This window comes from Nuphar pumila, chromosome 7 (genome assembly GCF_984573655.1).
Source record: "Nuphar pumila chromosome 7, dmNupPumi1.hap1.1, whole genome shotgun sequence".
NCBI classification, from domain to species: domain Eukaryota; kingdom Viridiplantae; phylum Streptophyta; class Magnoliopsida; order Nymphaeales; family Nymphaeaceae; genus Nuphar; species Nuphar pumila.
The window spans coordinates 97,652,261-97,724,349 of record NC_143255.1 but is presented as its reverse complement, the minus strand read 5'-3'; the positions used below and the strand labels follow the sequence as shown (position 1 = coordinate 97,724,349).

Sequence of the window (72,089 nt, the reverse complement as noted above, 5' to 3'; positions counted from 1 at the left end):
TTTCGATAAAAGCGTGGGTGGCACTTCATCAACAGTGAGTTTTTTTTTTGGATAAAAACATCAACGATGAAAAGATCAATGGCGCTTCATCGTTAGTGAGTTTTTCGATAAAAACATTGATGGTGAGATCTTACGGTATGAGTGAAATATAACCAAAACTCCATGAGTTATTCATGAGTGTTGCATTCTCATCATAGATAACATGAAGGATGATGATGCAGAAGGCATCCGTTCTAATAAACTGTGATAATTAAAAAGATGTGTTGGACGATGATGATGTAGAATAAACGTATCTCACAATCAACATTTGTTCGATCACATAAAAAAATAAGAAGAAGAACACAAAATATAGAATGAGCGATAGTATACTATGTTTTCACCCTATCAAGATGTGGTGCAATTTGACATTATTGAGGCCAAAGAGATGAATGTACCTTTGCACATACTTTATTTTCTTTCTATAAAAAAGACAGTGAGCAGCGTCATTCTTGTGAAAGAATAAAATGGATGCGCAACTTTATTTTATGAAAGAATGAAATGAATGCAATGTATGAATGAATTCATTTTGTAAAAAAATTAAATGAATGCAAATGTATGAGCGACTTCATTTTGTAAAAGAATGAAATGAATGAAATATACGAGAAACTTCATTTTGTGAAAGAATAGAATGAATACAATGTACGAATGACTTTATTTTATGAAAGAATAGATTGATTGCAAAATATATGAGTGACTTGATTTTGTGAAAAAATGAAATGCATGAGCAACTTTTTTTTTGTGAAAGAATGAAATGAATGCAAAGTATAAGTGATTTTATTTTGTAAAAAAATAAATTGAATGCATTGTATGAACAACTTCATTTTGTGAAAGAATGAAATAAATGAAATATATGAGCAACTTCATTTTGTGAAAGAATAGAACAAATGCAAAATGTATGAGGAACTTCATTTTGTGAAAGAATGTAATGAATGCAATGCATGATCGACTTCATTTTATGAAAGAATGAAATGAATACAATGTATGGGCAACTTCATTTTGTGAAAGAATGTGATGAATACAATGTATGTGCAACTTCATTTTACAAAAGAATAGGTCACACATGTACAAGTGAATTTTCTATGAAAATTTCATGTATATATGCAATTTTTTTAAAATATATGAATTTTTTAATTATGTGATATTTTTGCTTTAAATATCATTGTTACAAAACATATCCATCTGTTTAACAATTTAACAATACATACAAACAAAATTGAAATTTATAACTAAAATTCATCTACAAACATAAAAGGACAAGTATAAATTTTGTCAACCTTACATGCAAAATTACAATAAAAACTTTATATCAAAATAACATCCAAGTTTTTATTCATTCTATCAAAATTACATCCACATAGGTCATTCAAATGTAAATACGGATTTGAGAACTACAAGAACTCTAGGGTTTCAAAAATAAAGCATCTAGTGTACAAGGGGTTAAGAAACAAGGATTCATTTATATAAAATAGAATTTTGCAAGAATTTTTTTTTTTGCAATACCCATGCGATACTCATTTAGAATTTTGTAAGGTATGAACTTTCACAAGTTTTTCATAATTTTGTAATACCCCTATATATGATACTTGTTTGAAATTTTGCAAAGTATAAACTTTCGCAATACTTAAAGGGTTTTCACAACGTGCCTTGCAATACTCATCATGATTTTTGAAAGTGTTTAAAATTTTGCAATCTTTTTTTTATTATTGCATGTGATTTTATTGACGAGTTTCATAGGTCTATCTACTTTCATAGTAACTTACAAAAATAAAAAATTCACAGTTGTAAGGGGGTAAAAGTGTTAAAAAAATAAGAATTTGCATAATTGTCCATTCCATGGATTTGATAAATTGTGAAGCATTTTTAGAAACACGTTATTTTCTGATTTTCTTATATGGTTGCCTTTCTATTCGACTGAGTCTAATGGCTGCGTGGTCCATTGTACTCTCTCTCTCTCTCTCCGAGTAAAGGGTATGCCCAAGTGTACAAAGGCTTATCAAATGTTTAAGCACCAACCCTTGTATCAATCGTAACTTAGATTTTTATTTATGCATTTTCAAGTTTAAATTATTTATGATTGTCAATTTACAAAAGGTTTATATTAATGATGACATAATTGAAAATAGGTCATGATGTTCAGCTCTTTGGAGTGAAATGATTGTAATTGGATCGTTAGAGTTGCACCATCGTATCCTAAAGCGTCTCACCGGCATCAAGAGAAGGCAAAAATGTGCACATTTTTCATGTTGGTTTTGGAAAATGTTTTGAGCCACAAAACTTTTACACCAAAAAGAGGCCCAAAATTCATTGTATTGCCAGGATTATAGGCATCTCTACTTTTTAAAATGCTTCCTTTGTGTCCTCTTTTCCTTTTTAAATCCTTATCAATCATTTTTATCATGTTGGCAGCAGTGCACTTGGGTACTAAAGCCATTCTATCACAGCCCTTCATTTGTGACTAAAACAGAAGCGTCTATGAGGTTGATTGGGGTCACTTGAAGGAACGTACCCTCCGATCACATCTTACATTAAAATATTGTGCACCCCAAGATATCACGTATCTAGCAGCATCATGACTATTGCTTTGAGACAGATCTAGTCAGCCATAAAGAGGAAAGATGCCAATGAATGCATTGAGAGGAAATATTTGCCACCAAACAGCACGCACGACTCACGAGGAGTCATATAAGGACAAGCACACGGACGTAAACCACCACCAAACATGACCAACCAAATTTCTCTGTGATGGCAAACTTTGTCTTTGACTACCGACTCTAAACACAAACACACATAACAAATCTTCCGTTTGATTCTCAGAAGCGTCGGTTAGGAGACACAATGTTCAAATGATCCTCAAGTCTTCTTTCTCACAAGCGTCACCTAAAGGGGACACTGTTCCCACCAAGAAATTGGCACCAACTACGTCATTTTATTCATGGATCCCAAACATGAGTCTTGAATAAAAGTTTTGCCTTGTGTTTAAAAGTTACTTCGAAGAAACCTTCATATTACGTTCTATTTTTTCTTTTTTTGGGGAAATTTCTAAAATATGAAAATTAATGAGCAAGTGTTGATGCAAAAACTCGGGAACAATGCACGTTCGGTTGGTAAAAAATTAAAAAAATGCTGAAGATATTGCGTATCGAGATTTTAGTTGCAAATGATGCTTTGGTGTGCCTTAGAAACAGTTCTAGCAGAAAACCTGGTAATTTTTTTTTTTTAAAAGTCTCCATAACTAAACAAGTCATCTGGCCCCTGATCTGTCTTGTCCTCCCGTACAAGATTATGGGCTACTGCAACTGTAATTGGTGCAGTGCAGAGATAAACATCCAAAATGGCATTAATGACTTGGGCATATCAATGTTTTGCCTAAGACAAAGCACCGATTTTTTAGGTGTCTGTGATCTGCAAACAACTATATTTTAATCGTTGGTGCCTGTTGAACAGGGGGACATTCAAACCAGTCCAAAGTTAACTATAGCAGGAGATTCCAAAGGCCCAAAAGAGAAAGAAAATGTAAAATAAAGTATACATGGGTTGAAGATCAACATCTCACAAAGAATGCAGAAGTTTAAAGTTAAACTTAGGTCGAATTTTGGAGAATTTCTGCTACATTCTTTGTTTATTGGTTTATTAGTGAACTATAGATGCTAGCATATTGTTCTTGACAATCTATAACATTACACAAGGTCCAAATCATGGAAAGAGTGTTGGACATTTGAGTTTGGGTCCAACCCATAGTATGATCCAGTTTGACAATAATGAGTGGTTAGTGGGCGGTTATAGGGTTACAAGAACGTGAAGGGGTTCACATTCTATAACCACCCCCCTTATCCTCCACTATAAATATAGGGCTTGGCTACAAGATGAGGGTAACCTATAGTTGAAGCCTATTGCCCGTATCCTCATAATTCTTATTTGGGTTTAGGGTTCTACTCACCATGGACTTGAAGGCCTGTGCTCATCGTGGGTGTCGATAGGCTAAGGAGAATGCCGAGCACCCGCACTTCGCATTGTCTATAGCATCTATCAGTATGCATCAATTATTTCATTCCAGTTCTGTTTTAAAGATACACATTGGGTTATGGGCCACACATTCACGCATTTCGCTGCACGTGTGAGTGCATTGGGACAGGTGTGGGTGCATCGGGAGTGTTCTATCTACGCTTGCCGATGTTGGCATATTTTATTTATGCTACTGACACAAACTCGGGCCTGTTGACACGGACTCAGGCCTGTTGTCGCATTCTCGTGCCGACTGTTGTAGATAGGCAGCACGTCACCAATGCAGGTAATGGTGGGTAGCGAGAACCGAGCTAGCATGAAGAAAAACCCATCTGCTATCGGTGGCTGGCAGCCTTGCTGGACGCGGGATGCCGACGATTTTCGTGCCACTCCCTCCTGCTAAAGAGTTTGTTTTATGAATCGCAGGACAAAGGTCCGACCTCTCAGGTCCCCTTTGCAAAAATAGTTTTTGCCAGGAAGGGGGAGTCGGGAGACCAAAGCAGGTTATATGTCCCCCCCCCCCCCCCGAACATGGTCGATACTCCATCTCATGTTCGGGTGTTCCCAAAGAGCGCCACGTATAAGATGCAGACCGACATGTATCCCCATGTGTGTCCGCATCATATTGCATCGTAATTTGGTGCCGTCGCAAAGACTTAAGTACCCTTTACCGCCATTCTCTTTCTCTTCCTCGAACAGACATAAATGCCCTCCATCTAGAAAACTGAATCAGCGGTTGGTGAAAAGGACAAAACTGCCCTCCATCGTTATCGCGCCAAAATGTTCCGCAAAGTTTGAGTATGTAGCAAGCTGTATGTTGTAGGATTTAAATAGTTCAAAACAATCCATTCTCGCCCTAAGCAGAAAACTCTATCGGAGTATCCTTTCCTTTGTTCCAGAGCATCCGTTTTCGTCTTACGCTCGGTCGCAGCATCGTTGCCACCTTATGTTGCGTATTAGTTGTTACTGTTGCTTACTCTACAGTTGGAATATCTAAAATCCTATAGTTTCGGTGAGTTTTGTGTAAGGTTTTGTTATTCAATCTGAAGCTTGCTTCTTATACCACAATTTGTAAGTTTGATAAATCTTACAACGATGTGTACTTATGAACCCAAATATTGCGACGATTTGTAATCATGATGATCGTTTAATGTGTTGTGCAGGTTAGCAATGTCCGCGGCTCATCAGAGAAGAGATGCCCCGTCGTTCTATGGTTTGTGTATTAGAGAAGTGATCCGCCAGTCTCATCTATCTAAGTTTTTTGAGAGGTACCAAAATATACTTAAGATTGAGAACGATGAAGACAGGGCGAAAGCCTTGGAATTGTATTATGCAGAGGATTATCCCTCAGATTTCGAGGCTGCGGACCAAAGAAAGAATGCTGAAGATCTAAAGATGCAGAAGAAGGATGACCAAGAGAAGGCAAAGCAAAGAAATAAGGAGGATAATGAAAAGAAAAGGAAAAGGAAGAAGGCAGAGCAGAGGGAAAGGCAAAAAAAGAATGAGGAGGAGAGGGAAAGAAAATTTAACATTGTAGTGGAGGAGACTAAGGCGAAATTGGAGATGATGTACTTGGAGCATAAAGCAAGATGAAACAAGGCAAAGCTATTGAAGGAGGCGGAGGAGGAAGAGAAGAAACAGAATAAGCCTCAGGATGAGGAAGAAAAGGAAAGACGAAGGAGGGAGAAGGAGTTTGAGGAAGGTAAGGAAATGCAAAGGCAGGAGAAGGAGGATGAGGAAAAGAAGGAAATGTAACAGAAAGAGGAGGAGGAGGAATAAAAGGAAAGAGAAAGGAAGAAGCAGGAGAAAGAAGTGCAGGAAAGAAGGAAACATGACTTGGAAGAGAAAGAAAGACGGCTGAATGAGAATGAGGAAGAGGAAGAAAAGGAAAGAGAAAGGAAGAAGCCGGAGGATGAAGTGCAGGAAAGAAGGAAACAAGACTTGGAAGAGAAAGAAAGGCGGCGGAAGGAGAAGGAGGAGGAAGAAAAGGAAAGAGAAAGGAAAAAGCAAAAGGATGAAGTGCAGGAAAGAAGAAAACAATATTTGGAAGAAAAAAAAAGGTGGCGGAAGGAGGAGGACGAAAAAAAGGAGAGAGAAAGGAAGGAGAATGAGGAGGAGAAAAAAAAGGAGAGAGAAAAGAAGGAGAAGGAGGATGAGAAAAATGAGAGAGAAATGAAGGAGAAGGAGGAGGAGAAAAAGGAGAGAGAAAAGAAGGAGAAGGAGAAGGAGAAAAAGGAGAGAGAAATGAAGGAGGAGGACAAGAAAAAGAAGGAGAGAGAAAGGAAGGAGAAGGAGGATAAGAAAAAGAAGGAGAGAGAAAGGAATGAGAAGGAGGGCATGAAAAAGGAGAGAGAAAGAAAGGAGAGGTTGAAGCCGGAAGAGAAGGAAAGGGAAAGGCAGTGGACCAATCTGAAAGGCCTAGGTTGGAGGGAGAACAGGAGAAAAGCACGACCAAGGTAAATAAGTCCGTCCTGTCTGTGAAGATTTAATAATATGTTTAGCGATTTTGGTATAGCGATTACTGTGTTAGGTATTAATATGCATAGCGATTACTGTGATAGTTTGTGTGCAACCAATATTATTTATAGCGATTAGTAGAATATTATTTATAAATACAAATGGAACTAATTTATAATTGGTAGAAATAATATGCTATTTTGTGTTACAGGGAGGTCACAGGAGAAGTAGAGCACCAGGTGAAAAGCTCGGAGGTCGGTGTCAATGGCATGTAGTTCTGTCGTGGTATGGTCAGCTGAGTGCATATCAGAAGGACCGATTACGAAATATGCACTTCGGTGGCCTTTTGGACCAGCAATATTTTGAAACTTGCTGGAATACCATGACCCACCTGATAAATAAGTGAAATGATAAGACAAACACATTCCAGTTTGATTCTTTTGAGATCACCATGACTCTAGAAGATGTGGCGAGGATCACTGGCCTTAAGTGCGATGACAGTGCTGTCCTATTACGACATTCAAACTATAACACAAGGGAAAAATGCACGGCCCTTTTAGGAATGTCGATGGACGAATGAAGTCAATATATTTTTGGTGGAATCAAGTCTACATCAATGAAAGTCTCATTTTTTCGTAATAAATGGGAAGGCCGCTCCGCTACTTGTGCATCTGAAACAGCTGACTAAGAGTTGCGCGACTTCCTTCTTTATTTTTTTGGTCTTACATTATTTTTCGTTTGTTCTGGTTCGAGAATAAGTTCCATGTGGCTGCAGTACCTGACAGACTTAGACGAAGTCGACAACTATACCTGGGGTGCCGCTATGCTCGCACACTTGTACAATCAACTCTACCATGCGAGTAATGATACAAAAACAGTTGGGGGATTTTGGCCATTTATTTAGGTATTTGTTGATTACATACTTAGTAATTGTAGACTAATCTCATTGAAGGTTGTAGTGTTACTAATAATATTGTTTTTGTTAGGCTTGGGCGTGAGAACATATTATCCCATTGTGTCCACGTTGTGGCCCTGCGATTTGTGGTTTTCCAAAGATTGGTCGCTGGGCTAGAATAAACGTCACAGTTCATAATGCTAAGTCCATTTTAGATGGACTGCAACTAAATGAGGTAAATGTTCTAAAATTGTTTACAATCGTGTCAGCATTAATCAATGAGTATTATAAATCGTTGTAATGTTTATCATTCTTAAGTAATCATCGCTGCAGGATTGTCTTCCATAGTACATATCGTTGTCGCCATATCATGCTTAAGTAAATTGTAATATATTTGTCACTCGTTATTAAAAAGAATTACCAATGTACAGGTTTTGTGGAGACCTTATGGAGATGGGGTGGACGATGACCAAGACATGTTGTAGAGGCTGCTAGATTGTTTGACCGCGATTTGTGGTTGTTTTGCAATTATGAAGCTGAGTTGCAGCATGGTAGTCAAGTTCTCCTACAATCTCGCTTGGGGCAGTCTATCCCAAATAAGCATTTGGAAGTGAGAAGGGAGATGAATAGTGGTGGGGGCAGGAACGTGAATTGGCGCGATCGCTACATGGACGAATTATTAATTTGGAACTCAGGTGGTGTCTGTGCCGTATCGTATGATTATAAAGGAGGACAATTTGATCCCTTCTATTTCGAAAAGTATTGGGAACTAATGCGGCGAAATCTGAAGATTGAGAAAATTGTGAACCCATGCCTCCCAACTCCCTCCTCTCATGTTGCAACCCAACCTCTACAACCAAAACGTCGTCTCTCTGATTATAACAACTATTCCCTCAGTAACAAATTAAGCGCGATGAAGAGCAAACACTTGCTACAAAAGAGAACATTATTTTTTCCGCAAGGTTCGAACTTATGGAGAGGGAAAATAAGAAATTAAGGACAAAAATAAGCAATATGGGGATACAATTGAACTCAGTGGTAGAGATGATGACCGATTTTTTTAGTAAGATGGACGCAACCAAGAGGCCACCCAGGATAGACAGTTCACCAATAAAAAGAGAGAGACAAGTCTATGATATTTCATCTGATTCATCAAGTGCCACAGAATAAACCCTAGGTATTCTATTTTATCACGATAGGTATTTGTTGTAATTGTATAATTAATTGTTGTAACGTGACATTCTTTTATTATTTAATTCTTTATTATTATATCTAACAGACACGTTTCATCTGTAGATCTCGTAAATAAATAAACTTTAATTGAAAATAGATGTCTGTTGTTCAAAAATCGTGGCATTGCCTAACCTCCTTGATTGATTGAAAATCACAATATAAGTCGCAGTTTAACTCATCGTTTTTGAATAACAGTTGCAATAGATGTCTGATTGACACGAGTAATACTGTTCACAAATCACAATATAACTCGTCATTTTTTAATGAAAATCGCAGAAAACATGCAATTTATGCCATCAACATGGTCCCATAATCGACGTTAGGAAATGATTAAGGTCGCCATCGTTATGATAAAGCATTTCTGCTCAGCAATCGCTGTATTTGTCTCCGCCTCGATAGAAAATCATAATTAGAATTTGTGATGTATGACGTGAACAATAATTGAACGAGTTCTGACGTCGTAAATGATAACAGTCAATAGCGATAAGAAAAGTTTGATGCTCAGAAATCGCTACTGATGATCATCAGTAAATTGAAATCACGCAATAGGATGCCGACCAACCAACATCGGTATGATATGGTTCCCAGTCAGAAATCACTCATTTGCAAGGACACCTTCAATGCAAACCTCGAAATAGGATTGCAATTCATGAGGTCAACAATGCAAACGACAATGACTTGTAATAATCGGCCTTTGTAAATGGTGTAAGTCAACATCGATTTTTTGGTGTTAAATGATACTAGTATAAAGCGATAATAAACGCTTGTTGTTAAAAAACCGATAAGAAAAGTATGTGGCATGAATATATCGATGTATCCATATATGATAATCAATACAATAATCGTCAAAGACTATTCATACCTGGAAAACGGGTTTGTTCGGGTCGGGTCAATCTCCCACTCAACTATTGTTATAATATGAAGTCGAAAGGACAAATTTTTAATTAATTAAAACACAATCATTTAATTTGCGGGAGGTTTTCGAAAAAGGGCGGCATGTGAAACGACAGTTTTTTAATTATTTAAAACGCAATCATTTAATTTGCGGACGGTTATTGAAAAAGGCAGCATGTGAAAAGACATATTTTTATTTATTTAAAACACAATCATTTAATTTGTGGGCGGTTTTCGAAAAAGGGCGGCATGTTAAATGACATTTCCTTTATATTTGACTGACGACGTCGATTCTGTATCTGCGTTGCAAAGGTGGCATCGATATCTTCGTCCAGGCATGGCGCCGAAGAAGAGGACGATGAGAGCAATACGACCAGGCATGATGCCGAAGAAGAGGACGATGGGAGCAGTACGACCGGGCATGGTGCCAAAGGAGAGGACGATGAGAGCATTACGACCAGGCATGGCGCCAAAGGAGAGGACGATGGGAGCAATATGACCAGGCACGACACCGAAAAAGAAGACAACCACTTCCACAGTACCAACATTAGCGCTTAAGACATATATTTTTTGAACCTCCTGACCGGTTTAGTCAACATTTGCCTTTTCATGTCATATTTCAACTTGTGTTGTTTACTGTAGAAAAGAATTTCAATGTCGAATTCTGAATACTATGCTCATGGTGCACTCACTGCAACATCCACAAACAAGTGTGGGCGACAACGCCCTAACGAGTTCGTAGATGACATCGAGCAGATGCAAGATGAATTTACAGACAGAAACACTATCAGTAATTTTGTATGTATGTAACCACTATCATTTTCTAGGTCATCAGTTTGTATGTTTTGAAGTTCGTAAATTTTTGCAACCAGACAATATATGATTTTGTCAATTATATTCAAATCAATGCAACGAGCAATACAGTACGCATCATCACCCCTTATTTCATGGTATGTCTGGTCTGCCATTGTTTTATTTGCTTTTATGACTTACTCACTTTTCTTGGTGGTTAAACCTTACTATTTCGTACAACAGATGTACGTTCGACAAAAGCCATACACCAGTGGATTCCTAGATGCACTACCTTGTTGGAACAACGATGATGAGTGCGTAGACTTTTCAAATTTTGAAAAGGTAAGTGAACAAACCTCTTCTCCAAGGTTTAGTCGTTACATCCCCATCACGATATGTCTATAAAATTATAAATTATTGTATCGATTCACAGATTTTACTTCCTACACTTTAGCAAAATCCCAAACATTGGGTCTTATACGAGATGAATTTTCTGGAAAAACAACTATGGCGCTACAACTCATTGGACTTACACAGTGGTGTAGAACGTGACGCTATGCATTTGATAAACTTCTGCCCATAGGTGAATCGTAGCTATTTGAGGTGGACCAGACTGTACTATATTTTCTCTTTATCACAGGCGGGATTCCTAAACGACCTTGTGGGTGTTGACATTGTTGAGTAGATGTTGCTTTGTGCTGACGATGCTTCTTTACAAAGTAATGGGGTCGATTGCGGCATATTTGTAATGAAGCATATTGAAGCAATATACAAAGAAGAAGAACCTTTTTTCAATACTGTATGAGTTTTGTATCCGCTGTTATTGGGGATTCCTATTATATATTGGTTTCATATTACATATTTTGCTGCAGGAAGATATACCAGAATTACGCGAGGAAATATGTGAAAATTTGATTGAGTTTAAAAAGAACAACAGACAAAATATGTAATGTGAAACCTATCGATTGCTCTGTCTGTACAACCTAACGAGCTCCGCCATCACCGTTCTCGCCCTCCTCCTTGACACCAACTCCGGCGATGTAGTCGCAGCATGGTGAGGAGCGGTCGACGGAGGTGGAGTTGGCTGACGTGCAGCTGCCGGTGGTGCAGTCGCGGGCATTTAATTTGCGGTCGTCAGCGGTGGCGAGGGACACAGTTCGCGCGCTGAGGGTGGCCAGCAGGAGCTCCACCGCGTCCTCTTCCTCTCCCTCACGAGGAGGAGGTTTTAGAGGAGCGGTCGTTCCAGTGACGGGGGTTCATCTCGCCGGAATCTAAATCGTCTGGTTTCTGGTATCAACACAATCAGAGAGACATATACAGAGAGAGAGAGACAGACTGAAGATATATAGGCAAATTTTGTAAATCTGTCTTCGTTGAAATATAATTTGAACATTACAAAACACGCTTGTAAATCATTGTACTGCTTCATCTACGAAAACTAAATTGTATCGAGAAATAGTTTTGTATTGTATGCGCTTAACCAATGCTAGTAATGCTGCTCTTCAATAATTAAAAATACTGTCTAACGAAAGATATTTTGTTGCTGTTCTGAAATCGTTGTATAACTCGCATTACATTGTTCAATTTCATTAATGCGGAGTGTATTTTATTTGAGATTTGCTCTTTGTTGATTAAAATTGTCGTATTTATTTGAAAACTGACGTAGGGTGATAGGACGTTTCATTAATATTTGAATGACACATCACACAGATTAATGATGTGTTTCACTTTGCTTCGCGAGTAAAGAACCGACATTTCTGAAGCCACACGCTACATGCAATATCATAATTAAAGGAAACGTCGTTTAAAATTCAAAAAAAATTCAAATTCTTACACAAGATTTCATGGTAGTAACAATGAAGATGACGTTAGACCATCATTTCTGAACAACAAACCTGTCTTATCGCTGTGTACCATTTCTAATTACGAAAGCGACATTAATGGCTCTTGTTCACCGCATTCATCTCGAATCTCTTCTGTGATTTTCATTCTGTGCGTGTCAGCAATAAAGCGATGTTTAAACATCAAACATTTCATAACGATGTTGACTATTATCATTTCGAACATTAGAAGACTTTGTTCATTGCATACATCACAATCTAATTCTGCGACTGTCAATCATGTGGGTTGAGCGCACATCTTTTACCAATTACAAGCTTTCATTATTTGCGCATGCTTACCATATCAATCCTATGTTTCCTTGTGATTTGCATTAAATGACAACGAAGAATATTGCGATTTCAGAACAGCTACCGTTCCTTATCGTTGTTGAGTATTATTATTTTTTGGGCGAACATATATATTTTGCTGTAAGATATGTGCCCATGATAAAGGGCAATAGCAGTAAGATTTGTTTGCTGATCAAGAATCGCTCTTTTGCTGAGACACTTTAAATGCAAACCATGAAAAAAGATTGTGATTCATGCAGTCAACAACGACTTCTAATATTCGGTCGACATATTATAGATTACACACAAGTTGGTTGTACCATCTCTAAAATCTACTTGAAATAGACGAACATGAAATTACTCTTGTGTGGTGGACACCGTTGGTCATTGCCTTTTAGATCATCGTGGCGGCTCCATTAATTTCTCCTCCGCAATTAGAAAAGACGTCAATTTTTTATAGAGTTCTTCGCGGAATCCAGGTATATCAACCTGCAAAAACAAATTGTAATGCGAAACCAATAGACATGCATTTAATCCCCACCAACAGAGGCCAAGAAATGACATACATTGTCGAAACAGGGTTTTGCACCATTGTATATTGCTTTAATGTACTTCATTATAAATACGCCGTAATCAACGCCATTATTTTGTAAAGGGGCATGGTATACCGTGCGATAGATCCACTCGCTAACATCGACTCCCAAAATGGCTTTGACGAAACCGATCTGAGAATAATGTGGTCAAAAGTAAATTCATGCCCCAGTACACGACATGATACTCATATAGATGAAATCTTACGAGATGGGAAATGTCAAGCCGTAAACCACTGTCAACTTCCAACAAATTGTAACACCATAGTTGTTTTTTGTGTAAATCTATCACGTATAAGACCCAATGCTTTTCAGATTGCCAGAGTGTAGGAATCAATATCTGTAAATGGATCGTAAAAATGTTGTTAGCACTATTATGCTGTAACCTTGCACTTTAGGTTTGTTTACTTACTTTTTCACTTGACAAAAGGTCTCTGTAATGATTACCGTTAACCCAATAAGGTAGGCAGTCTTTAAATCCACTGGAGTATGGCAAACGACGTAAGATAGTCTGCAAACCGAAACATTGTTAACAACAATGTTAACTTACGAATCAACTGGACTAAATCAATAACCAAAAGTAACATAAAATACAACCGATATACCATGAAATACGGGCTGCCGATGCTTATAGTCTGGCTTGGTGCGTTGCTTTTAATATAACTGACGAAATCGGATATAGTCAGTTTACAACAAATATGGTGTTGTTAACGTACGTACACATGGCTTACGTATATAGACAACTCCTACTAGTTTCATACGAACAAAATTACTGATCATGTTGCATTGTGCGAATTCATTGTGCATTCGTTTGATGTCCTCCAGGAGTGATTGACTAAGTTTTCGCCCAACTTCGTCGGTGGATGTTCTACTGAAATGAATAAGGACATTGCAATGAACGATATTGAAATTACATTATAGAGTACACAACACAAATCACAAAAACAACATGAAAGAGACAGATTTTGATGAAAATGAAGACGATGTGTAGACAATATACGCATGATTCGCCATTGGCGGTCGTGTAGCTGTCTTCGTCTGCCTCACCGACGACAATTTTCTATGTAGCTGGTTACATGTTCGAGGGAGGAACTCCAGGTTTATAAAGGAACCATCGGTTTGACTGTTGCTGGTTCACGAAGTAGAAGATAATCACACCGTTCAGTACTTGTGCAACTATTTATGAGCCAAAAGATCTACTTCTCAACCACCGTGATGAATGAATAATGTAGGATAAATAAAAAATTTTCATGAATAATGTACTTGTGCAAGGGTGTATGATCCCATTCATGTCAAGATAAAGATTATCAAACTCAATCCCGTTGGGGTTTGGTCTGGCTGTGTCTATGAACTCAACTCCATTTTCATCCTTTGTTGTCCTCTCCTCTTTAGCAGCCACAACTATCTTTGGATACTTGTCAACAAGCCACCGGTAGAAGGATGGGACACCCATCGCTGGATAGTTTGTGCTGTGAGCCGGACAACGATTTGTGGCTTCTGCAGGAAGTCGATTCATGACATCACTGAATGACAATTTGTGGTTATCGTTGAATAGCGATTTGCGGCATCACAACATAGTGATTTGCAGGTATTGTTGAAATGTCAATCCAAGCGGGTTAAGAAGGGTTGTTCAAGTAGGCTTTATTGGGCTATTGATCAAGGTTGCGATTTATCTTATGATTTGAGTAAGCTTTCACCTGCGTTGTTCAGGTAGGTGGTTGCACAATGTTGGACTTGTGTAAAGATAATAAAAAGAAATCATTTTATGATCTGAGTTTTTTTGATTGATTTAAACAAGTTCTTTATTTATTGAATTGCGATTTACATCCAATAAATAGAATGTGTCCCAACATAGCTGCCAATCTACTTCCAAGATAGTGTCATGTTCAAAAGTTATGAGTGCCCTTCTTTATTTATCGTCATTTGCGCTTTAATCATTGTGTAAATCAGAATACTTGTAAAGCGCAAACCTCCTCCCAACATTGAAATAGAAAATATAAGACACTGCATTAAGTTTCACAAGAAATGCAAACCTCCTCCCAACATTTATTACATACCAAAACACTTGTAAAACGCAAATGACGATAAATAAAATAATAATCTATTTTACAATATGTTTATACTTTAAGGCGATTTATCATGTAGACCCAGCGATTTTCCTTGTCGATAAGGGCTTAAACGATTATTACTTACGAGGGGCGAATATGCACTATAAAAAAAATGTCAAGAAGAACAAGTACAAAGAAAAAGAACGGCACTCATAGCTTATGAACATGACAGTACCTTGGAAGTAGATTGGCAGCTATATTGGGACACATTCTATTTATTGGATGTAAATCGCAATTCAATAAATAAAGAAATTGTTTAAATCAACCAAAAAACTCAGATCATAAAATGCTTTCTTTTTATTATCATTACACAAGTCCAACATTGTGCAACCACCTACCTGAAAAACACAGGTGAAAACTTACTCAGATCATAAAATGAATCACAACCTTGATCAATGGCCCAAAAAAGCTTACTGGAACAACCCTTCTCACCCCGCTTGGATTGACATTCCAACAATACCCGCAAATCACTATGCTCCGATGCCACAAATCGCTATTCAATGATAACCACAAATCGCCATTCAGTGATGTCATGAATCGACTTCCTGCAGAAGCCAAAAATTGCTATCTATCGATTGCAGCAAATCCAACCACGGACCGCAAGTCGTCACTAACAAATTACTATAAACTCTTAACAAATCCGACAATGTGGAAATCAGGTCATGCAAAGAGGCATGACAACTAAATTAATAGCCCACACGAGATTCCTGTGTCTCATATCTATCTATCGAATGCATCAGAGCCTGTCATGAAATAGAAATTATAAGTCACTGCATTAAGTTTCACAATAAATGCAAACCTCCTCCCAACATTGATTACATACCAAAAGACTTGTAAAACTGAAGCTATCGTTGCTAGAAATCTGGTCGGGTGGAATGAAGGTTTTAACGTTTGGTGTTACTTCTATAGGGTATTGCTGCATGTTGGACATTACACGAGTTAGATATTGACAAGCTTCACGTAATGGGAAATAATATAATGTCTTACATACCTGTTTATTCGAAGGGATTTGTTGTTTTTTATTACAGGTTGGTTGTTTCTTAGTCCTTTTCTTGCCAACCAATTCTAGTGCACCCTTTGCCCTCCGACGACTGCGATCAGAGGCAAGTTTTCTTTTGATACCCTTCGCTTCATGAATATGTCCATCATAATCAACAATGTTCACTACTGACTTGTTGAAGATAATGTTTACGCTTCAGCACAACTTCTCAGGAGTGTCAAGCGAAACATGATTTTCACCTATGTTGTTCGATCCCATTATCTTCGACTGGTATTCATTCGCTGCAATGAACTTAAGGTGAATTAACTTCACATTTTCAAGTAACTCCATTGAAGCTTTTCTCACGCATACATAGCCTTCTTCACTTCTCGATGCCAAATCAGCAACATGCATAAATGACCTACACCAGATTTACTCACATTGTCCATAAGAAGCATTTAAATCTTTGCACGTCTCTTCCATCTTCACATTACGTAAGACTCAAGTATTTCTTGTATCTTCTCTTGATTGAGTGCCTTTAATGCATGATAACATAAAATACCTTTGAATTCATACATTTTGCACGAACATTCAACTCTTTCGTTGTCAACATTGTACGTGACATGTGCTTCTTGCCTTTCATGATGCTTTTCACCTTGCTATAAAATATGATATTTGTGCATATTCTCGGTTTGCACGAGTCCTTCTATTTTGTAATTCATGACATGTAACACCTCTTTCTTGATCCATTCAAATACAGTTAGTGTATACAGAGCTGCAGGTCGCATCAATATTTTTATACCAAAAGTTAGAGGTCGTGTATTGAAGCATTTCACGTCTTGTTCAAGCTCATTATGTCTTAGACCGTCTATAAATAATTCATATTGTTCCATGAAATGAAACATTGTTAAACATGAATACATGGTTTTCTTCAGCGTGGCATGCATAGATTTAGCTCTTTGTGTGCTTATCATACCTGCATAAAAGTATTGTCTTCCATATGCCAATGCCTACTTCTTTTTTTCTGCATATAAATTTTGTAACCAAAGACAGTCTTTAAGGTCGTATGTCTTAATCATTTCTTTTCAATCCGACATAAAGGTGACTTCGTCTATGTTATGAAGTACACACATTGTAAACTTTTTGTCAAACCCTGTCTTCTGATTAAATATGTATCCTATGTTCTTTGCTGCATTTTGAAAGATATGCCACAAACATAGTCAATGATGTGCATCTGGCCACACATGAAGCACTGCAACCGCAATTGCGTGATCACCATCTGTAAGTACAACTTCAGGTTGCTTTTCGTTCATTGCCTGTGTAAATACTCTGAACAACCACTCAAAGCTTTCCTTAGTCTGGTCATACAAAAATGCCCCACCTAATATACAACTCTGTGCGTGATGGTTCACTCTGACAAACTGTGCAAATGGCCACTATTCAGTATTAATCTTTACTGTGGTATCAAATACAAGCACATCATTGAAGCATTCATAATCTACTCTTGACTTTGAATCTGCCCGAAACATATTCACAACATATCAATCTTCATCTACTTGCATTGCACTAAAGAAACCATGTTCATTGCTTGATTTATTCTGTAAGTAATCAACCAAAGAACATATTTCTCCATTCTTCATGTTATCTGTCCTCTTCCTTCTCAAGTGGTTTCTTAGATCCAAAGGTGTGAATGACACATTATCGCGACCACCATCTATGTGGGTAAACAAATTGTATGTCTTCCTTGTTGCAATGTCAGCGCTATCAGCTATTTCAGCCATTGTAGCATGCAGTGCAGTTACTTTACGATATGACCTTAGCATAGGAGTCATAAATGATGCACATAAATCATGATTATGATCACTGATTAAAGTACGAACTACAAATTTCCCATTCGGATGTCTTCTCAAAACCATTCTCGCTTGACATTTACATCTTGATTCTGGCATGCTCCTTGTTGAATTTCCCATTGATTTCTTCCAACCTTGCTTGGAACAAACATATGTCTTTCTAACCAAGATACCCTGTGCATTTTTTGACCAAGAAAACCTTCTCACACTGAAGCCAACTTTTAAGGAATAATTATTATACAATTTATATGCAACTTCCTTATTATTAAACTGCATTCCTTCTACAGGAACAGAGTCAAGTGTAATTTCATGTACATTCCCAGTTCCTACACTTTTATTATGTGTACTGACATCAAAATCTACCTCATTATTGAATTGCATTTCTTCTACTAGAACATTCAAGTCAAGTGTACTTTCATGTACATTCCCGATGCTTACACTTTTATTATGTGTACTGTCATGGTAATCTACCTCATTATTGAATTGCATTTCTTCTACTAGAACATTCAAGTCAAGAGTGGGAATAATGCCTGCACCCTTCTTTTCATGTGCATCATTAGTGCAGATGTTCAATTCTTCAGTTGCGTCATTAGTATAAATGTTCAATTCTCCATATCTTTCAAGTGATTGAGCTACATCATCTTTATTACAACCTGATGATAAGCTCAACAATGTTTTAAGCAATATATCAATTTGTATTGGCAGCATAATAGCAAACAAAGTGATATTAACTAACAAAAATATATCTCACAAAAATGGGAGTATGTTACTAATACAACATTTTGAGATACAATGCATATAATGAGTGAATGTAGGATACCTGATGGGGTAGAGGCCCTTCATAGCATTTGTAAACAAGCATTCTTGTCAACAAGTCCCAGCGTCTTACAAATATCGATAAGTTTCCAACCATCATAAGAACAAGATCTACCTGCAATAACCAAACAATGCCTTAATGGCACACAAGACAACATGCCTTCTTCATCGATAGCATGATGAGATGGAAAGTTACTCACGTTGCCTTAATGATACTGGTTGGAATGTTTGTGCATCATTGCTTTCTTCCATAATGCCTAACAACAACGAAAAAGAAGAGAAGACAATGGAATGTTTTCTAAGCAATATATCAATTTGCGTTAGCAAACGCATACGTTTGTTTACTACGATTTAATCAGGATGCATATAACAACAGATACCGATAAGGTTAAGCAAGTCAAAGCAACGATTTAATGAATGACAATATCAAAGCAAGTGTGGTTTGATATTTGCTTATACTGAGCATCGAGTTGTCACTTACCATGCCAATAAAAGACACATGTCGTACATGTGTGTTGACGATAACACTCTCATTATATCCACGAGGCTGTAAAGCGAGTTCAATAGAAATAGCTGACAGAGCAGCGATATGAATGCAAAAATCGCCCTCGCATGCGTGTAACGATGTGTTTCTGCACACACACGTTTTCAAAGTCTGTGTACAAATATCTTAGAAATACATATTACAAAACATATAATATCTTACAAAGCGATATACATATCAAATAATATATTGAAAATCGATACGACAGTTCAACATAATAACTTACAACTCGACAATACAAAACCATAATATCTAAAAGGTCGATAAATATATCGCACAATAAATTATAAATCGATACGGAAGAAATTGAGCATAATAGCAAACAAATCGATATTAACTAACAAAAATATATCTCACAAAAACGGGAGTATGTTACTAATACAACGGTTTACGATACAATGCATAGAATAAGAGAATGTAGGATACCTGATGGGGTAGAGGCCCTTCCTAGCATTTGTAAACAAGCATTCTTGTCAACAGGTCCCAACGTCTTACAAATATCGATAACTTTCCAACCATCATAAGAACAAGATCTACCTGCAATAACCAAACAATGCCTTAATGGCACACAAGACGACATGCCTTCTTCATCGATAGCATGATGAGATAGAAAGCTACTCACGTCGCCTTAATGGCACTGGTTGGAATGTTTGTGCATCATTGCTTTCTTCCATAATGCCTAACAACAACAAAAATGAAGAGAAGACACAAAAATGTTTTGTAACACAAGGCAGGCATGAGAAGGCGACAATGTGTTGTAAAACAGGATAAAAAACAAGGCAGAAACCTCGACTGGAGACGAAGGCAAAGTTTGGGTTGATAATGGAACCTACTGTTACAGCAGATAGCGCAGGAGTTTAATGAATAGGGAACGTCTCCACTTTAAATAGTTAACATCAAACTTTCTGGATGGAGGACTTTTTTGTCCTTTTCTCGAACCGTAGTTTCCCAACTTTTGAATGGAGGATATTTTTGTCATTTCCTCGAACCGTCATTTCAGGGTAAGAATAGCAAGAAAGGGTACTTAAGTCTTTACAACAACACTAGACTACAATGCAAAGTTATGTCAACATACACGAGAATATGAGCCCCATGTGCGTAAATACGTGTCTCTCGTTCGACCCCCCGAACACAAACGTGAGATTCAGTGAATCATCAGGGGCAAACATACACCACCCTCCCTCGGGAGACGGATGCCTTCGCTGTCGACTTTTTCCATTTATCTTCCACCAATAGATTGGTGATAGTAGATGGCAGTCGTTGTCGCCGGCGATCGATCATCGAGGCCGGCTGCTTAGGTCAACGACCAGCAACCATGATTGGCTGCTGGTGGAATGAATAGCCAAAAAAAAATGTCACCTTTCCTTTTTTGAGTTTTCGTCAGGGAGGTGAAAGAGCTGCTCTGGATAGCCGGTGGCCTCGCCGACGCAACTGGCAGCACATGATGGTCATTGGAGCACCGTCGTTCACCGGTGGTGTTTCAGTAGGCCTCTTGATTGGGTGGCCACTGATAGAACCCCTTCGTTGGAAGGGGGTTTTCATCAAGGTCATCGCCGGATGGAGGTGACTGTCGTCGAAAGGGGTGACCTTTGCCAATGGTCGCTGTTTCACGGGCGGGCTCGCCAGTACCATCCCTTGAACAAGGAGGGCGAGGGGTTTTTGCCCTTTCAGTGGTTTTCAGTTTCTGGTTTCTCAAAAACCGAAATGAGCAAACACATTTTTTTCATTGCCCTCTGGTTCGGGCGGATCAGACCAAGATTCAGCTCCGTTCTGAGGGTTCGAATGAGACCCGAATCCATTTGGGATCTTGGGTTTTGGGTCAGACCTGAAACCCTGGATCAAACCCAGACCCATTTGGGTTACAGGTCTGGGTATGATCTGAACAACGGGTCAGTGATCAGATCAGACCTGGTTGGATCAGAGCCGAACCCATTTGGGTTCCGGGTCTGGTTCGATCTGGATGAACAGGGTCGTGATTCAGATCTAACCATATTCAAGTACAGTTCGGATCTGGTTCTGATTCATAAAGTTGGTTGGTAACTCAATTCGACCTGTTTGGATCGAAAAAGGACCCATTTGGGTTCTGGTCTGATCCAGATGTATCGGGTCATGATCTAGAACCAACTGGATTGGGTAAGGTCCAGATCTGGTCTGATCCGTACAGACTGGGTCTTGATCCAGATTCAACCTGAACCAGGTATGGACTGGATCTGTTATGATCTGATTAGACCTGGTTAAGATCCAGACCCAACCAGATCTAGGCCTGGACCAAGTATAGTTTTGGACCCAACCTAGGTCCTGTCATGGACCGAATTTTGGTCCGGATTGGTTATTGGATAATTAAATCCAATTCGGGACCCAGCATTATGGGTCTGGATCTAGATTAGGTTCGAACCAGGGGTATCTGACCCAGGATCTGTTCTAACTAAATCTGGATATAGATTGGATCAGATCAGATCCAAAACAGGTCTGTTTACTATTTACACATGAATTAGTTCTGTGACTGATACAACACTTTCTGTGATCGGTTCAGAGTCATTTTTGACTAGTTCCTAGTAGGTTTTCACCGGTTCCAAAATATAGAGACCCTGTTTGCATGAATCCATGAAAGAACATGAATTTTTTCATTCAGTTATAGGGTTTTATGAGCTTTTGTTCATGTTTTAGACTAATTTATTAGCTCCAGAACCTGTTCAGACCCTTAGATGATCGGTTCAGGTCCGTTTCAGACCGATTCAGGGTATTTTAAGGCCGATTCTAGCTTAAAGACCCTGAGTTATATTTTTGTTATTTTTCATGCTTTATAAGTGTTTATTGTTAAAGAAGCATGACTTATGCATGTTTAATACATGTGTTTTATGTTGTTTAAGTTATGCATAATATTTTTAAACATGAATTATGACTAAATTTATGATATTTTTTAATATGTTATCATCAAAATTATTTTATACATATAAGTTGAAGCATGAACTTGTATTTTGACGATATAATGCATATTTTGTCAAGAATATACATGCATTAACATGTATGCATGGGCACACTCCATAATACAAATATGTTTTCGGTAAAAGATCTTGATTGATTTACTGAAGCAATTATCGAAGTGATATGAGTTACGTTGATTAAGAATTCTTTGGACTATATTAAGATTCAATATTATGATTGTGTGACTTTATGAAATAATGATTCTTCCTAAAGGTGGGTTGTCGTGTTCCAAATTCATACAAGGTGTAATAGTAGATGTGTATTTCAACCCATGAAGCATGTTCGTACCAAAATGTACAGTGCTGAATTATCTCTGGTTACATAATCTGCTAGTTTCATAAACTGAAGTCAATTTCTTGTGAATTAAAGAGATGAAGAAACTATGAGTATTATCTATGGCAAGACCCATTAAGGCTCAATTTGTCAGTTCTAATAAGGCAAGGGCTAGTGGAGTGATGTCCAAACTAATATCTATGAAATATACCGGTGAGAGACCTCCAACAACACATTTTGAAAATGAGGAATATTGCATCTTAACTGAATGACATGGAGTTCATTATTTCTGATTCTTTCTTGTTCCATCTAATTTTGACCTCATTGCCTACTGAATATAGACTCTTCAAAATCTTCTACAACACACATAATAATGAGTGATCTTTTAATGACCTATTGACCAAGTGGGTTGAAGAGGAAGAAAGACTGAAGGGTGAGAGGGTGCCGAGTGCACATATGACCTCTCATAAGAAAAAAACGAAGGCTAGAGCCAAAGAAAAGATTATTAAAAAAAAAGAACAAGAAGAAAACATCTAGGAAAGTTCAAACTCTCAGGCGAAAGCCAAATCCCAAGCAGAAAGCTCTTCTATAAAATGCTTTTTCTGCAAGAAGGGACATAAGAAGATGGGCTGCTTGAAGCATAAGAAATAACTAAAAAATAAAGGTAATAAGTCATTCATTTCTCATGAGTGTAATTTGATTTATGTTTCATTGCATAGTTGGTAGATTGATTCTGGTACAACGGTGCACATTGTCAACTCTTTTCAGGCATTTTTGAACAAAAGAGAACTAATATATGAGTGATTGAATCACTATGAAATTTTTTTGACCGCCATATAACACATATATGCACGATTGAATCACTATGATACCTAATATGACATCATATTCTGTCATATCGAGTAGGATTAGGTTTGCAAGCAGTGTTTGTTCACCTAACACGATTTGTATGTTTGGCATGTAATTTATACATATTTCATTGAATCCGATGGGATTATAAACTACTAATTCATGCTTCAATGATTCGGTGGGTGCCCTAAGTTGTTTAGCAAAATTAACAGATATGAAAGAATGTGTTGCTCCACAATCAAAGAGTACTAAGGCAGCTTGTCCAGATATGAGAACTGTACCTTGGACCAAATCGCCCTTCTGAAATTCTTCTGCCGAGGTTGCATAAACTCTCCCGACCATCTTCTTCTGATTTGCTTGCTGAGATGGCGGTGCTTGTTGCTGTGATTGTAGTTGTTGGCCTCCACTTGCTCTTTTTGCATCATCTGCCTGTTTCTTATGGCATTCCCTGATATAGTGCCCCAGTTTTCCGCAGTAAAGGCAACTGCCCGTCCCTTGAGGGCACTGTTGTCCCAGATGGAAACAGTTGCATTTCTGGCATCACTGGCCTTAGGTCTGAACCATTTTATTTTCTCCAAAATGCCTTGGTTTCTTAGCATGGGGGTGAAACTTCTTCCCACTGAACCTTTTCTTGAATTCTGGCTTTTGCACTCCAGGGCGATTCTTCTGGAACTTCTGCGCTTCCTTCCAATCATCCTCAAGCAAGGTAGCAACCTAGGTTGGTGACATTCACCAATATAGGTTAGGACTTTTTTTTTTTCAATTACGCAATAGTTGTTTTTACCTGAATAGCCTCGTCGAGGGTTTTTGGCCCTCGTGTATACAGGCGGTTTCTAAGTCCTGCTTTCAGTCCTCATGCAAACTTCATTGCCCTGTCTTCGTCTCTTCTGTATACATTGGGACAATAATGCTCTAGGCTGTGAAACTTTGTGATATACTCTGCCAATGACCCTTCTCCCTGTTGCAGGTCGAGGAATTCCTGCATTTTCTTGGTTCTCTCGTGCTTTGGAAAGTAGGTGTTGTTAAACACTTCTATGAATTGCGGCCATGTTACAGGTCCATTCTGAAACTTCACTGCATGGGTGGTTTCCCACCACTTCTCTGCATGCTCCTTCAGGCGATATGTGCCAAAATCTACTTGTCGTTCGGGCGGAACTTCCAACACTCAAAAAATCCTCTCTATTTCTCGCACTCAGGACTTCGCTGCTTCAGGATCAGTCTTTCCTATAAACATAGGTAGATCCATATCCATGAATTTCTCGTACGACATGGTCCCGCTTGCATTCGATTTGTCCTGGGCCACTTGTTGTAAGTTACTGCCCATTTGTTGCATCGCGGTAGCCTGCTGGCTAACCACTCCCCCCAAATTTTGTAGAGTCTCCAGAATATCATTGCACCTGTTAGCCCACACCATCTAATTGGCATCAACATGTTTATAAAATAAAAATAATGTTATAGTCGTTCTATAACTTAGTGATTAACAAATACAAAAATAATGTTAAATATGACTAAACTAGTCATAGTTTTAGTGAATTCATTAAATTGTATACTTACAGAGTGATGGAAGAACGTCAAGGTTTTCATGACTACTACGTTTCTGTCTCGCTCTGATACCATAATTGTAACACCCCATTTATTTTTAATAAAAAATCTAACATTTTTTTTAAAGATCTTCAACTAGATAAATGAAAAGTTACCAAAAGCTTTAATCTTATTCCATCATAACAAAGTTTATTACATCGAGTTCAAATGTCCAGAAACATTAAACAGAAAAGTAGTAGTGCCATGATCGCCTGGCGATGCCGCCACCCTAACTCTGACTGTTCATTTATGTCTTCACCTAAAAACAGTAAACCACAAAGGAATCAGACTACCACTGTCTGAGTAAGTGATACAGTCCTAAATACATATGTGTAGTGTCATGTGAACAGGTATGTGGGAGATACGATTTAACAAAATTTTAATATTTATGCAAAAAGACTTTGCTTTCTAAGGCCATCATGTCTACTATGATTTCTGAGTAGGAAATCCTATGATCTCAACTTTTTATGTTTTGTTCCACTTGAACCCCTATCTGTCTCATTAGTTATTACCACATTTATTGTTTTGAATCTTCATTTCATTCTTACCCTGTGGGTACGCACAAGTATTCGACATCGTAGCGGACCGAGATTATACAGGGGTTCATTACATATAACCCGTATAATCTAGCCGTACGGATATCCAAAAGGGGCACGATGCTCGACCAAGAGAGATCTCCAATTGGCAAGAACTAGCATTGGATGCACCCATAACTCTTCTGCAGAAGACTTGGACCCACCACCTAGGACTTACTGGTGGTTCTGGTCCCCTAACTTCGAGGACTGGGGACCCGGTGAGACGTCTTGCTCTCACAACATAAGAATGTCCCATGGAGTGTGTACCACCCACTCTCTCCAAAGTGGACCATGGGTCTGGTAACATACACTGCGATCCAGTGTACCCAAAACCCGGGAGTCCAGTAACATACACCGTCGTGGTGTACCCAGAAACCCAATGAAAAACCGGTTACATATATCCTTTTCGGTATACCTAGTTCTCACATTCATTTTATGTTCGGCTGATTCGACAAAGATTTCTTGTGTCAGTTGGTTCTCTAATATATATATATATATATATATATATATATATATATATATATATATATATATATATATATATATATATATATATATATATATATATATATATATATATATATATATATATATATTGCATGGCGTGTGGCTCAAATTTCTGACTTGGGTTATACACACTATAGTCACAATTCCTTATGTCTTTCTCGATAATCATTTTTGAGATGTTGGGTTTAGTCTTATCATTAGTACCAAATAGTTTGTAAGTGGGAAAATCCATAATTCCCGCCTATCAATTATTATTTAAGGTCACGGTGGAACTCAGTTATGCTGAATCCCTTACACGGTCAACCCATTAACCTTAGACTTGGGTGCAGCCACCACACCCCTCTCGCTGCTAACGTCAAAGACTTGTTCTGGTTTGACTCCAGTCCATTGGACCATATTACATATATACATTTTCTTGTCGTAACTTAGCGACAACTTTCCCGTAGAGGATCGCAGTCTATTGGACCCAACCCTGGTGTTATAACAAGGGCCCCGTTAATGGACCCACCTGACAGTCACACGTCGGGATACAACAGTGCCACATCCATCACACGACCCCTGTCGAACCCGTTCCAGATTCGACTTTCAGTCGCTGGACAAAAAAAACAACCATTTTTTCCTATATTTTTAATAAAGTGACAAGGGCCACACCTACGGGGCTTATCCGCTGAACCCGGACTGGATTCAAGTTCAATAGTTTATCCATATATATATATTTATAATGGCAGATGTGTACTCATGTGCATGTATGTCATATACTCCTTTGATTTCATGATTTATCAAGCTTGCGATGTAGCATCATAAGTGACACCAAAACTGGAACATATATATATATATATATATATATATATATATATATATATATATATATATATATTCACGTTGGATTAATACAATAGTTTAACCTGTATTGTTAAGTATCCAATTTGATACAAACCTAATTAAGTAACCCAATTAGGTACTAGATGATAATCATTGAATCCCATGCATTATGTTATCAGACTAACTTTAAATAGTCAAAACGTGAAGTTACGTTCACCTTTGTTTCCATAGTGCTGGAAATAAAAATATCATGGTGGTAGATACAAATCATCTAGTGAATGAATGCAGTTCCATTGGTCCACTCTGTGACAACAATCTAGTTGTTGGGTGCGGTCTGCTGGACCTAACCCCGCCAGTTTGTAAACAGTCCTACAAATAGTTCACCCTGTCAAGTGGCCCAGGTTAGGGCGCAGACTGACGACCAACCCAGTTTGGTCTACAGTCATTGTGACTTACCACATGAAACACAACACAAAAGATTATTGTGGATGCTGGAGGTCCCATTAATGGTGGTGTATTAACAAATATAGGAATCATACATCATGACATATATTTTTTTTCACGTGGCTCACAAAAATTTTGGATAATGTTCATAAGAAAGTAGCATGATCGATGCTCTTTATGGAGAAGAAACAAAAACTTGATGAGACCCTGTAGTGGATGGGTTTTCATAAAAAAAAAATCATCACAACTTGAAATCCACCATGATCAGTTATTTCCTTACTCCTGTAACATGGTATCTAATAACTACAAAACTACTGGATGTTAAATTACTAAATTTTCAGTGTAACACATAGGTCCCATTGTTACATGTTTTTCTTTTCTTCACATTGTTGAGTGTCTTCAAATCTTATACCACTACTTTCTTTCTTTCTTTCTTTTTTCTTTGCAGGTTATGGAAAAGAATATAACAACAACTGTATTCTTTGCATACTAGTCTCCTTATCTGGTTTCGACAAACATGCACATGCCTGTTTCATGGAAATACCCGTAAGCATTTAGAAATAGTACACCTACCTCTTCGAAGTCGAAAAATCCAAAAAATCGATTTGCTGGATGGTGTCAACCCTTACACAGAATCGTTGGTGGATGGCACTTTGCCGGAATCAATGGTGGATGGCGTCAACCCTTGCATGGCTGGCTAGAGAGAGTAGGCGTGAGAGAGAGGGATAGGCTGAGGTGGGTGATGACATTTTTTCCTAGGGGAAATTGGGAAAATTGTGAGAGTAAAGAGAGGAGGGCAAATCCCAAGGGCCCCTTTTTGTAAACTCCAGCCCACCATCCGTTCCCAACTTCCTCAAAATTTTCAATTTTCGTAACCCCCCAGCCCACCATCCGAATTCCAAGGTTTTCTTCTTTTTTTTTTCTTTTCATTAATTATTTGGTTGGGCTTCCCAATTGGGAAAACACCCAACCTTCTTTCCTTGGGTGCTACCCCTTCCCCATTTAAATCGTCTTAAATGGGAAGGTGAAACACCCCTTTTTGTTAGAATTTCCAAAAAAAATATGTTAATCTAACTTTTTTAAAAAATTCTTTATTATTGGTACCCCGGGGATTCAAACTGAAGTCTCTATCCTAAGGGATAACGAGCTCCACCAGTGCACCAGGTTATGTTTCGTTGCAATACCTTGCAACAATAACCCTTTTGTCCTCTTTTGACGCATTTTACAAAAATAGCGTTTTCTAAAAAAAATTCGGGTGTACACGAGGTTGCGAACCATACTCTCTTCCTATTGAGACAACCCACCATCCCAGTGCGCTAACTCTTACTTGGTTGCACTTCTTTGCAACTAAAACCACTTCAACGATAAGCGATGTTAGAAATTGCGTAAGTGTGACGTAAAAAATGGTGTGAGCACTGTTTATGGGGGATTAAGTCCTAGAAATTATAAATCAAAGTCATAATACATATGACTAGTAAATTCCCGAATTTGGGACCCAAACGAGGAAAAAACCTTGTTATTTTATGTGAATTACTGGAAAGCGTGTATAAATCGGGTATAGTCCTAACGAGGGCGATATTCGCTAGAGATGATACTTTAGAGATGTGCTTTGTAAATGTAGTTGAAATTGAAATTTGAAACTGGATTTTTAAGTGGGATTCGACTCCATCCAAGATCCAAATCCCTATATACTATTCGAATCTAATTGTTGGATCCGCTTGATCCATTTGGATCGACTCTTCATCTTTTTATCGTACCCATTTCCCAAGAATTATAACCTTTATTAAATTTGATCATTGTCAGAATTTTGTAGGTTTTACATTCACTCTATGGCAAAAAATCAAATATGAAATCTAGTACCTCAACTTGATAGAGTCAGACCTTTTGGTTGTAAGTGGGTCTTTAAGATCAAGACTGACTCTAAAGGTCAAGTGGAAAGGTACAAGGCTAGGCTTGTTGCACAAGGTTTTACACATATTGAGGGCATTGATTATAATGAGACTTTTTCTCCTGTCTCAACTAAAAATTTGTTAAAGATAATCATGACCCTCATAACTCATTTTGATTTAGAGCCATATCAAATTGATATAAAAGCTGCCTTCTTGAATGAATATCTAGAAGAGGAGGTATACATGCAACAACCTCCTGGTTTCAGTGTAGATGATTGAAATCATTTAGTTTACAAATTGAAGAAGTCAATTTATGGACTTAAACAAGCCTCGCGCCAGTGGTATAAAAAGTTTAATCAGGTAATTACGAACTTTAGATTTACTGAAAATATTGTTGATCAGTGTATATCCAATGAAAATAATTTTATAATTTTGGTTTTATATGTTGATGACATTCTTCTCGCAATAAATGATTTGAGCCTACTATATGAGATAAAAGATTTTCTTTCCTCTCATTTTGATATGAAGACATGGGTAATGCCACATATGTTCTTTGAATCGAGATCCGTCGTGATAGAACTAAGAGTGTCCTTTGTCTCTTACAAAAATCCTATATTCTAAAGTTCCTAAAAGACATGGGAAGGAGAATTGTTCAACTAGTTCAACACCCATAGTGAAATGGGATAAGTTGAGCCTAAAGAACTATCCTCAGGATGATAATGAAAAGGCTCAAATGATAACTGTCTCATATGCTTCAGCGGTTGGGAGTTACAGTACGCGCAGACCTGCACACGACCTGATATAGCATTTGTTGTGGGAATACTTGGTAGATATTAGTCAAATCTAGGTATTACACACTGGAAGGCAGCGAAAAAGGTTATGCACTATTTATAAGGAACAAAGGACTATATGTTGACCTAAAAAAAATGACCACCTAGAGGTCATTGGATACTCTGATGCAAACTTAGGAGGATGTCTCGACAGTAGAAAGTCTATAACTGGATACATTTTCTCACTTGCAGGTGGTGTTGTCTCATAAAAAAGTGAAAAACAGTCTACGACTATTGCTCATACCATGGAGGCAAAATTTATGACTCTATACGAGACTTCATCTCAAGCCATTTGGATAAGAAACTTTATTACGAGTCTTGGGATTGTTGACTCTATTGAGAGATCACTAAAGATCTTTTGTGATAATAAAGCAATCGTGTCCTTTTCAAATAACAACAAGAGCTGAACCTCGTGTTGACATATGTAGTTAAAGTATTTTGCTGTTAAAGAAAGGACTGAGAATCATCTGGTATGTATTGATATAATTGGTATGAAGAAAATAACTATGGATCTCCTTACAAAAAGGTTAGCACCGTGATTGTATTCCCAACATGTAAAAAAGATGGGTCTGTTTGATTCCTTCTTATGTATGACAATACATTATGTGATCATATTTGTGAAAATGAATTGTTTCTCTATAACTTTGTGTATTGTTGATTTTGTATAAAAGATCTCTCATTATGATTAGAGAGAATAACAATATTAAAAGTATCAATTCATAAAGGTAATGTTAACATGCTAAAACACTGAAAATGAATTATATTGTAGTACATGAAAATATGACATTTCATAAAGAGATGGTCATCTCCATAACTCATGATTCATTCTTGTGATACAAGATAACATGTGAACCCACATGAAAAATTAAGTCAAAATAACAGTATAAACCTTTATTTAGTACCCTTTTAGTGTCAATAGGTCAAGTGGGAGAATGTTTGACATTTGGGTTTGGGTTCAACCCATAGTGTGACCCAGTTTGACACTAATGAGGGGTTAGTGGGCTATTAGTGGGGTAGGAGTTACAAGAACGTGAAGGAGTTCACATTCTATAACCACCCCTCTTATCCTTCACTATAAATACAGGGCTTGGCTGCATGATGAGGGTAGCCTACAGTTAAAGCCTATTGCTCGTGTCCTCATAATTCTCATTTAGGTTCAGGGTCCAGCTCACCATCGACTTAAAGGCTTGGGCTCATCGTGGGCATCGATAGGTTGAGGAGAACGCCAAGCACCCGCACTTCACATTGTCTATGGCGTCTATCGGTATATGTCAATTATTACATTCTGATTCTGTTTTAAAGATATGCCAACAAAGAGAAGATCGTTGAGTGGTTATGCTTGCTGGTAATCTTGAACTTCAATGCTTGAACCAACTTTTAACAACCACATGACAATTGAATTGTTATGTTGCAAACTTGTGTTCCAAACTTCAACCAGATGCGATAACCACATTTCACCTTACCACAATTGACAAATGAATACTCTAAGAGGTAAAAATCATCAAGAATTCATATACAAAGAGGAAACAACCACTTCAAACTTTGTAACTTAAAATCTATCTATAAATCGGGTTTTAAAGAACTCACCTGCCAAAAAATTGTATATTATAATGCGATGGGGCACTCTTGGGGCATATTCATTTGGATGTCTATGACCACCTCTTGTTTTTATATTGAGGCATCAAGTACGACCAACCAGATGAAATAATTTACAAATGGATATGCAAATATACATTCTTTTGCCAATTTCACTTAACATATAGGGTGCACGAGTTTTGTTTACAAAGATATGAGATGACGTGACAACAATAACCAAATTTTTGTATAGGGGGCAAGATTTGTCCTATTTGGCTGAATCATATACTCACTAGACAACCATTTTTGATGCTCTGAAGGTACCTCAAAGGAGACACATTGTTCCCACACAAATCACACCAACTCCAAGGTTTTTCTATGCACACAAGTGTGATTTGAGATCTCGATTATGTTCAAATCTACTCTTGCAGATAGCGGAGAAACTTCCAAACCCTTTTTTCTCTCATTTACTTTTCAAAATATTGAGCAACACACACACACACACACACACACAGAGAGAGAGAGAGAGAGAGAGAGAGAGAGAGAGAGAGCTTGACCAAGAACGGGATCATGGTACCAAGTATATCATTTAGAGAACCAAAAATCACAGCCTTGACTAAGAATGCTTCATTGTACTACATGGCTTTCTCTCCATCATATGAAGTGGATGCATTCTTTGGTATTTCGCAGTAAGCATTTTGTAAATGTGGCTAATACCCAAGCAATATCCTACTTTCTTAGTAGTTAAATCATAAGGTGCATAAAAAAGCTGGCTTTTTATTAACAACGAGAGCGAGAGATGTGGCATTGAACTTTGTAATTGCTTTCGGGTTTGAAAATTTCAAGGCTAACGAATAATAAGTCATTTGATTCATTCGATAAATATGTAACTCCGCCCCTGGATCCAAACCTGTACGGATGAGACACTCATCACTTGGATGAGCCTTACATTTTAATATGACGGGCATGAGTGGGGTCACATATGTCCTTGGAATCAAGATTCGTCGTGACAGAACTAAGGGTGCCCTTTGCCTCTTACAAAAATCTTATACTCTTAAAGTTCTTAAAAGATATGGAATGGATCAGAATTGTTCAACTGGTTCGGCACCCATAGTGAAAGGGGATAAATTAAGCTTAAAGGATTGTCCTCAGGATGATAATGAAAAGGCTTAGATGACAAATGTCCTATATGCTTAAGTGATTGGGGGTTTACACTATGCACAAACCTGTATACGACCTGATATAACATTTGTTATGAGAATGCTTGGTAGATATCAATCAAATCCAGATATTACACACTAGAAGGCAACGAAGAAAGTCATGTGCTATTTGCAAGAAACAAATGACTATATGTTGACCTATAGAAAAGTTGACTACCTAGAGGTCATTGGATACTCTGACTAACTTAGGAGGATGTTTCGACAATAGAAAGTTTACTACTAGATATATTTTCCTACTAGCAGGTGGTGCCATCATATAGAAAAGTGAAAAGCAGTCTACAATTGCTACTCATATCATAGAGGCAAAATTTATTGCTCTATACAAGTCATCATCTCAGGCTATTTGGATAATAAACTTCATTATCGGTCTTGAGATTATGGACTCTATTGAGAGACCACTAAAGATCTTTTTTGATAATGAAGCAGTCATTTCCTTCTCAAATAACAACAAGAGCTTAACCTCGTATCGACATATGAAGTTAAAATATTTTATTGTTAAAGAAAAGTTCGAGAATCATGTGGTATGCATTGATACAATTGGTATAAAGAAAATAACTGCAGATCCCCTTATGAAAAGGCTAGCACCGAGATTATATTCTCAACATGTAAAAGAGATGGGTCTGTTTGATTCCTTTTGATGTATGACAATACATTATGTGATCACATTTATGAAAATGAATTGATTCTCTATGACTTTGTGTATTATTAATTTTGTATAAAGGATATCTCATTATGCTTAGAGAGAATAGCAGAATAACAATATTAAAAGGATCAATAAAATGGATTAGAGACCAACCTATTCATAAAGGTAATCTTAATATACTAAAGCATTAAAAATGAATTGTATTGTAGTACATAAAAATATGTCATTTCATAAAGAGGTGATCATCTCCCTGACTCATATGATTCATGATACAAGATAGCATGTGAACCCACATAAAAAATTAAGTGGAGATAACAATATAAATCTTGATTTAGTACCCTTTTAGTGTCAATGGGTCGACAATGAGAGAATGTTTGACATTTGAATTTGGGTCTAACCCATAGTGTGACCCAGTTTGATACTAATGAGGGGTTAGTGGGTTGTCAGTGGGATGTTAGCAGGGTAGGAGTTACAAGAACGTAAAGGGGTTCACATTCTGTAATCACCCCCCTTATCCAACACTATAAATACGAGGCTTGGCTACATGATGAGGGTAGCCTACAGTTGAAGCCTATTGCCCATATTGTCATAATTTCCATTTGAGTTCAGGATCCTGCTCACCACTCTCCTAGAGGTTTGGGCTCATCATGGCGTCGATAGGCTGAGGAGAATGTCGAGAACCTGCACTTCCCATTGTCTATGGCGTCTACCAGTATGTGTCAATTATTGTATTCCGGTTCTGTTTTAAAGATACGCCAACAAAGAGAAGATCGTTGAGTGGTGATGCTTTATGGTAATCTTGAACTTCAATGCTTGAACCAGCTTTTAACAACCACATGACAGTTGAATTATGTTGCAAACTTGTGTTCTAAACTTCAACCAGATGCGATAATCGTATTTCACCTTACCACAATTGACAAATGAATACGGTAAGAGGTAAAATTCATCAAGAATTCATATACAAAGTTAATCAACCTCTTCAAACTTTGTAACTTAAAGAATCTATCGTTAAATCGGGTTTTAAAGAACTCACCTGCCAAAAAAATTGCATATTATAATGGGATGGGGCACTCTTGAGGCATATTCATTTGGATGTCTACGACCACCTCTTGTTTTTATAGCGAGGCATCAAGTACGGCCAATCAGATGAAATAATTTACAAATGAATGTGCAAAGATACATTCTTTTGCCAATTTTACTTGTAATATATAGGGCGCACGGGTTTTGTTTACAAAGATATGACATGACGTGGCGGCAACAACCAAAATTTTGTATATCTGGCAAGATTTGTCCTATTTTACCGAATCATATATTCACTAGACAACCATTTCTGATGCTCTGAAGGCACCTCATAGGAGACACAATGTTCCCACACAAATCACACCAACTCCAAGTTTTTTCTATTCTCACGAGCGTGATTTGAGATCTTGATTATGTTCAAATCTACTCTTGCGGAAAGTGGGGAAACTTCCAAACCCTTTTTTCTCTCATTTACTTTTCAAAATGTAGAGCAACAGAGAGAGAGAGAGAGAGCGACCTTGACTAAGAATGCTTCATTATACTACGTGGCTTTCTCTCCATCATATGTAGTGGATGCATTCTGTGGTATTTGGCAGTGAGCATTTTGTAAATGTGGCTAATACCCAAGCAATATCCAACTTTCTTAGTACTTAAATCATAAGGTGCATAAAAGAAAGCTGGCTTTTTATTAGCAAGGAGAGAGAGAGAGAGAGAGAGAGAGAGAGAGAGAGAGAGAGAGAGCTTTGTAATTGCGTCATTCATTTAGTAACCGGGTTTGAAAATTCCAAGGGTAACGAACAGCAAGTCATTTGATTCATCAGGCAAGAAAGTAACTCATCCCCCTGCATCCAAACCTGTACGGATGAGACGCCCATCACTTGGATGGATGCCGTTCATGTTTAGGTTGAAGGGCATCTGAATGGTTTAAAATGAACAGCTCACAATGAGCCATATTCACTGTTTCAGGGTTGTCGTTCATCTTAAAGATGAATGGCAGCCAAGGCAGCTCTTACCAGTTAGAGCTACATCTCTCTCTCTCTCTCTCTCTCTATATATATATATATATATATATATATATATATATATCAGTGGCGGAGCCAGAAGTTTTTCGTTGGGTGGGCAGACTTCGGGTCCCAGGGACAATGCCAGAAGTTCTCGGCGATGACTCCATCGTAGGTGGGCTTGCCGAAGGTGGGTCTGTCTGGGTCCTCGGCGGAAGGGAGGGCCGCCCTCTTCGAAGATGGGTGGTCGTCAATATCCATGGCGAGGGGCTGACCACCGTACGTCGTCGACAACCGATCTCTTCCGCTTGTTGCTGTTCTTTTCTCCCAGCCCTTCATCTAGATGCCAAAAATTGATGGTGCAGGCCATCAATTTCAGAGAGAGATGGTCGTCCTCCTGTTCTATTTGGGCCTTGGCGGCAGAGGGAGAGAGACATATAAAGACAGCGAACGAGAGAGTCTAAGGCTGCATACAGGTCGGACTACAGTCCAGACCCGTGTGAATTTAGGTCCGAATCAATTCATTTATGGGCTAATCAAAGACTCTTTTAAGCTAATGTATGTAAAAATATAAGGTAAAGTAACAGAATTATTGGATAATGTGCAAAAAACTATTACTGATATTATACCTTACACTTGTTCAATTTTTTTTTTTCGGTTTCTAATTTTGGGGTGAGCGACTGCCCACCCATGCCCACCCCTGGCTCCGCCACTGATATATATATATATATATATAAAGGTGGTTGTGCACGAGTCCGGATCAGGTGCAATAACATGGCACAAAATATGTGCATTAAGCAGCTGATCGCCCGTCCATCAGGCTTTGGGACCCACAAATGACAGGCCTGCGTGTCCTCAAAATGATGGGTGATCAGGTGCTTAATTCACAAATATTTGTGCAATCATATTGCACCTGATCTTTTCACTGTGTGCACTCCCAGGGTACACCAATGTTTGATACTCTTTAGGATGTGTTCAATATCTTTTATTGAAGGGAATGAACCTTTTTTGTGTTTGTTCAACAAAAAAAAATGATGATTTTATAATATTTTAAATCTAAAATTTGGACCGTTGATTTTAACCCTTACAAACATGCAAGTCAGATTTCTGATGATTAAAAAGCCAGTCGCTATTGATGTAGAATACATCTGTATGGATAGAATAAAGAAAAAATAGTAATAATTGAGTGCATGTATTTTCGTGCTCATGGACGGTGGTGCATGCACGTCTCTCTCTCTCTCTCTTTTTTGTTTTTTTGATTTCGAATACCTCACGTTGTTTGATGGGCCAAGTAAAACTAATTGTCTAGTTATTTTTTTTTTGTTTTTTTTGTTAAAATAGATATTAAAAAATTAGGATGTAGCCCGACCATTTATTTTCTGAGAGTTAAATGGCAATGAGTGTTGCATGTTACAGTTTTCATTTGCATGTTGACAGTAGGGAGGGTTCCCCCAACATTAACAACCAAGAGGCCAACACATCGATACTAAAATGAAAGCTCCATAACATGAATATCCAGGCCAACTAAACAAGCATTGAGCCTTTGTCCCTGCTACTGAAAACACTTGAGAGACAAGGAGAATGTTGCCTTGATACTGTTGGATAGAGTTGCGAAGACAAGTTGTAAGGGGAAGATGCCAAAATGTGGGGAGAAGGGCAACTACCTCTCGGCATAGGACCTGTACTGACCAGTCTTTGATGCCACCAACCAAACGACAGTGATAACCTTGTGAGCCGCCGCGAGGATTCTGCTCATCTGGTAGGATACTTGTGAATGTCATCAAGTCGAAGGGACATGATGAATTCGAAACCCCATGCCGCAAGGTGAAAGCTGGGTGTACTCCCCAGTAGACAAAGGGGGAGTCCTAGGGTTTTACCAACTGGAAGTAAATGATTTTTTCCTAAGTTCTTTGGTTGGTGACTGGGATTGTCTGTTATCTTGAAGTCGACATTGATGATTTGCATGGGCCACCATTTACATGTTAAGCAAATAAAAAAAAAATTAGCCTTTTCCCAGTTAAGGAAAATATCATTTACTTGCTCAAATCACGTGGACCATCCTTTAGTTGAGCCTAGACCCTCTACTTTTATTCATGGGTCTCCATCTTCTTCTGTGGAAGAGAGCTGGTCAACGAGTCTTCCTTTGAAAATCTTCTTGACATTGACCTTGTTTTAAATAGACATGACCATTATAATGATATGGTCAGGATTCGTGGTCAGATCGTTAATTGCGACCCTGATCCACGAACAATGAAAATTGATTTATGATCTTTGAGTAGAGGTCAGCCTGGATTGTTCAAAGCCTCCCAAGTAGAAAGCTTTTGTTTGTTCTTCCTTCTATCAATGGAAAAGAGCAAAAATTACAAGGATAGAAGTTGAGATGCTCAATGTAAAAAAGTAACATGCTCATTTGGTAGCCATCCTTTTGAGTCGTCTTTTTTTTTTTTTGAGAAAAGTCTTCACGGCAAACGCTCATCCCTAAGACTCACCAAGTTATTTTCTTTTGATAAAAAGAAAAGAAAAGATCTTCAAGTAATAGAGTCAAACAAGCCACAAAGGGGTTTGTCTTAGTGGGATAGAACCTAACCTGGAACAATGACTATAAGTATGGCAAGCAAAACCAGCGTGGCTAGGTCTCTGATTCTGAAGGTGGTTTCTTCTCCATGTAACCTCAATGAGAGCCTGAGACACTCTGTGAGCAGAGTCATGAATACATGCACACATAGACATGCTTTTGTCCCCACTTTGTGCACCTTGAACCCTAGAAAAAAATGTAGAATTGGATGGGATGTCTACATCTTACCATAAAAGCCCAACCACTCCCTATCCCTAGAATTGAAATCATTCATTCACGTCTTCAACCATACCCCCCCCCCCCCCCCCCCTTCTTTATTTGTGAAGTAAGCAAAATCGCCCAGTGACTTAGAAAGAGCAGCTCAGGGACCCATAAACAGATGTAACTACACAGTGCTTAATCATGGCTTAATATGATATAAGTTTCTCATAAAAAACGTGTATCAAATTATTTTCTATAAACGCGGTCTATCTAAATGTATGGGTGGAGACGCAATTAAGGTTGCTATCTAGATGAATAGTGTGGGGATGCAAATGGTTCGGGTTCGGGTTCAGGTGGGACGTAGGAATTTACAGATCCACACATATTTGGATGCAGCTTAATTGGAAAGGATTTAGATACAAACATCGGTCTGAAACCAAATTAATTATTTGCAATGACCGGAAACGAATTTACATGTAGTTATATAATTATATTTCAATACTTTATTGAATTTAGATCTTTTTTTCCAAACGTCATAACATAAAAACAGATGACACAATTCAGGTAATCTGATAAAAAAAAGGCTTACAGAATCCCAGTAAACAGTAATTGGCCGTAATGTGCCCCAACCGAACCGATTAGTAACTCTATTTATCAACCACACTTTGTTGTCTGCCTTATTAGTAGCAATTACACAAATACATGTTTGGTATATGAAAAGACCTTGACTTTGTAGATTGTGGCTTACGCCAAATTGTGCTGTAGTGATCTTTAGTAGAAATCACCTTGTTTTTTCATATTTTCTTAATTTTTTTTCTTATTGATTGTTACAGATATGATCGACATGGTTGGTTTAGTACAAAAAAAAGGTGTTTGTGGTGATTTTATCGTGTTGTATAACCAGGTTTTCCAAATTTTGATGATGATGCAAACCATGTTTTTTAAATTGTAACTGCTCAATCCTAATAGATGAATTACATATACCAAACATATTTGTGGTGCCTGGTTGAACTTAATGCTTAAATGCAAAAAGTATGAATAGGGGGTTTGGTTAGTAAAACGTGCATTGAACAGCTGAATTGGACTCTAAGAAAAGCGAAGTTGGTTGATCCCTGACCGCTAATTTCTCTCATCAACCAAAAGGTATTTGTTCTTAACATCCTAATCACCGGCCTTTTGAACACATGCCCCCTGTAGGCTTCTTAACAGCATTACTTCAGGGGTGGTTACTCCATCCTTCATAGACAGAAAAAAGCAACTCAGATTTTACTAACACCTACTTGGTCGATATATATATATATATAAAGCTTGGCGACTCTAAGAGGAAAAGGGTTAAGCTAAGCTGTAAGGACAGTGACCATAAGTACTTCAGGCAGAGCCAACCTGTCTGGGACTATGGCCCTGAGGCAGTTTATCGAGAGGGTGGTGTATGTTCTCCCCCGATGATTCACTGAATCCCACGTCTGTGTTCGGGGGTTTGAATGAGCACCACGTATACAAGTACATGGGGCTCGTATTCCCGTGTATGTTGACATAACTTAGCATTGGAGTCTGGTGTGGTTGCAAAGACTTAAGTACCCCTTCTTGCTATTTTTCTCATAAAGCGATGGTTTGAGAAAATGACAAAAATGCCCTTCATTCAAAAAAGAAAAGAAAAAACAGTTCAAAAAAAGAACAAACATGTCCTCCATCCAGAAAGTCGAGGATGATGTTGATCTGAGCCATAAAAAATGTCCGTTTGAACTTTTCATCGTCATCTTCTTCTTCTTCCTTCTCCGTAAAACATTGTAAAACCCTCTCTCTCTAGAAAAGAAATCAAGGGCGACAAAGAGTTCCCCCTGGAGAAGACCATGAGCATAAACCCTCTCACTCTCTCTCCCTTCTCTCTCTCTCTACTTCTGTGCACATCCAATATACGATCCTACATTGCTTCATCAAACACCGACTGACCTGCACACTGACTGTAGCATCGTTCAACTTGATGAGTTGTGGAGCCTGATTCATAGTTTTTGCCCTTACAGGAGGGGGTTTGGGGGCTCCTCCCAACGTGGGTAACATCATTCAACTTGATGAGTTGTGGAGCCTAATTTAGAGTTTTTGCCCTTACAGGAGGGGGGTCCGGGGGCTCCCCCCCGACGCGGATCCCGCTGCGCGGTCAGCGGGAGGGGGTCTAGGTAGGACCGCCCCTGGGGGGGGGGCGCTCTCCGGACCAAATTTTTTGGGAGCCTTCCAACAACGATTTATAGTATTATCGGGCTTTCCTACAGCGATTTGTAGTATTTTTGAGTCTCCAACGAGCCCCACAACGATTTATAGTGTTATCTAGCTTTTCAACAACGATTTGTAGTGTCTTCCGCAAATCACTATAGCGATTTATAGTGTTTTTGGGTCTTCAATGAGCACCACAATGATTTATAGTATTGTTGGATCTCACTATAGCGATTTGTAGTGTCTTCCGCAAATCACTATAGCGATTTGTAGTGTTATTTAGTAAGCAAATCACTGTAAATCGCTACCCGAATTAGGACTAACGTGTCAGGATCATATCTCCCTAACCGGAGGTCATATTTCAAATCCGTAAAAAGTGGTGTCTTTGTTATTGAGTCTAGTTTATTCCTGTAAAATTTCAGCTATTTTTATTGTCATTTCATTCCCCATTTTAACTAAAAACCAGACCGCTATTATTCTATGTTATTTGAGTTGCACAACACCATTCTCGCTTGACATCCACATCTTGATTCTGGCATGCTCCTTATTGAATTTTCTATTGATTTCTTTCAACCTTTCTTGGAACAAACATATGTCTTTCTCACTACGACACCTTGTGCATTTTTTGACCACGACACCCAGGACCCGTGCCGGGGGGGGGGGGAGCTCCCGGACCCCCTTTCTGTAAGGGCAAAAACTCTAAATCAGACTCCACAACGAATCAAGTTGAACGATGCTACCCACGCTGAGAGAAGCCCCCAAACCCCCCTCCTGTAAAGGCAAAAATTCTGAATCAAGCTCCACAACGAATCAAGTTGAACGATGCTATCCACACTGGGAGGAGCCCCCAAACCTTCCTCCTATAAGTGCAAAAACTCTAAATCAAGCTCCACAACTCATCAAGTTGAATGATGTTACCCACGCTGGGAGGAGCCCTCAGACCCCCCTTCTGTAAGGGTAAAAACTCTGAATCAGACTCCACAACTCTTCAAGTTGAATGATGCTACCCACGCTGAGAGGAGCCCCCAGACCCCTCTCCTGTAAGGGTAAAAACTCTGAATCAGGATCTACAACTCATTTAGTTGAATGATGCTACCCACGTTGGGAGGAGCCCCCAAACCCTCCTCCTGTAAGGGTAAAAACTCTGAATCAGGCTCCACAACAGTCTATGTGCAGGTCAGTCGGTGCTTGATGGAGCAATGTAGGATCTTCTGTTGGATGTGCACAGAAGCAGAAAGAGAAGGGAGAGAGAGAGTGAGATGGTTGATGTTCATGGCCTCCTCCAGGAGAGATTTCTTTCTCGGATAATCCTGCAGTGCAGAGACTGGGTCTTAAATAATCATCTTCGGGGCACTTAAGTCTTTACAATCACTCTTTTTTAGAATCGATATTTTTTTGGCACCAATGGAGAAGAGGGTACTTAAGTCTTTGCAATCGCATCAAACTCCAATGCTAATTAATGCTGACAAACATGGGGATACGAGATGCACAAGCTTAAATACGTGGCGCTCTTTGGGAAACCCCGAACATGAGATGGAGCTACCGACCCTGTTCGGGGGGGGGAACATATAACCTGTTTCGCAGTTTATTTGAGTAAAACTAAAAAAAAAAATCGACTTTGTAACACATTGTCAAAAGAAAAAGGTACAAAACAAGATCTTTCATAAAAAATACAAACTATAATACTCCCCAAGCCCCCCATCCCCCTTCCCAAAAGCCCACAAGAAATGGGAAAAGGAAAAACACAACCATAAGCACAACAGGCACATTGGCACATTTTTGTTCGTTGGATGAATCCCTCTCCTACCTTTTTCTCCTTTTGGTACCCAACATCTTTCAAAACCCCAAGTAGGGATGGCAGTGGATCGGGGCAGGTAGGGGGACAAGGTCTTTACTCCCACTCCATCCCAAAATTTTGCCTTCCATCTTTATCTTCATCTCTGCACGGATTTTGATTTTAACCTCCATCCTCAGTTCATTGTGTTTCATGTCCTCCATTCCCACTTCAAATGGGGCGAGGTGGGGCAGAGCATCGTTTTCTTAGTCTTTTCGTTGCTGCTGCCTTCTGCCCTCTACTGTTAGAGGAAGGAGAGGAGAGAAATGAGAGTTCACATGGATCGTTAGAGGAAGAAAGAAGAGATTCAAGAAAGGGTTTTATGTTATATATATATATATAGGGTATAATAGTAACCTTTTAATAAAAGTGAGGGACAGGGTAAGGGTGGGGGGGGGGGGAAGAGTAAGACCATCCCCACCTCCATCCTTTCAAATGTTTTGATTTTAACTTTCCTCCTAGTCCATTCTTCGTTTCATGTCCTCCATCCTCAGTCCAAATGAGGTGAGGCCGGCTGGCCCGGTTTGCGCCCAGTCCACTGCCATCCCTAACTCAAAGTCATAAAAAAAAAGGCTTATACTCTCTTCTGACATATGATGTCAGAGGATCTAGGTTGATTTTAGCCGTCCATCTTATACATATGAACCGCTAGGAATGAATCTATGGTGCACAAGTCCTGCCCAGTTTAGTACTTATTTCTTTTGCTTGCCCAGAAAAGTCAGCTAACAAAACCAAAAAATAAGAGAGAGACTCTGGTACAAATGAAGATGTTGGCTCATTTTTGTGGCGAGCCTAGCCAATCTCGAGCCCATGGCATGCCCGAGTTAAACAAGTCAAGCTTGAGTTGCCTCGTTTACAAAATATATTCATCATTTAAAAATAGAAAAAAAAATAAAAATTTGGAGTCGAGTTATTTAAAAGTTCAAACTAGCTCACGTACAAAGTAGATGACTTTCTCCAAAAACGGAAAGCAATAGATTTTGAATTCCAAACCTATTGTTTGCTATTGCTACCCAAATATTCAATCATCTAAACTTTATAATATAAAATATGCAAAATATATTTAGTACTAATTAACGAGTTTATATGAACCGAGCTGTGATCAACACTCAGTATTCCTGTTTGACTTGCCAAGCTTATTTCATGAGCTCTTTACCAAGACAGTGGCTCATCTCGTCTCCTGCGGAGAGAGAGAGAGAGAGAGATTATTGTTAAGATTTTTGTTGTTATTTTAAAAGGGAGATGCTAACTGTTTCTTCAGTCAAGGGGAGGGCCCTCTCTCACTCACTTTCTCTCTTGAAGGAGAGAGAAAGCAGCACGACCCATTTGCAGAAAACCACCCTTCATCATATCATACAACACACACGCCCCCACACCATTAAGTGACCTTCCCTACGCTCCCGTGAACACGCCTGCATCGCAGTCAACTTCTTTGTGAGTTGGAGCTTTGAATTCGGGGCCTCCCCCACAGAAAACCAAGCTCCCCATCAATTGTCAATCCCCTTATCCCTCTTTTCAGTTTACCCTTCATCTCTCTCTCTCTCTCGAATCGAGAGATGGCCCTCCCTCGGGCCATCGTTATTTATTTCTTGAGTTGGGTATTCCTTTTCGTGTCTCTCACAATAGACTCTTTCGCCTCCAACGGAGAGTCCCCATCGTTAAAGACCGAGGGAGGAGGAACCAAGAAGCGAGTGGTGCTCCCAATCATAGTAGGGGTCTCCCTCGGCTCCCTCTTCCTCGCTCTGGCCGTTTTCATGGCCGTCTGCTTCGGCCGTCTCAGGGGAAAGGAACCATGGAAGGGAAGCATCGTGGAGGCCTCGGACGTACAGAAGCAGCAGGTCGACAAGAAGAAGAGCAAGAAGAAGAAGAAGTCTCAAGAACAACAACAGCAGCAATCGGCAGAAGGGGCGATGGTTATATGGGGGAGATCGGGGTCGGGAGTGAAGAGGCTGAGCTGGGGGGAGGTGGAGAGGCTGACCAACAACTTCGCGTCGGTGATCGGGCAGGGCGGATTCAGCACCGTCTACCTCGCCCGCCTGCCCGGCTCCGACCTGCTGGGCGCCCTCAAGATCCTCAGCAACAGCGAGCGCCTCAACAGGGTGTTCCGGCAGGAGCTGGACGTCCTCCTCCACCTCCGCCACGATAACATCGTCAAACTACTCGGTTACTGCGACGACAAAGGTTCGACTCACACCCCGCCCCTGCTCTCTCTCTCTCTCTCTCTCTCTCTCCTTCCGAAATTACCTCAACCATTAACGACTTTTGTGATATATAGTGAATGGGGTATTTTAGTTTTTTTGACGAGATTTCTTTCCTTTTTTTTCTTCGTTTTACAGAGGAGGGGGTTCTGCTGTTCGAGATGGTGCCCAACGGGAGCTTGCACGAGAAGCTCCACGAGGAGGAGGGCGACGAGGGGAGGGCGGTGCTGACGTGGCAGCAGAGGACGTCGATCGCGCATGGTGTGGCGCGGGCGATCGAGTACCTGCACGAGCGCTGCGAGATGCCCATCGTCCACTGCGACGTCAAGTCGTCGAACGTGCTGCTGGACCACGGCCTCCTCCCGAAGCTCTGCGACTTCGGATTCGCCCGCATGGGCTTCTCCTCAGCCGTCCTCCCCTCCTCCGTTTCCCCTGTCATGGGCTCCCCTGGCTACGTCGATCCCCACTACCTCCGCACGGGGATCGTCTCCAAGAAAAACGACGTCTACAGCTTTGGCGTTCTCCTCCTCGAGCTCCTCACCGGCGTCGAAGCCTTCTGCGCCCAGAAGGAGCAGCTGCTCACCTGCTTCGCCGCCCACGTCGTCAGAGACCCCGACCGGGCCCCCGACCTCGTCGACCCCAGGCTCGCCGGCAGGTTCGAACCCGACGAGGCCCGCGCCCTCGCCTCCATCGCTGCCTCCTGCCTCAGGGAGCAACCCGCACTCCGGCCGTCCATGGTCGACGTCCTCTCCCTCCTCGCCGAGAAGGACGCCGTCTCCGTCGCCGGAAAGATCTGCGGCGAGGTGGCCAAGGGAGACGGGGTAGAGCTCGAGCTCGAGCGGTGAGTTCCTATTCTGCTGCTGAGAAAATGACTATTATGCTCTCTCGTGTATCAAATCGGATGACGGGAATTGCCCCGTGGGTGCATAACTTCTGGGAAGAAGGTTTGGAGGGTAATAGGGTCATTTACTTAGAGGGTGGGCAAAAAAAATTGTTCTGACGTGGACATTGTTTCTGAAGGGGCGCAGTACGTCATCATGAATATATATTTGGATATCATAATTTCGTTGCATACGACTTCCGTGGTATGTACGAGTATCTGATGACCTTGGGAAATGTGTTCAAGTGGGACCCTGATATTCTGGGTGCCTCCCTCATTGCCTATGACCAAATTTGGTCATTTTGAATTCCCGCCTCTTGGTCGAGGAAGGTAAAAGTGGGCGGTGGGGCCCAGCTTGGGTCGTTAGACTGGAGGGCGGTTTTGTCATTTAGTGAGTCCGGGTCGTAGGGGTTCTTTTTTACTTTGCACACAAACCCATGATGGCGGTGGGGTTGGGAAATGACGACCCTCACTGACTTCGTTCAGTAATACGTGTTCAATTTCAATTCGGTTTCTTTTAATTAATTTTTGCCTTTTTTTTTCCCTCCTTTCAAGTAAAAGCTAGAAAATGGTAGAAAAAATGCAATTAGAAAAGAATAAATGATTACTTTTCCAATCATTCCAAATGGGGGAAAATTTTAAAATTTTTTTGAAGGTAAAGGTTTTCTAAAAGACGTAATTTTAATAAAAAAATTCCGAAATATGCAGGGTGAAGGGATTTTTTCTTATAAAAAATTCTTTTTATTAGGAGTACCATTCACCACAACACATCTTCGGCATAAAAAGTTCTTGAATCTTGATCTTCCTCTTACACGCCATCATTTTCAGTTTTCTCTATGCTCGAACCACCTCTATCTATCATGGGCATGGTAAACCATCCTTCTATCTCTTTGATTGGATCGACCCTCCCTCGGTCTCTAATTTTTCTTACTTATTTTATTTTTTCTTGCTACATAAAAAGAAAATTTTATTTAAAAAAGTTATATAAATGTTTTTATAAGCAAAATTTTTCTTTTCATGTGGAAAATTTTCTTGCTTTCATGCCTGACCAAAGGGATCAAGAATAGAATCAGGGATGCAAAAGAATCAGATTGGTGCAAATGTGAAATTTTCATAAAAGTGAGGCCTATTTTTGGAACTTGTTGAAAATCGGCTCATGAAAGGGTGTATTCAGCGTCCACCTCTCTCAACTCTCACACGCTTGTAGTCTCACGTCACGTCTCTCTCGTGAGGTCAAGTGATTGAATTGGATTTTTTTTAAAATTTATAACCCGAACAAACTGCACTCAACACGAAGACCTGGTCATGCTGGCTCAGCCTGTTATACCTACTGTGGTTGTGAGGACCCGTGCCCCAGCTCCTATACTACGCTGATTGAGCAGGACTTGGGCCAGGTGGATGCGAAGTTCCGGATCTGGTCCACATTTTGTAGTAATTGGTAGCATGAACTCATTCCCACCTATTATTATATTTTTTGGGAGCGTGTGAATTGAGATCCTGAACTGGGATGAACGATCGGATTGGCTGCATGACCTTGTTTGTGGTGGATCTAACACGCAAAATTTGATGGCGTTCCATGATTGAGATTATAGTCATAGCTAGTTTTTTCTTTAATGGATTAAGCTCACAAAGGATTCTTCTCATTTTGGTAGGAGCTGTCTGTAAACGTCACCAAGTTAACAGTTTGCCACAAGTTTAAAGCCTATTTTTGCACTTATTAAAGTAGAAGTGGGGACTAAGTGTAAGATAAACATGCAGCAAATGTCGTTTTGACGTGCTTGAGAGGTTTTGTATATATATATATATATATATATATATATAGAGAGAGAGAGAGAGAGAGAGAGATTTATTTTTAGTCAAAATAATCTACTTTGACTTAACTAAAGTAATAATATTATATTTTTTAAATTCCTAAGATCACATCTCCTTCATTCTTCAATTTGTGGCCAATAAAACATTATTGAAGAGAGAAAGGTTGCAAATATTATCTACTAGCGCATATGCATGAAGCTTTTGGAGTTTGACTTTTTCAAACATACATACGATCCATATCCCAAACTCAAGTTTCAATCTGAAGGTTTAGATCCCTAACGACTAACATATTTAAGGAGGATGTTGAACATTGTCTGGTTTGCAACTATGGATGGATCGGTAGGACATGCACTTAGTTCCCAAACACATTGGACATGGCCCCAATTTTGTTGTCGTGCAGTTTCCTCTTGATTCATCTAGAACCAATTCGGACCAGACCCACTTGGATATAGATTTTTAGTTGTATGAACAAAGCCTTTATTAACTGGAGCCATTGTTTATATGATGATGGGCGTCGAACTACAGACATCTGTTAATATATCTGGAAAATATCACAATCTTTTTCAAATCTCTATGCCAGACAATCTTGTGGGTGAACATTCCATTTTAGTTGTACCTGCTCAAAATGCATTCCTTTGTCATCGAAATGGATGGTCGCTCGGTAGAAATCGACGATGACACTTGAATCAGCAAGGCTTCCTTGCATGCGTCAATCTAAAAGTTTTTGTATCCTCCATGCAGTACGAACATGCCAACCTCTCATGTGTGCTCCAACTAGATAACATACCATATGCAGGGAAGTCACTGATTGTCCATAGAACGACATACATATTGAAATTTTATTTTTTTGTGGGCATCATACGTGGTAACATCGTCATCCCATAATACTTTTAGTTCATCAATCAATGACATTAAATTTACATCAAGATTTTGGCCAGGTGAGGTCGGACTAGGGATCAATAGAGACAAGAAAATATTTGGACGCTTCGTACACAAGCTTGGTGGAAGGTTGTATAGAGTTACAAATACTGGCCAACATGAGTATAGAGTTGATCTACCCCCGAATGGATTAAATCCATCTGTACATAAACCGAGTCTAACATTTCTCACTTTCATTGCGAAGTTCTGATGAGTACGATCAAAGTATTTCCAAGCTTTCGCATTAACATGATGCGTGATCTTGTCTTCATCATTTCAAACTTTACTTACATGTCATCTCATGTGTTTAGATGTCCTTGAAGACATATACAATTGTTGCAATCTAGGGGTGATAGGAAAGTAGCAGAGCGACTTGTATGAAACTTCTTTTGATCTTGTGCTACCATTGCCTCTTGTCTTTGGCTTGAACCGAGGATGCTCACATGATGGGCATGATATGTTGTTTTCCTAATTCTTGAAATACAACATGCAATGATTTGAACAATCATCTATCTTTTTATACCCCATACCTAGAGCGTTGACCATAACCTTGGTACAATAGAAATTTTGTGACAATTTCTCATCTTTGGGCAACATACTCTTCACAATCATGCATAAATGGTTAAAACATGATTGACTCAAATTATACTCAGACTTCAAATTCATTAGTTGAAGAACTGCAAACAAGATAGTGTGACTCTCGCACACGTTCCAAAGTGGCTCATCAGCATCTCTAAGTAAATCATAAAATCTACTAGCTGTATCGTTTGGTGATTCTTCATCTACTGCAGTTGTTACATCACTACGACCCATAACAGAACATAGTTCAATTCCTGCAATATCAAATATTAAATTCATATATGGATTATCGTGCACCACATTCACCCGTGCATCAAAATTGTTTCTAAATTTTTCACCATGAAACGCCTAATTCTGATAATCACTCACAAAACCCTTCATGTATAGGTGATGTTTAACGTCATGAAGTTCTACAAATCGATTATTCTTACAAATCTTGCAGAGACACCTAATTCGACCTGTAGGATCCACTGTACTGACACTTGCCGTTGCAAATTCAATAAAACTTTTAACACCATCCATATATTCATGTGATAACTCATTGTCAACTATCCTACGATACATCCATTCAAGGTTTGCAGTCATTTTGTCGTATGATGTTACGAATAGTATCCTAACCAGTTAAAAGAGAATCATGAGAATGTTATGATGAAGAAAATATCAAATTTATCATGCAATATATGATGTCATACAATCACAAAAATTATGATGCATGCATTGATAATTTAATATTTTCATGTGCAAACTATTCATAACACGATACATTCATTTGAAGCATGCTTTCATTATACAATTTCACATGTAAGTCATAATCAAATTGAAAGTAACTACATGCGAGCATGGATACAATCACATCAAACATTGCAATACATAAAAAACATTCATATCAAAAAAATGTCAAACATGTACCTGCAGCAAACATACTCCAATATCCCGCTAACTACTACTATGCCTATCATGAAATCCGTACTCCAAACTCTATTCTCATACATTAAAATCATGTTCAGCATGATCTCCAAACTCCAACAAAGCAGTCCTAGATATCAACAACTAAGTGAGTGTGTGAACAATAAAGTGTTGCATCTAATAAATTAAATAACATGTGATGCGCTTGCATCACTTACTCACCATGAGTATTTACCCGATTTGCATTGTTTTTGTCACTTACTTACCGCATGTGGCGGGGCATAAGCGAGATCCGTTGAGAAATCTGCAAGAGACACTATGTTAAAATGAAGTCACCCTCTACTGAAAGAAAAAAATTTAGAATAAATATCGAAGTTGAATGAGATTTCGGCGAGGCGGAATGCCTCCTAGGCATCAACCACCTCTCAGTTCGACCCAACAGGTTTTCGAATTTGGCCGGCCAGTCAGTAGGCCAACGATGTACGACAGTGGCACGAGGTCTTCGGAGGCAGTGATCGTCCCCAGAGCAACAGGCACGGGGTGATGCTGTGGTTCAGAAACCCGACGATCGTCGGGCGCCACCCGGCCCGTGGCCCCCCTACCGAAAAAAATGAGGCAGGAGGGGTGACCCCTTGCCGGAAAAAAAATGAGGCAGGGGGGCGACCCCCTACCCAAATAAAAAAATGAGACAACGGGGGTGACCCCCTGCCCAAAAAAAAAGAGGCAGGGGGTCGCCCCCTCCCCCCTACCGAAAAAAGAGGCAGAGGGGCGACCCCCTGCCCAAATAAGAAAACGAGGCTGGGGGGCGACCCCCTGCCAAAAAAAAATGAGGCAGGGGGGCAACCCCCTGCTCGAATAAAAAAACGAGGCAGCGGGGGTGACCCCCTGCCGAAAATAAAAAACGAGGCAGGGGGTCGCCCCCTGCCCCCCCCCCCCCCCCAAAAAAAAAAGAGGCAGGGGGGCGACCCCTTGTCGGAAAAGCAGGGGGACGACCCCCTGCCCGAATAAAAAAATGAGGCAAGGGGCGACACCTTGCCGAAAAAAAGAGGCAGGGGGCGACCCCCTCCCGAAAAAAAAATGAGGTAGAGGGTCACCCCCCCCCCCCCGGCCGAAAAAAAAAAATGAGGCAGGGGGTCGCCCCCTTGCCAAAAAAAAAATGAGGCAGGCGCCCCCCCCCTCCCCTTGCTGAAAAAAAAAACAACGAGGCAGGGGGGGCTACCCCTTACCATAAAAAAAAAGTGACCCACTTACGTGGGAGACGTCGGGTGGCGGGCGACGGGCAGCAGAACGGGGGGCGATGGGTCGGGGGAGGGACGAGCGGCGAAACGGGGGGCGATGGGTTGTGGGAGGGACGGATGACGGACCGGGGAGCGACGAGAAGCGGGCCAGGGAGTGCGTCGGGCGGGAGAGGGCGGTGGCTAGGGGAGTGCGTCGGGCGGGAGAGACGAAACAGGAAAGAGAAAGAAGAGTTCTGATTAGAAATTTACGAGAAACTTAGCGACAGATTTGGCGACAACCTACTTCCGTTGCAACTTTACATGACCAGTTAGCGACAAAATATTTTCGTCGCTAACGTAGTCGCTATGTGGCCACGAAAAAACCTTCGTTGCCAAATCAGTCGCTAAATGGCGGTATTGCGATAAAAACCTGACGTCGCTAAGCCGCCGCTAATTAGCGACAGATTTGGCGATGAAAGTTTTTCCGTCGCTATTTTTGTAAATATTATGAATTTTAGCGACAAATTTGTTTCTCTTGTTAATTCGTCGCAAAGTTGCAATGGAAAAAATCCGTCGCAAACTTCCGTCGCTAATGACCATTTTTCTTGTAGTGCCCTAGAAGTAGATATATCCCCTTAATGGGAATTTGATTGTGCAGACAACAACATCCGCGGGTCACTGCTATCCACACTTCATACACCCGTTGCAAATGGTGGACACTTGAAACAAAGTATACCACTGTGGTCCACCTAGGGATGGCAGTGGACCCAGGGACAACGGGGCTCTGCCTCGCCTCGCCTCGCATCGTTTGGACCGGTGATGAAGGGCATGAAACAGGGATGGAGGCAGGGATGAAGGCTAAAATCTATCCCCGTACGGGGATGGAGGTGGGGATGTACTTATGCTTTTTCCCGCCCCATCCTCGTCCCAATCCCTGCCTAGCCCCGCCCCGCCCCGTCCCCAATCCTCTAAGGAATGACTATAGACTAAGGGGAAACGGGCCCCGCCCCACCCCCGTTTGGACCGGGGATGGAGGACATGAAACGAGGATGGAGGCTAAAATCCATCCCCATGCAAGGAAGGAGGCGAGGGTGGAGGTTCAAATTTTGAAACGGGGTGGGGGTGGAGACCTTGTCCCCCGCCCCACCCTGGTCCACTGCCATCCTTAGGTCCACCCCTCTTCCTGGAGTAGTGGCATAGAAAAAGTGTGAAAGACTTGGGACAAAATTTCAGCTTATCCAGTGCACTGAACCAACCAACGGTATGCAGACAGGCCCTGTTCTGCCCTCTTTTGTTCACGGAATAAACCCCCCCATAAAAATGCTGATCCCATCACAAATTTCCATCTACAACACTCACTAATTGGACCAACAATTTATAATTAAAAACCACCTTTCTGAGTAAGTTGGTTATTTACTCTTCTTTCTTTTTCTTTTTTTTCATGAGTTATGGAAAAACCACTCTCGAGATCAAAGACCTAATCACGCTGGTTATGCATATCATACTTTTTTTTTTTGAATTTATAACCCGAAGAAACTGCACTTGGCATAAAGACCCGATCATGCTAGCTCAGCCTGCCATACCTATGATCATCATGCTGATAGCATAAAACTCTGAGGCTACGATCCCTGCTCCCGGGGCCGATATAACACGTTGGCTTGCCTAGAGGGGTGACACTCAAGAGAATCAAACCTTGATTGCCCGTCTAGCAGCCAAGGCCCCATCCCACTATGCCAACTCCCCTTGGGGCATAAAACTCTGAGGGCTTACCCCCCAACCCCAAGGAGTCGCCAAGCTTAGGCTTACGTAGTTGGGTGACCCCCATGAGATTTGAACCTAAACTGTTGGAGCAAGCGCAACAAAACAACTCCTCGAAAGGCATTCATAGGAGCCAAGTCCCTCTCAATTTATAGGCCTCCAGATGTCCTCTTCTTGGCTCCGCAGTCGGTTTAGAGAATATCAGAGTGTTAAGGTTTTGATAAAGATAATCTTTGTGCATTTTAAAAAACGGTTGTGTATTTTTAAAAGGTCGACTCTTGCTTATCCATGAGCAGGCCTTCTCATGGATAAGCATGAACATGAGGGCTCATGGCCACACGTACCAACATCTTCCACTTGGACATGAGACTGCTTAGTTTGCTCTCACTAGTGTGGGCTTCCTCAAACTGATTACAAATTTTTCGTTAAGGATTTTCTTTGTAATCATACATATCATAATCCCATACAGGCAACATGTTGGGTAAACAAGTGTTCTAAAACACCCTTAGTTAAGGGATCAACCACTATATCCAATATAGGAAGGTAGTCCATAAATATTTTATTATTTTCAATCATATCATGTATGTAGTAGTATTTCACCATTATATGCTTGCTCTTGGAGCTATCATCTTCACTTTTCATTAGAGCAATAGCAACTTGATTATCACATTATATCTATATAGGTTCACATAATAGATCTATTTTTAAGTTTTTAATGAACATGTTGATCCATACTGCAAATATCGCGGTTACATTACATGAGATATACTCGGCCTCTTGAGTATGTTGAGCCACATATCCTTGTTTCTTAAAGAACTAAGCAACAACTCCTCCTCCAAAGAGGAAGATGTAGCCAAAAGTAGATTTTTTGTCATCTTTGCATCCTGCAAAGTCAACATCAGAGTATCTGATTAAATAAAAGTTGTCAGCTTGAAAACTCAGTTGTAAGCCTTTAGAACCTTTAAGGTATGAGAATATCCTTTTAATAGCTTGCCAGTGAGGCTATTCTGGACTACTTTGATATTTGCTTACAAGACTTGCAATGAAGCTTATGTCAGGTCTTGTATATAGCATCACATACATTAGGCTTCCAACAACCTAAGCATATGGTATTTAAAGACTTTATTGGCCCTCACAAGGGCAATCACTCTTACTTAAGTTTACTCATTTAGCAATAGGAGTCTCAATGAGTTTGGAGTCATGCATTTTATATGTTTAGGATATAGTTAATATATCTTTCTTGACTTAGACAAAGAGTCTTTGAATCTTTGTTTCGGGTGATTTTAATTCCCAAGATATAAGAGGCTTCACCCATATCTTTCATTTCAAAGTTGGTGTATAACCATTTCTTTGTATTGACTATCATTTTATTATCATTACCAGTCAACATGATATCATCAACATATAATGATAGGATACATAATAGACTCCCACTTTTTCACACATATACACAGTGGTCTAACTGATTTGGTTCGTATGAAATCTTTGTTATGACTTTGTGAAAAGCTAAATACCATTGTCTTGGTGATTGTTTTAACCCGTACAAGAATTTTTTCAACTTGTACACTTTATTATTATTTGTCACATGACCTTCTGGCTGAGTCATATAAATAACTTCTTTTAAGTCACCATTAAGAAAAGCAATCTTCACATCCATCTGCCATATGTCAAAATCATAATGAGCAACTATGGATAAAATTATCCTGATGGACGTAAATTTAGCAACTGACGAATAGGTTTCAGTATAATCAATCCCTTCCTTTTGGAAAAAACCTTTTGCAACCAGTCTCGCTTTAAACTTATCTATAGATCCATAAACTTTATACTTTTTCTTAAGAACCCATTTACAACCAATCTGTTTTCTTTCTTCAAGAAGATCAGTTAAATCCCAGACTTGATTCTTTTCGATGGATTTAATTTTTTCGTCCATAGCCCTTTTCCATTCTAATGTCTCTTTCGAATTAATTGCATCAACATATGAGAGATTATCGATCATTTTATCAAGGTCTATAGAGTAACAAAGTTCCTCACACAAATACACATAGTAGTCATCCAAATAGGATGAAGGAGCTTTAGACCTTTTATGACCACTTAGTCCTTGAGAAGTAGAGGGTTCAGAATCAGTTGGTTCATTGCCTAACTGTTCATCCTGATCATCAAGATCATCCAACAAATCAACTGGATCCTCAATTGGATCATTGGATTCATTGTTGAGATTTTCTAGAAACTTAACATCTCTACCCTCAATCAGTCTCAATCTTTGGTGATACAACATATAACCTTTTGATCATTTTAGCTAACCAATAAAGATACATCTTGTTGATCTGTTGTTGGGTCTAAGATTTTTACATGAGCTACAAATCCCCATATCTTAATATGATTTAGATCTGGTTTCATACCAGTCCATCTTTCATATGGAGTTGTTGAGACAGCCTTGCAAGACACTTTATTTAAAGTATACATAGCTGTATTTATAACTTCACCCCAAAAAACTTTGGGTAGTTGTGCACCTGCGAACATGGATCTAACCATGTTCAAGAGGGTTCTGTTACAACTCTCAGCAAACCCATTTTGTTGTGGTGTTTTTGACATAGTTCTTTGCCTATTAATGCCAAGATTTTTGTAATAATTACAAAATTCATTTGAGGTATATTCACTACCTCTATCAAATCTTATAATTTTAATATATCTTTCAAGTTGTCTTTCAACTTCATTCTTGTATTCTTTAAATTTCTCAAGTGCTTCTGATTTATTTTTGATGAGATACAAATATCCATATCTTGAGAAATCATCAATAAATGTTATAAAATATAACATGCCACTATGTGTTTGGACTCTAAAAGGTCCATAAATATCTGTATGAATTATTTCTAATAATTCAATAGCTCATATATCATTAGGTGAAAATGGTTTTCTTACCATCTTTTAAAAAATACAAGATTCACACTTTTCAAAGTGAGATTCATTAAAAGTAAGGATTATTCTTTGTTATGCCAGTTTTTTTATTTTCTTTAGGCTTACATGCCCAAGTCTTTTATGCTATGTATTCATATCAATAATTAAGGTACAATCATATAAGAAGAAAAATTGTCTTTATTATCAGATAACTTGAACCTGCCATGTTCCTTGTCAAACTTTCCTTCACACAAGATTATATTATGTTTCTCCACTGTGGCCTTCTCAGAGATAAAACAGACCTCAAAACCTTTTTCAATCAAAGCTGATATAAACACAAGGTTCCTTCTCATTGAAGGGACATAGAGAACATCTTTAAGTAATACACTAGTCCCTCTTACATTAAGTCTGTAAGACCCAACTCCCAAAACATCACTGTATGAGTTATTGCCCATGTAGACCTTGTGCCCTCCTGGTCTCAGCTCTTTGAGATCCACAGCTCCATCAGTGGACTTGACTATGTGGCATGTAGCTCTAGAGTCCACCCACCATCCAGAGAGTTCTTTATTCACGAAGTGGCATTCCGATACAATACAAACAACTTCCTTTCCATCGTTATTCTTGTTTGAGTTGTTGTATCTTCCATTGTTCTAGTTGTTCTTATTGTTGGGAAACTTTCTCTTGTAATTCTTTTGTATGTGTCACATCTTGCCACACTTGAAACACTTGACTTGTGAGCCCTTGTTGCCTTGAGGTTTAAAACCTGCATTTTCCTCTTTATGGAACTTGCCATTACCTTTCTTCTTAAAATTATTATGTTTAAAGGGTACTCAGCTATGGGATGATGTGTCTTGAGTCACCATCAACTCAGTTTTCTTTTCTTTAGGCATATGTTCTTGCTCTATAGCTAACTGTAAGGGCAACTTAGTCAGGTTTAAATTCTTTGAGTTCAACCTCAGTGCAGTTGTCACCATTTTTTATGAATGTGGGAGGCTATTTAGTATGGTGGACACTTGCATTTTATCTTAAATGACATTTCCAGCAATGGCTAGGTCTTTGGCCATGACCAAAATCCTATTTACATGGTGTACACTGTCACTCTCTTTCATTCTATATGAATTGTATTGTTTGAGTAGTAACTGGATATTGACTTTGGATGTGGTGTCGTATTTCGTGGCTATTGCCTCCATCATCTTCTTGACGGTCTTATAGTCTTCAAAGACCCTAATTAGATCACCGTTCATATAGGTGAGCATGATTGTTCTCGCCATTAGGTCATCTTTCTAAAATTTCTTGAACTTATTGATATCATCTTGGGTTGCTTCGTCATTTTGTTTGTCCATAGATATACTCAGGACATATCCCAGACCTTCAACGGCTAAGGCCAAGGGGATTCATCTTTTCCAGACAAGAAAGTTAGTCCCATTCAGCTTGTTGGTTTTAGCTAGCTCAGAGACACAGACTCGGCTTGCCATTTTATACTAAAGTATATTTTATTTTATTATTATGGCAAGTCAGCACAAAGAGACAAAGAAAAAAAAATTTATGTCAGGCTAAATTGAGAACAAACTTTAAAACAAGTCTCTGTTCGCAAATAGAACTATTTCGAGTCTTAAAAGAAATTTAAGAGAAGCCGAGTGCTAAATTAGAAAAAAGAGTTGTTATGTAAAATTATAAATATTTTAGGTACTAAAAGGGAAATACAACTATTTTTGAAAAATTTTCAAAAATTTCTGCAGACGCAAACCTTCTCTTGTAATTTTTAAAAAGAAAAGTATGTGGGTTAAAAAATAAGAAATTTTAACCTTGTTTTGAAAAACAATGAAAATTCAAGGGCAATGAGGTCTTTTTACCACTCAGGCTATATAAGCCCCTAACCTTTTCGAAAAGGTTATTTTGATCGGGGTTTTCTCTCTCCTCTTCAGTGGAGCTCCAGAGCGGTCAGAGTGACCAGAGTGTTTTTCGGCCGTTCTCCAATGATGACAACCCAACTTTTTAGTTGAGTTTTCTCCTCTCGATGCAGGCTTCCTTCGCGCAAATTTGAGACCTTTCCTCTGATGGAGCTTCCAGAAATGATTGGAAATTATTTTTTCGGCCGTTCTCCAATGGCGATGGCCCAAATCAGTGTTTGGGTTTGCTCCTCTCGACACAGGCTTCCTCTGCGCACAAATCCGAGGCCAAACGATGATTTGAAATTGGTTTTTTTGGTAACTTAGGGTTTGTTCTTTCAGTCTTTCTATTTTATGATTCTGTGTATTAGTCGATGAGGGTTTTTCCGCCAATAGAGAGCAATAAAAATATGCTGGAGGGCTTCTGTCCCGATTCACTCGGTGCTGCAAAAAAAAGTGGCAGTTGATCGACCTTTATCTAGCGACAACAGAAAAGGAAAAATCCCTTTTTGATTTTTTTTGGTCTGTCCTTCTGTTTTTCCTTTTCATTAGGTTTTCAGAGATAGGTAAATTTGTGAAGGGATAGTTTCTTCTATCAAGAGGCAGGCCTCTGGTTACCCCTTGGGGTTTTAAGGAGACCCACACAACAGATAAGTATAATTTTTAAACAGATGTCAAATATGCTTAGATGTACAGACTGGATTTGGCCTCAATCTGTTGAGGCCTCTGCTTAAGATGAGAAAAAAGGCTTATAGAAGATCTGTAAGTGTGTGTTTACACTCTTGACAGATCATGAGCTTTTTCACAAAGTAAAAAAAAGAAAAAGAAAAAGAAAAAGAAAGGACTCACAGTTATGCATTTTCCTTTTGCAGAGTGTGACAAAGAGCCTGAAGATCCATCCTTCGAACCTTGCTTTGATGCTACTGTTGGAGCAGGCACAACAGAACAACTCCTCGGAAGGCAGGCAGTGGATGGAACTCCTGGCTTAAGGGAGAAGAAGAAAGAAAAATAAGGAGAAAAATATGGGGGCTGTTTAAGGTTTGTTCCGAAGGCCTTTGCTTCTCACACTTGTATTTTTTGTGTGTGTTCATAGGGCCGAGTCCTTTTCAATTTATAGGCCTCCGAATTTTCTCTTCTCGGCCCAGCAGCTGATTGAGAGAATATCAGGGTGTGGAGGTTTTGATAAAGATAAGCTTTGTGCATTTTGAAAAACGGTTGTGTATTTTCAAAGGTCGACTCTTGCTTATCCATGAGCAGGCCTTCTCATGGATAAGCATGAATGTGAGAGTTCATGGCCACACGTACCAACATAGACGGACCATCAAATGGTCTAGGCCTCATCCCACTACAACAAACCCCTTGGGTCTTATGCCAATCATACTTACAATTGCTTTCTCAACATCGTACACCTCTTGCCCCATAGAGCCGCCTTGCTTCAACACACACAAGGGACATAATGCTATTGCCCTTACTTACATGTGCAAAGGGCTGACAACCATGAGAATGAAACCCTCTCCTGTCTAGAAGCTAAGGCCCCTTTCAGTGCACCAAACCCCTAGGGGCTACTCTCCTTTCAATCTAGTAAGTTTTATGAAAACAGTATCAATGATTGACCAGTACTATATACCCCCCCCAATTGACAAGAGATCATTGATATATATGTAAAAGAGGACAAAGGCACCCATAAGAGAATGATGCTCATTTTCGAGCTGTTGCTTTAAGCCAAGCTAGCAGCGATGTTAGGGGCACGAAGAAGGGAGCTGTTCCAGTACAGTCTCGTGTTGTCACTTGCAGTGAAGAAGAATATCATAGCTTTCTAAAATCAAAATGCTCGTCCTTGGACCACATTCCACTGTCACTGCATGTGTGTTTTGCCTAAAGGGTGAGATGGAAAGCCCACATGGGGTTGTGCTGAAGAATACAATGAACCCACATGGGATGATTGGATGGCATGCTTGTGAGACAGAAAATTCTTGGTTTAATTGTTTCTTGTTGAAATGTTAATGCTGTTACCATTTATCTATTGTCATTATTAAACATGTGATTATTATTATTTGGTTGGATGGCAATTGTAAGAGGACGCAGGGCTGTCACATGAGTGCATATGCGGGTTGATGTGTGCTTGCCAAGCATTCAACCTTTGTTTTACATTGTTTGGTCGCTTTCCATTCAACTTTCCACTCTTCCCCTTTAAAGCTTAAACAGAAAACTCAGTAAACGTTGAACAATAATGATAGTGTGCAACTCACACAATCGCCAATGCTTCATAATCAAGCATAAAAATCACTTCTTATTTTGAAATTTTACTTTTTTTTTACCTTGGAAAGCATGAACTTTTCATCATGTCAACTGTGTACCGTAAAAGGGGAGTTTAGATGAATCCAATAAAGCCCGACATTACTTGTAGAATCTTTGCACGTTTATATAGAAAAAATGGCCGTGTTGCACGGTTAAAATGTATGGATGCTTATGGCAAAATCTTACGGCTGTATATAGTAGGTGAAAAGGTAATTTCCCGTGGACAAGGGTAAGCCCACGGAGTTTTATGCTGTCAAAACTGTGATAGTAAGTACACGTAGAGCCAACGTTATTAGGGTATGTTTGATGGCTTGTCCACGGTTGGACGAAATGAACAAAAAAAACCGAACAGAACATTGGTTCTGTTCGTTCCCTAACAACTGTTGCAAGTTCAACGTTTGTTTGGACTGTAGTCAATGATATATTCCAAATGTCAGTTGTTTAATATCAGGTACGCTTTCCTACGCCATCCACCTCCCGAACCGAATTGTCCCTGTCTGACCAGCCCATCCCTTCCGAGTAATCATTCGAGGTAAAACAAAAGAAAAATGCAAGAAACCTTTCACAATCTGAAAAGAAATTAGGTTTATTCACAAGAACCAGCGCAAACAGAAAAAGGAAGCGTTCAGTACCAACGATTTGGGGGAGAACCGCAAGCCAATTGGCTGAAAATGAAGTTGCTTGTACCAGCATTGTGCTTTTCTATCATAATGCTTGGATGTTTGTTTCACCCAGGGGTGCAGCCACGGAGGGTGGTTACGCGCACACCTTGACTTGTAAAAGTCCCTTGAGAGGGATATGGGTCATCTCAGAAGGGTAGTGTCAACCTTAATCGGGTCAGCAGGGCACTGGTGCCCGACCCAATCCCTTAGCTCGCATCACAACTACAATCACCACAAGAAAAATGTCAATTAGCGCCGGATTTTTTCTGTCGCAACTTTGCGACGGATGTAACGACGAAAATTTATCCGTCACTAAGATTTTTAATATTGACAGATGTAGTGGCGGCTTAGCGATAGCTCATTTTTGTTGCAACACACGCGACGATTAACGATGGATAGGACGAGAGATGGTTTTCCGTCGCTACTTAGCGACGACGTTAGCGATAGAAATATTTCGTCGCTAAGGGGTCATATAAATTTATGATGGAGTTGCGATGAAATTAATTCGTCGCTAATTTTCGCGTAAATCCCTAATCAGAGCCCCTTTTCCTCTTTCCTGTTTCATCTCTCCCGCCCGACCGACGCAACCCTCTGCTTCCCGATGTCATCCTCCGCCGCCCGGCACACTCCCCGGCTCGCCGGCCTCTGCCCGTCGCTCCCCTGTCCGCTGCCCGGCCCATCACCCCCGGTCTGTCGCCCGTCGCCCCCGTTCCGCCGTCCGACGCACTCCCCGACCCGCCGGCCACCAGCCGTCGCTCCCCGGTACGCCGCCCGACCCGTCGCCCCCCGGTCCGTCGCCCGTTGCCCCCCGCCCACCGCAGGTAAATCCCAGTTTTTTTTACCTGCGACAGGGGGCGCCTGCCCTGCGTTTTGTTTTTTCTGGCATGGGGTCGACCCCCTGCCTAGTTTGTTTTTTTCGGCAAAGGGGGTCGACCCCCTGCCACATTTTGTTTTTTCTGGCAGAGGGTCGACCCCCCTGCCTCGTTGTTTAATTATTCAGGCAGGGGGTCAACCCCCCTGCCTCGTTGTTTTATCCAGGCAGGGGGTCGCCCCCTTTCTTTTCCGGCAGGGGGTCGCCCTCTTGCCACTCATTTTTTTACCGATAGGGGGTCGACCCCCTGCCTCGTTGCCACTTTTTTTTTTCAGCAGGGGGGCGACCCCTGCATGGTTTTTTTTTCCAGGCAGGGGGTCGCCCCTTGCCTCTTTTTTTTTCGGCAGGGGGGGCGACTCCTGCCCCGTTTGTTTTTTTCGGCAGGGGTCGCCCCCATGCCTCGTTTTTTTATTCGGGCAGGGGGTCGCCCCCCTGTTATTTTTTTATTGGGGCAGGGGGTCGCCCCCTGCTTTTTCGGCAAGGGGGCGACCTTGCCTCGATTTTTTTTTTCCGGCAGAGAGTGACTTCATTTTAACACAGTGTCTCTTGCAGTTTTCTCAACGGAACCCGCTTGTGCCCCACCACCCGTATTAAGTAAGTGACAAAAATAATGCAAATCAGGTAAATACCCGTGGTGAGTAAGTGATGCAAGCGCATCACATGTTATTTAATTTATTAGATGCAACACTTTACTGTTCATATACTCACTTAGTTGTTGATATCTAGGACTGCTTTGTTGGAGTTTGGAGATCATGCTGAGCATGATTTTAATCCATGAGAATAGAAGTGTTCTTATTTTTGGAGTACGGATTCCATGCTAGGCATGATAGTAGTAGTTAGCGAGATATTGAAGTGTGTTTGCTGCAGGTACATGTTTGACATTTTTTTGATATGAATGATTTTCATGTATTGCAATGTTTGATGTGATTGTATTCATGCTTGCATGTAGTTACTTTCAATTTAATTATGACTTTCATGCGAAATTGTATAATGAAAGTATGCTTCAAATTAATGTATCATGTTATGAATAGTTTGCACATGAAAATATTAAGTTATCAATGCATGCATCATAATTCTTGTGATTGTATGACATCATATATTGCATGATAAATTTGATATTTTCTTCATCATAGCATTCTGATGGTTCTCTTTTAACTGGTTAGGATACTATTCGTAACATCATACAACAAAATGACTGCAAACCATGAATGAATGTACCGTAGGATAGTTGATAATGAGTTATCGCATGAATATAAGGATGATTTGAATGTTTTGAATATATTATTGCAATACTTGATGTGAATGATTTGAATGTTTTGAATGTATTATTGCAATACTTGATATAAATGATTTGAATGTATTAAAATACTTGATGTGAATGATTTGAAACAATTTGAATGTATTGCATGACATTTTTTATTTGTTAGAAAATGGTTCATGGAGGTTACAGTGGTTGTTCATTCAGTGGTAGCCAGGCTCAACCTTCATCTTTATGGGCTCCTTTGATAGGTATATCATTTAACTAATTGGATACTTGATTAGTTGAAATATGCATTCTGAGATTTTCTAACGTGTTTTTTTACAGATGATGTTTTGCTTGTACATGACTCACCTACACCAATTGATCATACAAGTCAGGAGCCAACACACGATGCAAGGTCTTCTCAATCTGGCACAAGAAGACTCATTCAAATAGTGTATATTGATAATTGATCGTAAGTATTTTGTTTTCACTTATTGCATATCTTATAAATATTGTATATTGATATTTACTGTGTACCAATTCATGTGCAGCACGAGGTTCGAGCCACAAGAAGTAGTATGCGAAATTAAGAATTCACTACTTCAACATCTATCAGGACTAGTCGCTCAATGAAAAGAGTATCCAAAAGAGGTGATAGACAGATTGTGGTCCTCATTCACGGGATATAGTTGTTTGTCATAGTTAATGCGTTTCATATTTAATTTTTTATTATAGACATGTCTACTAACTTTATGAAAATATTTATAAGCTTCGAATCACTTCGCGAATACAGTAGAGGAACATGATGCAAGGAAGGTATGGCAGAATGTGACTGCCAATCGATTTGCAAACATGCTGCATAATATGAAGACTGCAGCAAGAAAAACATCTGGCGGGATAGATGATCCACTGCAGTGGAAGAGCCATGAACCTCCTACTATCAGGTCAAATGTTTGGGATGCAATGTGCGACAAGTGAGCTGAGGATGCATTTCGAAACCGCTCAGCGAAGACTGCACAAAATCGAGCGAAAATGTCCGAAACCCATCTACACACAAGTGGATCTAGGACTTTTAAGAGCCACCAGAAGAAAATGGTAACTCATCAATATATATATTGTCAATTTTATAAGTATTGTTGCAAACTTGTTAACTAAATCTTTTATCATTTCACTTCGCAAGAAGCAGAAAAATGAGGCATTGTGCCATACAAGAATGTGTTTGTTGAAACACATAAACGTAAGACCACGGGAGAGTTCGTATCAGAGAAGGTGAGAGCGACAACGATATGTATTTATTTTATTAATAAACATTGTAATAGACAAGTTACTATGAATTACGTTATCATAAATATTGTAATTCTTAATTCTTAATTCTTAATTCTTAATTCTTAATTCATATTCTAATCATTACATTGTAGGAGTCATATGAGCAACAAATGTTACAACGATATGACGATGACTGCACTCATAATTCGCCTTTTGATCCTGTAGCATGGGTGACTGCAACCGGTGAACCTTAAAAGGGTCGTGTGTTCGGGTTTGGGAGTAACATGAACACCATACCAATCGTTGCCTCCTGCAGCTCAGACCCACAGAGTTCTCCCGCCAGCATCAACTCTCAACGTCCTAATGACCCTGCTATGTCTTGGGATGGTGTCTGTTAGCGTTTTGAGGACAAAATATAATACTTTTTAAATGAAGCCATTCCCAACATTGTCCGTAATAAGTTGTACAACTTTTTTTAGGACAGAGGAACTTCGTCTGCATTCAACATGAGCTCCAGTGCCCGTCAGGTATAAACTTTGTTTACTGCCTTAGAACACATATGAGCATGATAGAATCACATATGAAGTTTTTTTACTACTTTATAACACATATGAGCATGATATAATTACATATAAAGTTTTTTTACTGCCTTAGAACACATATGAGCATGATAGAATCACGTATGAAGTTTTTTTACTGCCTTAGAACACATATGAGCATGATAGAATCACATATAAAGTTTTTTTACTGCCTTAGAACACATATGAGTATGATAGAATCACGTATGAAGTTTTTTTATTGCTTTATAACACATATGAGCATGATAGAATCACATATAAAGCTTTTTTACTGCCTTAGAACACATATGAGCATGATAGAATCACATATAAAGTTTTTTTACTGCCTTAGAGCACATATGAGTATGATAGAATCACATATAAAGTTTTTTTACTGCCTTACAACACATATAAGCATGATAGAATAACATATACGGTTTTTTGTCTATCTTAGAGCACATATGAGCATAGTAGAATCACATATACAATTTTTTGACTGCCTTAGAGCACATATGAGGATGATAAAATCACATATACAGTTTTTTGCCTGTCTTAGAACACATATGAGCATGGTAGAATCACATATACAACTTTTTGACTACCTTAGAGCACATATGAGCATGATAGAATCACATATACAGTTTTTTTACTGCCTTAGAACACATATGAGCATGATAGAATCACGTATAAAGATTTTTTACTGCCTTAGAACACATATGCGCATGATAGAATCACATATAAAGTTTTTTTACTTCCTTAGAACACATATGAGCATGATAGAATCACGTATGAAGTTTTTTTATTGCTTTATAACACATATGAGTATGATAGAATCATGTATAAAGTTTTTTTACTGCCTTAGAACACATATGAGCATGATAGAATCACATATAATGTTTTTTTACTGCCTTAGAGCACATATGAGCATGATAGAATCACATATAAAGTTTTTTTTCTGCCTTATAACACATATAAGCATGATAGAATCACATATACAGTTTTTTGCCTGCCTTAGAGCACATATGAGCATAGTAGAATCACATATACAATTTTATTACTGCCTTAGAGCACATATGAGCATGATAGAATCACATATAAAGCTTACTTAAATAAAATTTTTGAATCATGGTTATTAAATAAAATTTTTATTATGAAAACATATTGTTTAGTTTCAACCAAGGTTTTTAATTATAAATATGATACTATAGTTTATTGTTATAAAAATCATCATTATTTTTACTGTGCATTTGTGACCACCCTAACTTAAATTCCAGGTTTCACCCATGGTTAAAAAAGAGAGGAGAAATATATTGATCCCAGCTTAGCAATTTCTTATGAAAGCTAGATGAAACAATCTGGCCCTCAACGAACTACTAAGGATCCAATCACAAGAAATTTGCACACCTAGTTAGGTGGGTCAGCTTGAAGTATTCAAACTGAAAGGACGTCGAGAACCTGATATTTGGGACGTGTGTTCCTTGCCGCAAGGCGAAAGCAGCACCCTTTTTGGTGCACAAAGGAGGCAGCCTTGGGGTTTTATGCTGTCAGACACATAAGGTCTAGGGGTGTCAACAGGTTGGGTTTGGTTCAGACCTAGATAAAACCAGACTTCGACAGATTTTTGGTTATGGTATCGGATCCAGACTTCGGTCTAATCGGGTTTACTATAAGAAAAACCATACCTGGATCCGATAAAAATTACATGAAACAAGCCCGGTAAAACCATATTTTGTATCATTTTTATATTTAAAATTTGCCAGTCTTAATCAGAACTTGGGTCAGGTCTGGGTCTGGTATAAAATTTCAAAAACCATACCCAGGTCCATGTATATATTAATCGGACCTTTGGTTCTGAACATGGGTCTCAATCAGGTCTTCTTATTTATAACCATACCTGGATCCTATAAGATTTAGTGAACAAGGCCCATTGACACCCATAATAAGGTCCATAACTCGTTAGAACTTTCCATCACAAGAAGCTTTCCTGACTTGACAATTGTTCTATAAAAAAAACAATAACATTTACCAACGGGTTCTCTGCTTGTCTGATAGGAGCAGCTAGTGCACGTCACCTTGTTTTGGGACGTTGCAGGTTCAAAACCCAATGGTATAGGTGTTTATCTGGTAGTGGCAGGGGTCTGCCTAACCCCAGCTTGCCTTTAAAAAAAAAAAGAAAACAATGATATACAGCTTGCCTTTAATGAACAAGGATCCCATCGTTTGTATGTAGATCTTAACCGTCCAGCTGATGAAGCATCTGGATGGCCAGGATCAGTTAACATCCAGGTGAAAAGTGGACTAATCCTAGCGGTTTATTGGACGGCTTGAATGTAGCACGAAACCCATGCTATATCAAATGATGAATCTGTAGTCTCTCTTAATGGAATTCATTGGATTCTCCAGAATGACTACCTTTGCAGGGCAAGAGGAACTAGTGGTATTTGACTCTTAGCGTTGCGGCTAAAATAGTATGACTCTTAACGGGTCAACATTCACATTGGACCCTGTAGAACAAATAATTGCTCATGGGGTTTTCTCCAAAATCAATAATTTCAGTCAAGAAAAAAAAATATAAATATTTGACAAGGACTGCCAATTCTTTTTCTAAAACTTTGAATTGAATAATCAAGAAAATTTGACTAGTCTATAAATCCATGGTTGAGTAGCACAGCCATAGAATGAAGGTAATATCCATACACCAATAATTAAAGACGAGGGGTACTAACTTTGTACTGACGCCTTGTTAATATTCCATTATGTCAATGTGAACGGTTGGACGAATAGAAAAGAGAACCCATTGAAATGGTAGAAAAATGATTCGGTTCGTGATTAATTTGGGCCACACTTCTTTTGTTTGAGCAGTGAAAATTAAACTGAAGTAATTTTTTCCTTAAAAAAAAAGAAAGAAAGAAAGAAAGAAAAACTGAAGTAATTTGGCTGAGCCATCCTTCCAGGGCTGGAACTAATAGAGATCCAACTGCATCTGTCCTACATTTTGAACATCAATCATTCTTATCCCAATAGCCAAGCTCAGGCACTAAAAAATAGAGTTGCTCTCTCTCTCTCTCTCTCTCTAAAAATGGAATCGCTGAACTCCACTTCTCTCTCTGTAAAATTGGAATTGTTGAACTACACTTTTCTCTCTCAAAAGTCATTTCTCTTGGAAAAAGGGTAGCCTTAAAAGGGGTGAGGTGGATGCAATTATTTGTGTGAAATAAGTATCTTAGCAAGTTTGGGCAACCACCATCAGCACCTCAGCATGAAAATCGTGAAGAAGCCGCACTGCCTGCTCTATTCCAACTTTTGAAAAGGCAGACACCTTCCTTGCCGTTATATCAGCATTAAATTATTGAATAGGAGTAGCCTCCAAGTATCATCATTGCATGAGCTCACATCCATTGCTCATGTCTCTTACAAGCGTGACATTTGCACATGGAAAATATGACCCTCATCATACCCAACTTTGGCCAAGCTGTCGTTTAAAATACACATGCTTTTTCGACAATCAGGATTATAGCTCGATAACACATTTTTACGTGACTTCCTTTTCTTTTATTTGGTGTTTTTGGTTCTTGAGACCTGTTTAATTTTGTAAAACTGTTACCGGTTTGGGTTTTATGCCCTTGGCTATATATATTTATAACTACGTCTTTTAGAGAGTTTTGGGTGTATTTGGAGATTAGGGTTTTGAGAACTTTGTATCTTGATTCTGTATTTTTTTGGTATTTAGTGGATTTCTTGCCCCTCCTTTGCCCATGGACGTAACTGAATACTGAATCTCGTCTTATCTTGTTCTTTTCTTTATCTTATGATTTGCTTTATTTCGTGGTTTGCATAACAAAATTTTTAGTTGTTGGAGAGTGGGACGTGATCAAGTTCATAGATTGTAGCTAGTTTGTTGTGGGTGCCAAATATGTGGTATTTAGGAATGACCTTCTTGAATTTCTACATCACAACTTGATCCAATTCCAAAATGCCCAAAACACTTTTCAGATATGATTAATTTTGTTTTGGAAAAAAAGTAGAACTTGGGGTGATGGGCAATCAATTCTATATTTTCAACTGGTATACAAAGCTGTTTGCCAATTAACTCTTGTTGATAGAACTCATAAAGCCGAACCCATGTAGTTGAAATAAAGATTGATGGATGATAATGACATGATCATTAGATTTAACTGTTGTAATTCTAAAGGTAGCAACAGACCACGTGTGGAAAAGCAACGAGGAAGAGCAGTGATATATAAACACAGAATTACCCCCCAACATCACATATTAGCTTCCAGCATATTTTTTTAATTGACAAAAATTCTGAATTGATTCACATTGCACATGGTAGGAGTTTAACAAATGTGCATGAAACCAAGGATAGGGGGTGGAGGAATAATAAAGCAGGGATCCAGAGAGCATCTAAGTGACATGCCTATTTGACACTGGCAATCACATGACAGCATTTTATGTGTGCCCATGCAATGCTGTCATGTGATTAGCTAGTGTCAAATAACCATGTCACTTAGCCACTCTTTTGATGTCTAATACAGGGGAGGTGGTGTATGTCCTCCCCCAAGGGGAGGGTGGTGTATGTCCTCCCCCCCCGATGATTTAGTGAATCCCACGTCTGTGTTTGGGGCTTTGAATGAGCACCACGTATACAAGCACATGGGGCTCATATTCTCGTGTATGTTGACATAACTTTGCATCGGACTTTGGTGTTGTTGCAAAGACTTAAGTACCCTTTCTTGCTATTTTTCTCATAAAGTGATGATTTGAGAAAATGACAAAAATGCTTTTCATTCAAAAAAGAAAAAACAAACAGTTCAAAAAAAGGACAAACATGTCCTCCATCCAGAAAGTCGAGGATGATGTTGACTATTCAAAGTCTTCTTCTTCTTTCTCTGTTCAAAAAAAGGACAAACATGTCCTCCATCCAAAAAGTCGAGGATGATGTTGACTCTTCAAAGTCTTCTTCTTTCTCCGTAAAACACTGTAAAACCCTCTCTCTCTCTCTAGAGAAGAAATCAAGGGAGGCAAAGAGTTCTCCCTGGAGAAGGCCATGAACATCAACCCTCTCACTCTCTCTCCCTTCTCTCTCTACTTCTGTGCACATCCAACAGACGATCCTACATTGCTCCATCAAACACCGACTGACCTGCACACTGACTGTAGCATCGTTCATATTGAAGAGTTGTGGAGCCCGATTCAGAGTTTTTGCCCTTACAAAAGAAGGGTTTGGGGGCTTCTCCCAGCGTGGGTAGCATCGTTCAACTTGATTCATTGTGGAGCCTCATTTAGAGTTTTTGCCCTTATAGGAGGGGGGTCCGAGGGCTCCCCCCTAGGGTCGCCCCTGGCGGGGGGGCTCGGGGGGCAGCGCCCTCCAGACCAAAATTTTTTGGGGCCTTTCAACAACGATTTGTAGTGTGATCAGGCTTTCCTACAGCGATTTGTAGTATTTTTGGGTCTCCAACGAGCCCCACAACGATTTATAGTGTTATCCGACTTTTCAACAACGATTTATAGTGTCTTTCGCAAATCGCTATAGCGATTTATAGTGTTTTTGGATCTCACTATAGCGATTTGTAGTGTCTTCCGCAAATCACTATAGCGATTTATAGTGTTTTTGAATCTCACTATAGCGATTTGTAGTGTCTTCCGCAAATCGCTATAGCGATTTATAGTGTTTTTGAATCTCACTATAGCGATTTGTAGTGTCTTCCACAAATCGCTATAGCGATTTATAGTGTTTTTGAATCTCACTATAGCGATTTGTAGTGTCTTCCGCAAATCGCTATAGCGATTTATAGTGTTATTCAGTAAGCAAATCGCTACCCGAATTAGGACCAACTTGTCAAGGCCATATCTCCCTAACCGGAGGTCATATTCCAAATGGTGTCTTCGTTATTGAGTCTAGTTTATTCCTGTAAATTTTAAGCAATTTCTATTGTCATTTCATTCCCCATTTTAACTAAAAGCCAGACCCTTATTATTTTGTGTTATTTGAGTTGCACAACACCATTCTCGCTTGACGTCCACATCTTGATTCTCGCATGCTCCATGTTGGATTTTCCATTGATTTCTTCCAACCTTACTTGAAACAAACATATGTCTTTCTCACCAAGACACCATGTGCATTTTTTGACCATGACACCCAGGACCCGTGTTGGGGGGGAGCCCCCAGACCCCCTCCTGTAAGAGCAAAAAACTCTAAATCAGGCTCCACAACGAATCAAGTTGAACGATGCTACCCATACTGGGAGGAGCCCTCAAACCCTTCTCCTGTAAGGGAAAAAACTCTAAATCAGGCTTCACAACGAATCAAGTTGAACGATGTTATCCACGTTGGGAGGAGCCCCCAAACCCTCCTCCTATAAGGGTAAGAACTCTGAATCAGACTCCACAACTCATCAAGTTGAATGATGCTACCCACGCTGGGAGGAGCCCTTAGACCCCCCTTCTGTAAGGGTAAAAACTCTGAATCAGACTCCACAACTCTTCAAGTTGAATGATGCTACCCACGCTGGGAGGAGCCCTCAGACCCTCTTTTTCTGTAAGGGTTAAAACTTTAAATCAGACTCCACAACTCTTCCAGTTGAATGATGCTACCCACGTTGAGAGGAGCCCCCAGACCCCTCTCCAGTAAAGGTAAAAACTCTGAATCAGGATCTACAACTCATTTAGTTGAATGATGCTTCCCACGCTGTGATCAGCCCCCAAACCCTCCTCATGTAAGGGTAAAAACTCTGAATCAGGCTCCACAACAGTCAATGTGCAGGTCAGCCGGTGCTTGATAGAGCAATGTAAGATCTTCTCTTGGATGTGCATAGAAGCAGAAATAGAAGAGAGAGAAAGAGAAAGAGAGTAAGAGGGTTGATGTTCATGGCCTCCTCCAGGGGAGATTTCTTTCTCAGATAATCCTGCAGTGCAGAGACTGAGTCTTAAATAATCATCTTCGGGGCACTTAAGTCTTTACAACCACTCCTTTTCAAGAATCGTCATTTTTTTTTGCACCAATGGAGGAGAGGGTACTTAAGTTTTTGCAATCACATCAAACTCCAACGCTAATTAATGCTGACAAACATGGGGATACGAGACACACATGCTTACATACGTGGTGCTCTTTGGGACCCCCGAACATGAGATGTAGCTAACTGCCCTGTTCGGGGGGGGGGGTGGGAACATATAACCTGCTTCGTGCAAAAATGGCCAGATGTAGGGAACATTTGGTTGCATTCTTGAAAAGTGAAAACACTGTTCAAAATATATTCACTTTCAAAAATCAATCTCATTTGACTTTATAGATTTCATGAGAAAGTGAATTTCACGCAAATGAGATTCACTTTTTAGATCCCATTTTTGGGTTATGTGCCAACTCATTTTTTATAAAGCTTGTTTTTTTTTGCTGCATCAAAAAAAGTTTTATGTTTTAGTTGTTTTTGAGGTATTGTTATTCACTTTCTAAATCTCATGTGATTTCAAATCACATGAGAACCAAACTTACCCAAAGTAACCTTTAAAAATCAAAATCAAGGTATTTTCAGTCATTTTTTGACCATTTAAAAACAAAGTTTGATCATTTTTCAACCATTCTAAAACACAAGGCCAAGCACAAAAGATTATTTAAAAACAAAGGAAAAAGTTACTGATCATTTTTTTTTTGGCTACTCACCAGCCAGAAAATGACCAAACAATCCAAGACACAGAAGGGATGGAAAAAGGGTGGTTTGGAAGGGGTTAAGGAGGGCACCCT

The 72,089-nt window shown here is 39.4% G+C and overlaps 1 pseudogene across 1 annotated transcript; it reads left to right on the top strand.

Moving 5' to 3' along the window:
- Nucleotides 1-43,955: 43,955 nt before the first annotated feature.
- LOC149832574 (salt tolerance receptor-like cytoplasmic kinase 1 pseudogene) lies at nt 43,956-45,669 on the top strand (annotated as a pseudogene). Its single transcript, XR_016433223.1, has 2 exons — nt 43,956-44,580; nt 44,736-45,669. The product of XR_016433223.1 is annotated as a salt tolerance receptor-like cytoplasmic kinase 1 pseudogene (transcript).
- Nucleotides 45,670-72,089: the final 26,420 nt, after the last annotated feature.